The sequence below is a fragment of the Typopeltis vanoorti genome, chromosome 15 (assembly GCF_054136105.1).
Source record: "Typopeltis vanoorti isolate ZY-2024b chromosome 15, IOZ_Tvanoo_1.0, whole genome shotgun sequence".
Classification (NCBI taxonomy): Eukaryota; Metazoa; Arthropoda; class Arachnida; order Uropygi; family Thelyphonidae; genus Typopeltis; species Typopeltis vanoorti.
The window spans coordinates 69,112,216-69,184,304 of NC_143563.1; the positions used below are offsets into that span (position 1 = coordinate 69,112,216).

General features: G+C 36.2%; 1 protein-coding gene across 1 annotated transcript; it reads left to right on the top strand.

The window, feature by feature from the left end:
* The first annotated feature begins 13,004 nt into the window (after positions 1-13,004).
* Positions 13,005-55,582, top strand: LOC150098853 (trypsin-1-like). Its single transcript, XM_090405765.1, has 7 exons — positions 13,005-13,053; positions 21,397-21,530; positions 25,589-25,692; positions 33,173-33,290; positions 41,153-41,336; positions 50,623-50,765; positions 55,415-55,582. The coding sequence occupies exons 1-7, from the start codon at positions 13,005-13,007 to the stop codon at positions 55,580-55,582; spliced, it is 900 nt and encodes a 299-aa protein (XP_090261891.1).
* The last annotated feature ends 16,507 nt before the right edge of the window (positions 55,583-72,089 follow it).

Here is a 72,089-nt window from a genome sequence, read left to right on the forward strand (position 1 = left end):
TCCTCGTTATTTGTTTGTAAAACTATAGACATAAAATATTTTGTTAGTTCTAAATAACAACAACGATCTGACGGTCATATGTATCACTCTGAAGAAGAGACCGAACTTCATACACCCAGTTACTATTACTTTCGGAAAGTAAGGATTACTGATCCTTCCTAATTTTAATAAGAAGACACAAACTGATAAAGACAGGCAATTGCGAAAGAGACACTCGTTTATTGGCCTTAACATGCCTCGTCATAATTTCCCAACAGTGGCCTCCGCTGCTCGAAACCATAAAGTCACATTGGTGGCTTTATGGTTTGGGGTGGCTTTCTGATAGTTAGTAGAGAAAAGTGTGAGAATATTTAATAAAGGAAGATATAAATTAAAAGCTGATAGTTATATAAAGTATTCCTTAGAAGACTTTAAAATTCTTGCAAAAATTTTTAAAAATCGCAGCTTGGAATTTGTTAGAATCTCAACAAAAGGGAGAAAAACGGCGATTAAAAAGTGAATTTTAAAACTTTATACTATGAAACAAGGAATAACCATCAAACTACTCTAATTAATACTCGACATAATTTCACAATTAAATAATACAATTAAAACATTTTGTTATTAATAATTATTCATACATAATATTTAAAAATATATCTTTAATGTAACAAAAGTTATATTAAAGATATTTAGAAGAAAAGTATAGGGTGGCCATGAAATAACTTTCCCTCTTTGGAGGCATCTGTAGCTAAAACCAATAAACGGAATGAGACCAAATTTCATATTGAGACTTTTGAAGGCATGGGGGGGAGGGGGAAGATTTCTGAGAAAAAAAGATTTAGTATCAAAAGTCGCCGATAGGGAAAATTTTTGGCGCTGGCGGAGCCGAAACATGCGGATAATTACATTAAAGGCAGATAAAATGGAATAATAACATTTCGACGGTGTAAGCGACAGCGGCGTCACTCATTCCAGCTGGATATGTGGCGCGTTACAATGATAATAATAATAATAATAATTAAACTAAAACAACAACTTGCAAGAGACACAGAAATCAATGTAGTGATTGAATTCACGGGAAATAATGTTTTATTCATCAGAATCTCCTGGACCACATACACGATTTTCAATGTGCTGACCTTTCTTGTGTACAACAAACTGCCTCCGGTGTGCGACATGCTCTACAGCTGAGCGTGAGGAGTCGGATTGGGTGTTCATAACAGCCCGTTTTATGTTCTCTTTCAAGACATGCAAGTTGGGAACGCCTCCAACATACGCAACGGATTTCAAATACCCCCACAGCCAAAAGTCACATGGAGTGATGTCTCGGGAATCGAGGTGGCCATGCCGTCGGAAAGAACTGACTGATAACCCTCTCATTACTGAAATTCTAGCGTAAAAGGCGCTGTACTGAACGTTCAATGTGTGGCCGTGCTCCATCCTGCATAAAAATAATGGAAACCAAACACTGACTTTGCTACAATGCAGGAATGACAAAATTTTCCAGCATTCGTCGATAAATCTCTCCAGTAATGGAGCAGGTTACAGGACCTGTAGGGGTAATACGCTCAGAGAAGTATGATCCTATTATGAAATCGGCTGTGAAGCCACACCACACGGTTACTTTTAGAGAATGCAGTGGTACTACTTGTTGGATCGCTTGGGGATGTTCAGACTCAAATTCTGCAGTTGTGAGTGTTGACCGACCTATTTAGATAAAATTGAGCCTCATCACCCCACAATATTCTCCAAGGCCAGTCATTGTCGACCTCCATTCGGGCAAGAAACGTTAGCGCGAAGGTCATGCGCTTTTCATAATCTGCGGTAGTTAGTGCTTGCACACGACTAAACTTATACGGATAGAAGTGAAGCATTTTCCGTAAGATTTTCCAGACTGTACTATAAGCCATATCAAGTTTGCGAGCTATGGCGCGAGCGTTTGGACCAGTACTGATCCCTGTGTCGTCGAACACCGCAATAGCAACGTCTGTTACTGTCTCTTCTTTCTCCTAGTGATCCAGTTTCTTCAAACTTCTTGATCATAGCTCTCAGTGCTTCAGCTGACATAGGACCTGTACACAGGTTATGAAGCCTTCTAAATTCCCGAAGGGCCGCTACGGCATTGCACTGTTTAAGGTAAAACAACTTAACAATAAAGCATGCTGAGGCAAGGTAGGACGCATATTGACACACAATTCGTCAGTCATTCGAATAACTGCCTGAACGTTCCCAATCCCTTTTTAAGTGGAATTGGTGGTGCTTCTGTCACGTACGCACAATCAAATTTGCATAATCCTTTTTACCTGCGTTTACTGCAAATATCTGACTGCTTTCGGCTCCGCCAGAGCCAAAATTTCCCCTATCGGCGAAGTTTGGTACTAAATCTTTTTTTTTAGCGGAATTCATCTCCCCATGCCTTCGAAAATCTCAATATAAAATGTGGTCTCATTCCGTGTATATTAAGTTTTAACTACAGATACCTCCAAAGAGGGAAACTTAATTTATGGCCACCCTGTATATAGAAGAAACTTTGATTTGAAAATGTTCGTCAAAAAAATTAAGATGGAAGCTTAATTCCTATAAACTGTTATTAAAATTGTTCCTCAGAAAATGTGAAATTAGGAAAGAGTGTTTGGGGGGGGGGGATTTTCCATACTCTGAGAGAATGCCGCCTTATGCTAAAAGTTTCACCATGCACTTTTTTTTTTTCATTCTATTAAACACTAACATTTTATATTCCTTATAAAAACGATTAATCTTTTGTATCAAGTATAAAATAAAATTAACATGGATTTTCAATGCACAGGTGAGGCACCATGTTATCATGTGAACCTTTTCATACAAACATTTCTGACGAAAAACAAGAAGAATAAATGACGGGAGCAGTCGGTTTTTAATGGGATAAAACGTTAAAAACCTGAAACAAAGCTTAATAGAAGAATGTATGATGAAAAATTCTATTCAGTTAATGATAATCAAAATTTAATAAAAGTAATGAGCTTCGAACAGATCCTAAGTTCGCATTATCTCAAAAAAACGGCATTTTGAAACCGTATTTCCAAGGAAGTTCCTTAGGCTCCACCATAAACTGAAAAAGAATCAGACATTTTCTAAAAAAGGTCTGATTCTTTCAGAAGACATCATTCCGAGTATCTGATGGTCCTTCTTTCACCAACACTCAACTCTATCACAAGGTTTGTTTGAAGCTTGTTAAAAAACACTACCACAAGCTGACATTCATAATCTTTCTGCACAGGTCTAAACATATTTAAAACGTTAACTCTGGTTCATATTCGGTGAACTTCAAACACACTCGACTACTTTTTTTTATATGGCTCCCCCCATGAACGGTTATATGCAAACCTATAGTATATTTGTACCATGAGTGGATTAAAGATTTTATTTATTTATTTATTTATCAATTTTATATATTTTTAAATTTATAAATGTTTTATATTTTTTTAAATTTATTTTTACATGAACTTTTCAAGCAATTTCGGGCTTCTAATAAGCGTGGTCTGAAGTAGTCTCAGATCAGGTGATGACATTCATCTTCCACCTAAAGGAAATCGCAAGCATCCATGCCCACAGCGGATCTGAACTCGCAGACTGTTGGTTGGAGAGCGTATACGCTAACCACTCTACTACTGACTTTGTTTGTTTTTGAAACAGCTTCAGTCCTGCACTTTTTTTCTAGGGTTACTTCAGTCTGTTCGAGAAAAATGTCGATGGCTTTCTTCGGTCCTTCTCTTTTCCCAGCGCTCCACCGATCGTTAGAAAAAAAAAAAAAAAAAAAGAGGGGGAAAAGCTGATAAACTGAATCGCGAGAACGAAGCAACATTTGCCTCACGGTTGGTAAGACATGGATTCGAACTCTGTCTATAATGCATGGGGCCTGTATAAGGAATTTTCAGCAGATGGCTGGCTCATCTGAAAACTCCTTATACAGAGATAGCACAATCTTTCATTCCTGGGAATACAAGCTTTTTGTTAGGTTGGATAGTTTTTGAATTACTGTCAAAGCAACTTTGGTTTGCAGAACCCGAGTTTCCAGAAGAGAAAGTCTTCGCATCCTAAAAGGTTATCGAAGCCAATTTTTCCAACTGAAGGGCATAATCGATACTAATTGATCTGTTGTGGAGGCTCAATGGAACCAATTAACACATATAAATATGCTACCTTCAGATACTTAGTCGCCTCGATAGCACACCTAGAGGAACTAAATCTTTTCCTAGCTCTTGTTCCATTTGTAGAACTACTGTAATGTACCATTGCTTTATGCAACCATTCGTATGAGCAAGTGAAATGGAAAGAAAAAAAAAGAAATGAAAGAAAGAAAACTTTTTAAATTAAAAAACATATCAAAATATACATTTACGCAACTATAAAATTAGCACTGCTAGTTCAGTATTATTCATGACAACTACAGAAATAAATATGGCAAGTACAACATTCTCCTACTGGTGGTAATTCTTTTGACTCTTTATGAATGAGTGGACTGCGTAATTGTACACAACTTTCAGATTCCCACAAAGTCTTATTTCTAGGTCGAAGTCTGAATTATTACAGAACTTCTGTTGCAACACAGGCTGCTGGGTTGTTTGTTTTTAATCGAGGGAAAGAGGAAGTTCTCTAGATTTCATACACTACAGTCTCCGCTTTTTTCCGAGAAAACTTCTACAGATCATATTGTTCAAAAGAATTAATTCGACCAAATTTATCATATTCCTTACAATTCCTCACGAGTTATTTCCTTATAATTTCAGTTTCTTACAAGTCCTTATAATTTCCTTATAATTCATTACAAGTTCTTATAATTTCAGCTCAATCGGACAAACACGAGGTTTAAGGTTGAAGGCTCGCGTTCCTCTCGATACCTCTACAGGTCACCTCTATAGCTCGACCTCGATACCTCTACTATTATATTATCGAGGTATCGATATTATCGAGATAGCGAGGTCGCATCGATACCTCTATAGGAAGTTGACTGCAATTTAGAAAGAAGCGACCCCTTGGTTCACATTATTGTTTTCATTGTTGAGAATATAAATTCTTATAAACTGGATTTTATTGGCCGAAGGATTTTAATTGATACTAAGTAAGAAATACCAACAATTTTGTCCCAATTAGACTTTAAAACCCAGAGTGTGGTGGAGGTACGTGGATGACATTTTTATTGTATGGAAAAACACAGACAGAGATCTTTTTGATTTTCTTACCAAGATCAACTCCTTCCATCACAAAATAAAGTTCACCTTGGAACTTGAGAAGGACAAACAATTACAATTCCCGGAAACTTTAATTAAGAAACAAATGGATGGACATATCAGCCTTGCAATCTATCGGAAACAACCAACACAGGTCGATATTTGCACTTCACATCTTCGCACCACATTTCTCAAAAACTAAGCATCGTACACGTGCTAAAAAATAGGGCCTCTCGCATCACTACAGATGATAAAGATCTCAAAGATGAACTATCCCACATATCGAAAACCCTGATAGACAATGGTTATCCAAAAAAAAAAAAAATTGATTCATGAGATACTTTTCTGCGAACCCCCCCCCCCCACACACACACACAACAACAATCTGAGGAAATACGTTACAAATCCACTATCGCCATTCCTTATGCTGGGACAGTTTCTAAAGAGATTGCTATACTCCTCAAGCCACGAATGACTTTTAAACCTTTAAAGACTATCCGCCATTTTTTAAGATCTCCGAAAGACAATCATGCCTTTTTCAAATATGCCGGTGTCTATAACATCCCTTGTTCATGTGGATTAAATTACATTGGTCAGAGACCTCAAGAAGTTTGAAAATCAGAAAAAAAGAACAGGTAGGAGATGTAAACAATAACAGAGAAGATAATTCTGGGTTAGCCCTTCATTTCTCAAGGGCAAACCATACCACTGAATGCAACAAAAGCTCCATGCCCTATTGAGAGGAAGATTTCCGCTCCCGATACATAAAAGAAGCCATAACAGTCATCCGTTCTAAACACAACCTCAATAGAAACCAAGGATTAATTCTAGCTGATATTTGGAAGACCCTCATAAGATCATTAAGCACACCAGAGTTAAATTTCACTGCTATTTTTTTTCATGTTGGGCCCATATACGAGAGGTTGGCTGGTCAACCTATAGTACTTTAGTACCGTATATGGGTAGTGTGATGGGAAAAGAGAAACTTGTTGATATTCGATTTGAAAGCCTGTATATTGTATTCCTTGGGAAATACATCAGGGGGAAGACTGCACAGCAGTAGCAGGGATGAAGGAGGAGGAAAAAAACTTGTTCTGTGGTTTCAAGGTGTGCTATGAAGGGATGTTGGACGGTCGCTGTACGTGTTCCAATGCGTTTAGTACAGAGTGGAGGAATTATTAATGCTGTTTCAGATTAGCATTTTCCATGAAAATATTTGTAGAATATTCAAACTGCAGAGACTAAACGTCTATGTGAAAGTGGGGAGGAGTGAGTTGGTAAGAGATGGAGCATTTATCAGTCTAATTGCTCTTCTCTGTATTGAGTCAAGCATTTTGAGGGAGCTTTTAGGAGCTCCACTCCAAATGTGAGAACAGTATTCGATAGCTGGTTTTGTGATTTGTATATTTGCGGATTTGTGATTTGTACAAGGTTAGCAGCTGTTTTGAAGTGAAGTAATGCCTTGAGCGAAAGAGGAAGCCTAGTTTTTTGGAAGCTGAGGATGCAATGGTTGTAATGTGTCTATGCCAGGAGAGGCCTGATGTCATGGTAATTCCGAGAAGAGAAATTTCATCTTGTCTGGAAATTTGAGCGTTATCCAAAATAATACTGGTGAAGATGTTTGTTTGTGGGAAATAAGACAGAACTGGGTTTTACTAAGGAAATTAAGGGAAGTTGTAATTGATGTTCTGTGGGTTGTAGTGAGTTGTGTAGGGTAATTATTATCAAATGAAAGGGAGGAATGCAATGTGCTGTCATCTGCAAAACTGTGTATTGGGTTGGAGGTCAATGACCTGAAGTAGGTCAGAAGGAAGAGGGTCGGTGACAGAACTGAACTTGTAGGACCCCAGCATTAGTTGGATAGTGGGAGGATAGGGAGCCATCTACCATCACACATAGTGTGCGTCCAGACAGGAAGCTGGCAATCCATCTTCAGAAGTCCTGAGATAGTCCAAATGATGGAAGTTTGCTTAGTAAGCCTTTCTGCCAGACCCGGTCAAAGGCTTTAGAGATATCAAATGCAACTACTTGGGATTCACCAAATATTTCCATGACATATGTCCAGAGATGGGTGATATATACGACAGCAGGTCACCTGTTGATCGGCATCGACGTAATCCGTACTGGTGGTCGCTTAATAGCCAGGTACCTTCAAGGTAGAGTAGTAGTTGAGAATTGATAGGTTTTCTCCATCACTTTAGATAGGATTGAGGTGAGTGAGATAGGGCGGTAGTTAGATGGCAGCGATTTGTCACCCTTTTTGGGAATGGGTTGAATATAGGGCAATTTCCAGGCTTTGGGATATGTATACCAGTGGAGTAAGATTGTGTACACAAGGCATAGGATAGGAGTCAGTTCTGCTGCACAGACCTTCAGGATAATTGGAGGAATGCCATTAGGTCCAGGAGCTTTTTTCGTGTGTCTAATTTTGACAACAGGTTTAGGATCTCTTTCTGACAAAAGGATACAGTAGACATTGCATGTTGGGCAGTTGGAATGACTGGCAGTTGGAATGATTTGCTATTGTCAGTTATGCGTGCATTGGAGACAAAGTGTGAAGTCAGGAGATAGGGGTGGGACTAGTGTAGAGTAAAAGTTGCGACCAATTGCCTTTGGCAAGAGACCAAAAGGCGTGGCTACCGCTAGGACAGGCTGCAAGTTTCCTGCTTTTTGCCCGTTCAAATTCTGTTTTGAAATCATTGATGATTTTTTTGCATTTGTTTCGAGCTTCAGTATAGGCACTGAAGGAGGATGGAGCTCTTAATTTGAGCCAGTTGTGGTATGCCTGATTTTTCATTTGCACAGCCTTTGCACATCTTTTGGAGATCCAGGGTTTGGATAGGGTAAGGCAGTTCAGAGAAGTGTGGGGGAATGTATGTTGTCATGCCAGTGAGGATTACTTTGGTGATATGTTTGGATTGAAAGACTGCAAACAATAGTCCAACCATGGGAATGAAGCATAGTAGTCTCGGAGACTGTCCCATTTGGCACTGTTATAATGCCAACTACTCTTGCAGGTGTGAGTGTGTAAGCGTTGTTACATGGAGCAAGAGATGAGCACTAAGTTGTGGTCAGAATTACCCTGGAGGCTCACTACATTCACTGTATATTTGGAAGCGTCATTGGTGAAGAAGAGATCTAGGGTATTTGGGGAGTGATTTGGGTTATCTGGTATTCTGGTCGGCTTGTGGACAATTTGTGTAAGGTTGTTGGTGATGGGAAATATTTCAACGTCTCTGCCTGCAGGATCTGTACAAGTGGAAAAGGAAAGCCAGTTGGTGTTATGGACATTACAATCACCTAGGAGGATGATTTCACTATTAGGACAGTGGGACTGGAGGAAATCTGCTTTTGAGGAAAGGAAATTAAAGAGCTCAGAGTGGTTGGTGGTATTAGGAGAGAGATAGAGAGAGACAGGAGATGAATTTGACTGAGTGGGGACGGATATTTTTAGCCAAAGGTCAAAGTTGGGCGATTCTAGGCTAGGTTCATTTTGGCAGATTATGTCAGAGCGGATATCTGCGCACACACCACCCTTGGGTCGAAAGGAGTTATATAGTGTATAGTTTGGATGGTTGAGATAGATAGTGCCGGGAGGTGAAATTTGAGTTTCTATTAAGAAGAGTAGGTAGAGTTTGGTTACAGGACGTTCCTGCATAACAACAGTTGACATAATACACGCTCCATGCGTTTGATGTATGCGTTCTTCTGTATTTGTAAAAAATACAATTGTATTCGGTTCATTCCTTCACGAACAGTTTAAGTTGTTTTGTATCTCTTTTATTCACCATGAAAAAGCCAAACAGCTAAGCTGGCGAAACTTGTTGGTATTTCTTACTTAGTATCAATTAAAATCCTTCGGCCAATAAAACCCAGTTTATGTCAATTTTCTTATGTTTAGATGGTCAAAAATAACATAGAATCAATATAAATTCTCCTCTAATACTTGAGAACTGTCATACCAGCAGCAGCAGCAGCAGCAGCAGATGCAAAAATATTACTAAAGTAATGGCTGTAAAGCAGTCGTTTCTAAGTTGCGATAAATAGCGTCACTTCAGAGATATCACTGAGGAGACAACAAAACTCCTGTAACTCACATATACTCGTACGAGTATAGTGGTGAGACAATTACATGATCCATAGCTTTATGTGGTTGTCATCTCACTCCAGCGCTTTGCTATGCAAAAACTGTACATATGAATTCAGTCGACTACATCCTCTTTCCATGCTCTATCATGTCACTATTGACGCAACTGCTGTTCTTATTTGCAAATGCAGTCTGCAAAGAACAGGGTAACGTCTAGTTTACATTTCTCATTTTCTAGCGCATGTAAATCCTACCGAATACTCTGGCTACATCCATAAAGTACTACACATACTTTATGAGAGCTGAAAAGATTCGCTGTTATTCGGTAATTCGAGTATGCTTATCACCGATATAGTACGTTCTTTTTTCCTAGCAAGTAGAGATTTGACAAAATATCACACACGGTGTATTTTAAATGAGGAGACAAATTTTGCATAAAAATAAAGACTAACTGAAGATGAATTATTTATTTATTTTCCAATATAATATATCCTTAACTTAACACAAAGTTTACATCGTTCATACAAATTATGAAATTGCGCTGGGGGATATAGCAGCGGCATCTTGTTTTTCAATTTCGGGGGAAAAAATCCCCTGGTGCTAAATCCGGTAAAGGCAAGGGGGTATTCAAGCACTGTGGTGGATTCATGTTTAACGCGCCATGTGCTGGTGCATTGTCATGCAGCAACAGCTTGCTCCCCTCTCACTTGTCTCAACTTCTCCAACCGGACCTTTTGCTGTCCTGATGGCGTCGGCAATCTCCTTTCCATGTTTCGCCGTTTAGTTTTCAAGTTACGATTCTCTCTGAAATGATACGATCTTCACACGACTTAACACGATCTCAATCAAGAAATGTCTACACGCGAACTAATGAACCTATCGCAACTAGTGTATGCTTATTAGAAAAAGCACACTCTAGATGTTAAAATGATATACTATTACCGTAAAAAATCTATCTCGTCATTTAACGGGCATGTTGTGTAGACATCGTAGACACTTTTATATAGTCAAATAAAAATCCTTAAAATAATTTTATTTTATTTTATTTACCTCTTCTATTTATTACTTTTATTTATGCTTTATTATTTATTTATAATGGCAGCGGCAACGTGGATAACCTTGGATGCATTATTGTGTAATATATATATAGATATACAAATCCCTTTGGACAAGTTTCGATTAGTAGGCCTGTGCTATTCTTGATATGCATTCTGCGATAGCGCGTGGTAGCATGTGAAGATCAGTGAATGCCATAATTCACACCGCGATTTGGCTGCTTTGTCAGAATCAGCAATGAAGTCTTTCTACAAGTCATCTATATCACACACATTTTAGTAATAATTTCAAATCCCAAATTCATCCAGTCAGATCCTATGCATAGCCTACGACTGACCGAACAAATCATCTGATATTTACGTATTTTGCTAAACGGACCTAACAATTATTCAAAATAACGATTTTGAGCAAGGCTCAATGTGAAATATGGACATGATGTCCATATTTCATCTTGAGACTTGATCAAAATCGTTATTTGAATCGTTGTAAGGTATATTTAGGGAGCAGTTCATAATAAATAAGCAATGATTGCAAACGCACCATTTTAGGATTGTCGACTGTCATTTTCTTGCTTGTTTTAGATATGACGTATTTCTAGAACACGGCTTTTATATTTCTAAACCAGTTCGATGAGTTATTGTAGGAATGGGCGAGCCATGTTCTTTACAGTATTCTCCATTTTTCGACTATGCTGGAATTCTCACGAAACCTTAAGAGACGTCGGAAACTACCATATTCTAATTTTTTTCTGTTTTTATTTATTTATTACATAATCCGAAAAACCTTGCTCTAAAGACCAAACATGGAAGTTTTTCAAGCCATAGCAGGCCTCGAATAAATGGGAAGGTAAGTCGCACACCGGGAGGGACGAAATTCATCTCATGCCTAACGTGGTCTAAATTGGTTGAACAATGTAGAAGAAGATGCAGAAGGCGAAGGAGAAAACAATACTTTTATTCTTCGCTTCCTTGGCGGTTTTTTTTTTTTTTTTTTTTGTTAATGTTGAGGCGCATCGGCTATTTCATTAATTGAAATCTCAAATCCGTAATTGGTTTCAACTTCAAAATTTTCATGCCATTCTTACGCTGCAGATTATATTAATTAGTTACTTGTAATTAATTGGAAACTAAAATGAATTAATGGTAGCGGTAGTGGCAAATGAACAATATTAATATACAACCAAAATTACTCCGGGCCAAATTTTGGTCATAGTGATTCATATAATAACAGCTGGGTCTGTAACTATATAATATTTGGCTGAAGAGTACTATGTTAAGAGTAACAACAGTTACTCTTGATATATATATATATATATATACAGGATGTTCGGGATAAATTTGACAGTTTCGTAAGGAAAAAGAAAATCTTCTTTGTATCTATTAAATTTAATGAATTGACAAAAAAACATTACAGGCAGAGTTAATTACAATACTATCAACAAGATTTACTCAAAATAACCACCATTAGCATCGATCACAGCTTCAATTCTGCTTCGGAACCTCGAACAAGCTGATGCTACAGTCTCCCTGGGAAGGGCCGCAAAAACTGTTTTAATTTTATCCATTAACTGGGCTTTTGTATTACTGGAAGTGCGATTGGTGTCTTTATCAACTGCGCGCCATACAAAATAATCCATGGGGTTAAGGTTTGGGGAGTTTGGAGGCCAAACATTTGGACTGGTGAAGTCGTAGAAATTTTCAGACAACCATTTTTGACTTTTCCCAGAGGTGTGGCCAGGGACCGAATCCTGCTGCCATACATACGGCCTACCATTGGCTACCCTTGTTATCCAGGGCTTGACTACAGTTAGCAACTCCACGAACAAAGCCCGAATTCCAATGCCAGGGTTCTTCAACACCTGTTCCTGCAGATTTGCGAGGAATTCTGCTGTACGAACGCAATCAGATCGTCTGCTAGGGATCTTTCTTCTTGCTACATCCTCGTAGTCACCATTGCAAGTCTCTAGTTCATGCCTGATTGTTTTTACTGTATTCAGGGAGCATTGGGCAGCAGTCGTAATATCCTTATTTTGATGGTGGGCACGAATCATCATGATGCAAGTTATTCTCTTCCATGATTCAGGTAGGTTCCAGCTATCCATCCTTTCTGACATCTTGTATATGAATGAAGAAGGGTCCAAACTTTTAAATGAAGAGAAGTGTGTGTTAATACATGTAACTTACGGAAAAATATAATTAATTATAAATATGTCAAATTTATCCCGAACACCCTGTATATATATATATATATATATATATATATTATCGTCAAAGTTTTCTCAGTAATTAAATTCCAACAAAATTATATTTTTATAGTATCTGGAAGAATTCAGTGAAAAAGGTCACATTTTTTATCTTCTAGATTAATTTTAACACACGCGGAAGTTGTGAGTAATACACATTATGAAATCTTCTCGTTGTTCTGGAAGTAAATAAGTATCCATTTGCTAATCTTTCTTCTGTACTCAGCGTGTTCTTTGCAGGACTTAGTTTAATCTCATGGACCTAGTTACGTCCATCACTGATACCGCGGCACACTTAATGGAATAATAGGAACGTTCCAACATCCCACCAAATCCCTATCCGTTATAAATCTTTGACTTAATAATATAAAATCCACCTCTTCCTCTTGTGCTGCTCCATTTAGTGAACAACAGAACAGAAGTGGAAAACATGAATCGTTTTGGAAGTTTAGCGTTCCTCTATATTATAGGAATGTCAGGTAAGTTAGATATTACTTTCGGCTAACTGAAAACGTAGATTTTAAGCTGTTAGAATGATGGTATGGAAAATAGTAATAGAAATTACAGTCAAAGAGCAAAAAAAGTAGTTTATAACTACTTTTGAAGCGGTACACACAAACTTATGCACACACATACTGGAACTCTTTATCATAAAAAAGAGAAAATATTTATTTGGGGGGTAAAAACATTGAATTCATAATCACATTAAAATTTTGAGGTCATCTTAAAAAGTTCTCAATTTAAAAAATTCCTAATTTAACTTATATTGAGGAATAAGTGTGACCTGCGTGTTTTGCGCGAATGTGATTCCATTTACTTAAGCAGCAAATTATTCAGAAACAAAATGCACTGCTCATAGTATTTTGTAGAGAAACGTTTGAAACATATTTCCTATGATTTTTCGAAGATTATATTCTCATTATTTAAAGTAGACAGATAAGGAGAATATGCCTGCATATGTCTGAACAAAGAGAAGATCCAAGAAGGAAGGAAACCCGTAAGGCATTTGCAAATTTTAAAAAAAAATAATTAAAGAAATTCCGTGTTAATGTGGATTTAATTATATGCTTAAAAATCCCTTCTTTCAAGGTTTCAGTAAGTAATGAACATCTTTAATATCATTACTTCCTACTGCCTCCCTACGATTTGAAATAACTACCGTCTGAAACAGATATCTTTTTTTTTATGTTTGATCCATGAAAAAGCATAAGGGATATTAAAGGGATGCGGGCAAAAGCTGCACCCAGTGACATTGGCTCAACTGTTATTAGAAGTGGAGGCAAGTTTTCCGCATTCAACTTTTTTTTAGAATCGGACTGAGATATGCTGATTTTATTTTTTGCAGCATACAATGTGAGCTTCAATATAAACTGATTGTGAATACTGGAGTTCTAGTTAAAAGTCATTCGCGATACGCTGATTTTTTTTTCGAGGACTACTTTGATGTAATTGTTGGAAAACCAAAGCTTGAATAGAGGTCGGGAATTTTGGATGGAATAAAAGAAGAAGGCTTTTATTCCAGTGAGAATTATTTCTGTTATTCGGTCTGAGCAGGTGTTTGGATCAGGAGCATAGAGATCGGACCATGAAAAGGAGGAACAGAAGGTAATTGGTCGCGAAGCTAAGGCCATTTGACACTCTTGTAAAGGCAGAGGAACCGTCACTTAGAATGGCTAGATGAAGGTTGTTCTACAGTGAGGGAAATTTGGATGATGTTGTGGTCTGAGTTATCAAGAGAGGAACTGATAACCACGATATATTTGGAAGAGGACCTAGTCAAGAGGAGGTCTTGGGTATAGATGGTTGTCTGGTAATCTGGTGGGATAGATGGGCTATTTGTGCTAGGTCATTGCTGATGTTAAATACCTTAGCATCACTGCCTGCTTGATCATTGTTATAACACAATATGGTGGCTTACTACACTTAAAGAACTGTTTAATTCTCTTTAGGAGCAGTCAGGGTAAATAACGATTGATAACTCATCAATTCACTAATTTTATTATGAAGAGGTTTCGTTTTTATGTCATTTTTACATAAATTTACATCTGCGCTCTTCATCCAAATTGACATCTGTAATTCCAAAATTTGTTAGAACATGTGTGGTAAACAGATACCACATAATTATCATAATTTATCTTCTGGTTAACTTTCTTTCAGGTGTATTTCCTGAACACTACAAACCAGATACTTGCATTCAAAGTTAACTAGTAAGGAAATAATCCAAGGATGACCGGCTTGGTTAGCCGACTGGATAATCTACTTTTCCAACAACAGATTGTAGGTCTGCTGTTGAGCGGCAAAATATTAAGAAATAAGTATATATTACTTGGTTACTGGGGAAAAAAAACACTGTAGGATAAATTACCTCACAGGACATGTTTAAAATGACTTCCATTTTCAGCCAAGTAGCTGTTGAGGCATATCACCATTCCTGTTAAGTAAGTTCCTGACTAGGGTAAAGTACACATAAAACTCCACGGAATTTAGATGAGGTGACGAAGGCATGTAATTGGTCTACCTCAAATAACTCCTCTTTCAGGAAACATTAATCAAGACACCCTCAGGCCTCGCAGTTAAAGGGTGGTGAAGCTTCATCATTCATGAACAGCAATATTTTTTCCCCATTCCAAGGAAACCTCATCGAATACATCATGAAGGATGTTTTCAACAGGGATTTACAAGAATTCAGAACAAAAGTCGTATATGTAAGGAAGTTTGGCAAAACATACGACCTGATTAATCTGTCTCTGAAGATATCTACCCATACGATGATCTCTGGGATTACATGGATCGAGAGATCCAGAGTTTTAATCCTCCATACCGAAAATTTGGTGATATAATGACGATGTGGTACACTATACCTCCTAGAGAGTCTATGCAACACCGGGTAGCGTCAGTTCTGGCAACAATTTGGGGAAGGGGAAAAGCTACGAACTATTAGTATGATGGTCATAATAATAGATAGTGTATATCCATACACCGAAAATCATTCACGGTTGAAATGTAGATATTCAGTCTTTTTAGAAGAGAGAGAGACCGATATCATGAATGCTACAATTGCAATAAATTTATACGTTATTCAAAGAACTCTGTTGACTAGTGATATCTGTCTGAAAATCTGAAAACTGTGTCAAAAGATACGAGTATCTTTTGACAGACCAATTACATGCCCTCCTAGTCACCTGAGCTAAATTCCGATTAGTTTGAGCTTATGTACTAGAGACATATAATTTGCTTTATCTAATTTTGCCACTATAAATGATTCGACCAAAATCAAAATTCTAAAACTCAACGTTTACTAGAGATCATAAAAACAAATACTATAAAATTCTACTAGGGACGGAATTATTGATATCAATTCAAATGTCAGGCCAAATTTCATAAATACAAATGCACGAAAAACATCAAAATGAACCACGTGGACAATGTGCCTCCTAAATTCAAAATTTGATTAAATGCGATCCCTCTGATAAGTTAGAATATATAATTTCAACCCATTTTGTCCATTTGTCTCTTATAAATGCTGTAATTAAAACAAAACTGAAGTAGATCGACTAATTTTTGTAAAGATTCCAAATATCAAATTTGAATAAAATCAGTCCATCCAAAATCTTGGAATAACTTGCGCATGGAGAGCTGGAAACCGAACAACTCTTATAAATGCTTACGCATTTTTCGAAATGCACTTAAAATTAAGGTATGTTTCTTAACTGCCTTATTTTATAGTGATATCATTCATTACCATAACCCAAATTGAATCAAGATCGTTATCGATACAAACATTATAAACATACGTTTATTTTGAATAATTCTGCAAATAAAATTGTTATTTATTTATTGATTGTATGGGTACAGATTAGGAGTTAAAATAGTTCAATTGAGACTACTCGGAAACTTTTAACAGTGAGCCAAAGTTTCTTAAAATTTAAAGCCAGGAAGGAGTTATTATTATTTCGAATTATTTGCCAGTGAAAACGTTTCAATTACTAGAAATAAATAAATAAAACTTACAAAGTAAAAACAAAAATATAACAGTGAGCAAAAAGAAAGATTCTTTTATCTAGGAGTCTTGAATTCACGGCACATTCCTCAGCAAAAATAAAGTATTTGGGCTTCACGTTACACCAAGTTATCGTTAAAAGTATTTCCTTTTATAAATGTTTACATCTTCTGCTTCTTCTTTATAGTGCTTTTATCCCGGAGGTGCATGGTCTGCTATTACATACTACTATTGAATGCGATCTTGAATGCGGTATTACATACATACTACTATTGAATGCGGTATTACATACCAAGTTATCGTTAAAAGTATTTCCTTTTATAAATGTTTACATCTTCTGCTTCTTCTTTATAGTGCTTTTATCCCGGAGGTGCATGGTCTGCTATTACATACTACTACTTTAAGCAACCCCACCCAGCCTGTCGCTGAGCGTGGTGCTGGGGAGAGGGATGTATTTTACGTCTGTATGTGTTCACGGGGGCCGGTTTGCCTGTTCTGGGTTTCCAAGTGAAAAAACCTCCCATATCCGTATGAGACCGACTAACTCACCTTTAGTCAAAAGAGACCAGATAAAGGTTCGTCACATCTTGGACGGGAATCGAACCCAGGTCTTTCCCAAGGGTCGGATAGGATCTATACCGACTGAGCTACGGAGACGGCATTTATAAATGTTTACATACAAGTTGAAATTTCTCGGAGGAAAATTTTCAATTGTCTTCATTTCCGTTGTTTTTTCAAAGTCGAGTTCATTGAAAAACTAACTTTATTACGTTATTCAATAAGCTTGAGTGAGTCTTTTTTGAAAATCCGACGCGCTCATCAAAATTTATTAGTTAAACTTCGATCTGTTTCTGGCTCGTGTATTTTAAATAGATAATTTTATTCCGGCTATTTTTCACTAAACATGATCCGATTGAAAGCAAAACTGAAATGACAAGACTCATTTAAAGAGATATTAAATACCAAATTTTATTAAATTTGGCCGACTATTCATGTCAGTTGTCAATAAAAGTCCTATTAAAACCACGACTGAAATATGATATTTTAATGGATTTAGGCTAAATCCCAAATTTTATTGAATGCATTTCATCCTGAGCGGAGTTATTGCAATATACAGGGTGTTCGGGATAAATTTGACATATTTATAATTAATTATATTTTTCCGTAAGTTACATGTATTAACACACACTTCTCTTCATTTAAAAGTTTGGACCCTTCTTCATTCATATACAAGATGTCAGAAAGGATGGATAGCTGGAACCCACCTGAATCATGGAAGAGAATAACTTGTATCATGATGATTCGTGCCCGCCATCAAAATAAGGATATTACGACTGCTGCCCAATGCTCCCTGAATACAGTAAAAACAATCAGGCATGAACTAGAGACTTGCAATGGTGACTACGAGGATGTAGCAAGAAGAAAGATCCCTAGCAGACGATCTGATTGCGTTCGTACAGCAGAATTCCTCGCAAATCTGCAGGAACAGGTGTTGAAGAACCCTGGCATTGGAATTCGGGCTTTGTTCGTGGAGTTGCTAACTGTAGTCAAGCCCTGGATAACAAGGGTAGCCAATGGTAGGCCGTATGTATGGCAGCAGGATTCGGCCCCTTGCCACACTTCTGGGAAAAGTCAAAAATGGTTGTCTGAAAATTTCTACGACTTCACCAGTCCAAATGTTTGGCCTCCAAACTCCCCAGACCTTAACCCCATGGATTATTTTGTATGGGGCGCAGTTGAAAAAGACACCAATCGCACTTCCAGTAATACAAAAGCCCAGTTAATGGATAAAATTAAAACAGTTTTTGCGGCCCTTCCCAGGGAGACTGTAGCATCAGCTTGTTCGAGGTTCCGAAGCAGAATTGAAGCTGTGATCGATGCTAATGGTGGTTATTTTGAGTAAATCTTGTTGATAGTATTGTAATTAACTCTGCCTGTAATGTTTTTTTGTCAATTCATTAAATTTAATAGATACAAAGAAGATTTTCTTTTTCCTTACGAAACTGTCAAATTTATCCCGAACACCCTGTACGTATAATCCCAATACTTTTTTTCCCTTTGTGATTCTACAACAATCACATTGGATATTTTTCCCCTCTTTTGTAAATAGCTCAACAAATTTTTATAGAAATTCCAAATACAAATCTTGAGAGTAAATTCCTTTCATCTGGAGTCATTCAATAACTTGCTTAAGAATGGACAGAAATTTTAGGTGCTTGCTTGTTTGCGCACCTGGCATCTACAAAAGTATCGTCTTTGTTATGGAGGTTGCACAAAATTAGGCTAATATATTAGAATAAGCACTTCATGTTCTAATCCCGGATTCGAATCCCATGTAAGACTCGAAGAACCTTTATCAGGTATTTTCAACAGAAGGTGAGTCAGCCAGTCTCGTACGGTGGTGGTGAGGTTTTTTTCTCTAAGGAAACGTTTTACATCCCGTAACCCCGTGACCACACATAATTATAAACAAGAAAATACTTATTGGTCAAGGAACGCAACGGGAAACCACCTCGTTTAGTTATGATTATCTAGTGAAGAAGCATCGCTATCCACCAACCTCGCAGGCTTAGAGGAGAAGATAATTATCAGGGTAAGAGACAAAATTAAATGCACAGAAAAATTAACATGTAGAAATGCAAAATGCAGCTACCGATAATGAAACAATGACTTTTATTCTCGTGTGTTGGAAATGTATCATCGACTCGCTTTCATTGCTTCTCTTATGGCTTGGTAGTGATTTTTGAAATGGTTGAGATCATCTGGAGTAGTTTCTGATTAGGAATTTTCGCATATAGTGCAGAATTTAAGTCCTAATTCTTATTTAAGATTTGAGAGATTGTTATCTTGGATTATAACAGAGGCACTTATGACTATGAGGCCATTGAATTATGTATATTAACTGCGTGTGTTCTTCTAGGCAGTTTGCATACTTTATGGTAAAACCTACCAGCAGCTGAGATTGGCTAACTCACCTTCAGATGAAAAGCTCTTATAAAGGTTCATTGTCTTCTAAACGGGATTCGAACCCAGGTTTATTTAGAATTCATGAGCCAATAATTTTATAAGATTCTGTAGCCATTGACCAACACATTAAACAGTTGGGGATGTGAAATGCAATTAGACGAGATTCTTTCTCTCTCTCTCTCTTACAAACCATGTAGCGATGTTCGTCCTCATTTTTTTACAAGGCACTGTAGCCAAGGAACTGTTCATGGAATAGTTGGTCGATATGACATGCAGTCAGACGAGATTGTTTCCCTTTCTTCTGAACTATGCGTATGATGTTCATCCTCACAAAGTGCGTATTCCCCTATATTACATATTTAAGCATGTTACTTTTTCTTTGCATTTATTTAATTGTGTATGTTACGATACTAAAGTTACTCGATATAAGCAGTGAAAAATATTGAGGGTATTACTGTATTAAATCATATCAACTTTAACTATATTACGATTATTACTGCTCGGTAACTGAATAAATAGTTTACTAAATATGCATGATCAAAAACTAGTTATGAATAGATGAAGACAGGAAGCAATTGGTATATTAAATTATTATTACTACTGAAGAAAATTATAACATTCAGTAGTACGCACAGCGACAAGAAAACCTATAAAAGGTGTTGGTGTTTCTGTTCTCTTCTGATTTGGGTCATTTTATGGCGAGTAAGTAAATATTTCTTATCAGAAAAATATGGAGTGAACAGATTATGGAGAAATCTGTAATGTTTTAAGAAGATGTGTATGAGAATAATATTGAGAAAAAATTCATTTTAAGAAGCAAAATGGAATTAAGATTATTCAATACTTTCATAAAGTATATTTAGTAAACACTATACAGCATATTCCTTTAAGAAAAACTGTAGTTTCATAATTTTGTGATAAATGTAAGAAAATATATCCTGATGATAAATGTGAAAAGTTATAATGTGAACCCGATATCTTGTTTCTCGTTATCTGGTAAATAAGAAACAGGATATTGGAATATGAGATTTCTCCAAAGATCATTGTAAATGATCTCTGGAGAAATCTCAAATCAGAGATTTCTCCCTTCATTGTAAATGAGAGAACACGCACTTTTTTATTTTTTTATTTTCGCAAAAAGAAGTGAAGCTTTAATGTTTTTCAGCTTTAAATAAATAGAAGGCGGTGGTCTCGCACCGGTGATGAAAATCATCTACCATTTAAAGTCATTAATAACACATTCATGATTTGTATTCTACTTAGTCAGTAGAATACAAAATATAGATGCTGCTGGGAATCTTTGCTTTGCATCCGGTCAATAAGACCAGCTAAATCAGTGAATAATATCATGAATAATATTTGGTCGATAATGCGCGTTATTAATATCAACATTGTCGGATTTTCAGAAAACTGTCGTGCAATGTATTTTTCACTTGGGGAGTAAATAAAGCAATAAAACTCTAAATTTAAAATAATAAGGGAAGACGTTAAACCTCTGAAAACTCGATATTTTTCATTTATGTAAAACATCAAGATGTCAGAGCATTCACGTATCGTCTTAAGCAATAGTACAAACAACTGTAGCTCTTTATTTGAAATTTCTTTTCACGCACGCGTCCGCACAACAAATATTAGGAACTATTATAAGGATGAGTTAGTCTGTCGTAGGTGAATGTACGTGAAAACTTTCTCAGGAAAATCGCCCCTGACACGAAGACAGATATAGCGACAGCTCATAGTCTTAGTTGTCTCAAACCTATTCCGAAACAATGTAACCAAGATTGAATGAAACAGGTAATATAATTACGCTCAGTACATTATTACGTTCTTTATTAAATTCTATAAAATCTTTTAGGTTTAGCAGTGTGTTCGCTCGAGGGTTCAGAAACTAGTAGCAGAAACGAAACCTGTGGTATAAGCAAAGCAGTATATTACAATGATCGAATCGTAGGAGGAAGAGATTCCCTGGATGGCGAATTTCCTTGGCAGGTAACAAGATTTATCTTACTATCCAGAAAAAATCCAAAACCTTTTATTACATAAAGAGATATGATATTAATAATAGCATACATGGAATATGACTTAAATTAAATCATATTGTTAGAAAAGTTCTATAAAATATGCATGAACAGAGAATTTTGTTATGCGACATCTAGAATAATGTCACATCACAAAAAAGATCCAAAGAAACCAAACATTATCATAAAATAATTCTGAATTTTAATAAATAAAAACGCGCAGTTCGTTAATACGTTTTAGAAATATTATAAATCAGAACCATACGTAATGTTTCTAAAACATCAGAATTCAAAACAAACATCAGAAAAACTATTCAAATATTGTTCTGAATCAATTCTCTGATTTCAGAATACGATAAATTATGTATAAGTGTCGAAGTTACAAAATCTGAGAAACTTGGTCTCCACTCTTCAATATAATATTTTGTAAGAGAATGCTAAATAATGCCATTGTTTGTGAAATCTCACTTTTTAGCTGTGTTCTAATCATTCCAACACACATTTGTTCTTTAAACGAATAACAGAAAAATTGTCACCACAGTAACTTTTTTTATAAATTTATCACAGAATATCAAAATATGTTTTTTTTTTATTGATGTGTATCAAGTTTCAGATGGGTGCTGGAAGAAAATTATTCTGTTTTTGTTGCATTAAGATAAGCCATATTATCAAATTATTGTTTTTCCATCACAGTCATCTGCAAGAACATAATCATTCACTGAAAAGTGGACAATTGTATTTTGTAAATGACTGAGCGATCGCTGTGCCCTGATAGGCAAACAAGAATTTATAGAATGAACTCACAGATACTATCATCATTAGCAACTATCCAAGGAGTCTTGATAGATGTATAAATTCCAGTAAAAATATTCATGGAAACCTCTGAAAGTTTATTTGCAGTTGAAGATGGGTGTGAACACAGTGTACTTAGAAAATCGGTGCATATTTGGATAGAAACATTTTACACCATATCAAATATCTACTGAAAAGCGATAGCTTTCTAAAACCGTACTAGTGCATTGATGTCCCTGTGTCACCATTTTAGTTCACTGAAAAAGCAAATGAGCATGCAAGGAAAGTATACGTATCTCCACACTAGTATGACAATCATTCAGGAAGCCACGTCAGCACAGGAACGTTTTTCTTTAGCTATTAAGATCTAATGTGGATTTGACTATCAAATAACGACGCCATTAGATCTTGACAGTGCCAGTCAAGAAAAAGGTGTATTTAAACTGTGTTTTTAAAAGATGTGTTTAAACAGAGTTTTGGAACGCCGACTTCTTCAGGTGTGTAAATAATAACAAAAAAATGGAAAAATAACAAAGTTAAAAACATGGACTTCTCAAATTAACAAAATAGGAATGGCAGCAGTCATATCTGAACTGGTGTCCGCGTGGCAGGACTAGCGTGAGTTGTAAGTGAGTGGCAACTGATTCGAGAGCGGCAGAACTCAATCACTGCGGTGTGGGCGTCAGGCAAACTGTATCTTAAATTGTTGTTTATGTGTGATGAGTCGAGAACTATCTCTTTTGATTCTACGATATGTCTCTCGAGTTCGTCACTGCATTTATAGATATTGGTAGTAAGATTCCAGTCTATCTGGTGTTGAAGCTCTTCTAGATTAGAGTTAGCAGAGAAAAGAACATGACTGGAGAGTGCGCTTTCACGGGTTCTTTTGTAAGAGATGTCACGCTGTTGTTCCTCAAGACGTAGTGAAATAGACTTATCAGTCTGTCCATAATAAGGTTTACCGCAGTTGCAGACGACTTTATAAACTCCTGAAAACTGAAGCTGGTTGTGTTTTATTTTGGGGCGACTCAGAAAAGAACGAAGCTTTGGTAGGGTGGTGAAGTAGGTTTTAATGTTGAATTTCTTCATTATTTTGGGCAGTTTTGGAGACATAGAGCTTACGAACGGCAATTGGATGTGAGTAATAGGATTGGAGTTATCTTCTTGTCGAGGTTGGATACGTGGATGTAGATATTTAGTGATGCTTCGAGAAGAACAGCCGTTGTTCAAGATGCTTTTTAGATGGTTTAGTTCTGTTTGAAGGTCTTCTTCATCCCATCGAGCAAGATCTCTTGCTCGATGGGCTAGAGTTGAAATAATGCCAAACTTCTGTGGCAGGAAGTGATGAGAAGAGGCATGCGAGTATCTATCTGTGTGAGTAGTTTTTCGAAAAATCGAAAATTTAAGACAATCAGCCATTTCTAGTGATCTTCAAGTCCAAAAATGCGAGGACGCCGTTCATCTCTAGTTCTGACGTGAATTTAGTGTTCTGGTGTTGATTATTTAAATGATCTAGGAGGGTTTGTGGCTCCTCTAGACCATATTCCTAGATAAGGCAGATGTCATCCATGTATCTCAGCCACAGTTTAGGTTTCAATGCTGCGTCTGAAATAGCTCTTTCTTCAAAGTCTTCTAGGAAAATATGGCCAACACCGGAGATAATGGGCTGCCCATAGCTAAGCCGCTGGTTTGTTTATATATTTTCTCTTCAAAAGAGAAATAGCCGGAGTTTATTCAGTGCGTTAATAGAGCAAATATTTTCTTGCTCTATTAACGCACTGATATTTTGCTGGAAACTTTGTTTTAAGTAGACTGAGTACTTCTTCTGTTGGCACATTTGTAAAACGAGAGACAATGTCAAAACTAACCATTCTTTCAGAATCCTCGAGTTTTAATTTTTTCGTCTTCGAAATGAAATCTTCAGAGTTTTCAATATAAGAGGAGGAATTACCAATGAGATGTTTTAAGGAAACGGGAAGGTATTTAGACAGGCTGTAAGTAGGTGAGTCAATACCTTCCACTATTGGTCTTAAAGGTGTGTCTGCCTTGTGGATCTTCGGAAGGCCGCACAAACGGGGAATAAGGGGATGGAGAGAGCGGAGAGATAGTCTGGTGTATCTAGGAATTTCTGAAGTAGATCTGAGAAGGTTGTTGGTACGTTATGAATCTCCCTTGTAGGGTCAAGGGAGCTTCATAACCTACTCTAATATCTGATATCTGATATCAGAGTAGGTATCAGATATTAATAAACCGTTGACCTTGGAACGGTAATCAGATCTGTTTAAGACTACAGTTGCATTCCCTTTGTCTGCAGGTAGGATAATGATATCGTTGTTATTACGAAGATGGTGGATAGCTCTTCTTTCAGCCAAGGATAAATTATCTACAAGACGATGACGACTGTTGTTTATGGTAAAAATAGCTTCAATTCTGAGTAGGTTCGCTGTTTGTTTGGGTAAATGTGAGGCAGTCTTTTCTACTTTGGTTAGAGAGAGTTCCTTAGGAATGGAAGTGGGGGAAGGGACGAAGTTCAGCCCTTTCGAAAGAACGCTTATTTCTGTTGAAGAAAGGGTATGTGAGGATTTGTTAATCACAACATTTTCCAGGTTTTGTAAACCAATAGGAGATTGACGACTTTGTTCCTGTCTGAGTCGACTGAATTTTCTGATGAGAGTTAATTTATTGATGTGTTGGGATCTAGAAGCACGGTGTGAGCTGATGTTTTTAACCTCATTCCAAGCACTGTTGTCTAAGGGTGAACTCAGGTTATTTTCCAAAGCATCTCTTTTAGAGAAGACTGAAGCTAAAGTAAATTTAGTGTCTGCAATCCTTTCATTTAACAGATCTAGTTTAGCTTTACGGTAGATATTATGTGCACGTTTTGTGCGAATAGATTCTTTAAAATCTAAGAACTTAGGGATAACAGAGTGGGACTTGCATCTTTTTAAAAAAACTAACCTATTTATGAAAAGTCCAATCTTTTCCAGAATATTTTGATATTCCTTGATGCGTTGTAGAAGTCGGAGTTCCGACGAAACTAGTCGTGTTATATTAAAGTTTTCTTACCTTTCTCGGCGTTCTTAGTGAGTATAATTATTAATTTTTAAATATGTCTACAAGCTGAGTCAATACTAGTCACAATATATATATATTAGAATTTCCATGTTCATTTAAAAGACATACTTGCAGGATGTCCGCTAACTTAAATGTGTAACAAAGTATTAATTACTCTTACAGTGCTCTCTACAAGGACGACTGCTTTTAAATCCTTTCAAACATGTATGTGGTGCTTCTCTAATAAATAAAAACTGGGCTGTAACCGCTGCACATTGTGTTGTTGGGTAAGTGAAGATTAAATATTCATCACTGTAATTAAACAAAACTTAAAACTACAGTTATCAAAATTTAGCAACCCAAGGACTGGTATGTTTCATTTAAATTTTTTTCACTCACGTCCCCCCACCACTTCCTTCCCTGTCTAATTTAATTTAGCGATTTTTTTTTATCAGTACGATTTGAAACTTTATTATTATTCGAAACTTACTATTTTAGCATTATCATATTACTAATTAATTATTTATAAACTAATTTACTAATTTACAAAAAAATTACAAATTAGCAAATCTAAGTTCACGATAGGCAAAATTATTCAATAATTTAAATAACAGTAAAATTTTATTTATTTATTTTTGAATTTCCACTTCATCATACAGTGTGATCCAAAAGTCGCACAGATCAAAGTTGAAGCTAATCTGCATCGAAGTGTTTTAATTCTAATCATTCGTTTCGCCTATAGATGGGATTCTATGACTATTGGCACGTGTTGGGTGTTGGGCGTCCATTGCGTAGTTTTGTTTACGAGGAAAGTGAAATGATACTTTCCCAGAAGTAACGAGTTGTTATTTTGGAATGTTATTTGGCCTGTCGTTCTTACGCAAATGTTGTAGAGAAGTTTCGTCAGAAGTATCCCGACTCTGATGTTCCTCAAAATTCGACAATGGGGAAATGGATCAAGTGCAGACAAAGAGCTGCATGGAAGATCTTCCATTCTGACTGAGGCTAAAGCGACTGCTACACGACGTGTTGTAACGTCTGCACAGACAGGTATGGCAGTACTTTGGAGATTCACCAAACAATTAAAGCTTCGTCCATACCGTCTTCACTCAGTTCAGAAATTGAAACTACTGGATAAGGAAAAAACGTGTTGTGTAGTGTAGGTAGTTTCGATCTTTTGTTGAAGAAAATGTAGTTCACGAACTGGACAATGTTTTCTTTAGTGATGAAAGGGGTTCCACCTAAGTGCATACGTCAACAGCCAATAGAATTTGGTCTTCGGAAAATCATGTTTTCCATGAAACGCCTTTGCATTCTCTGAAATTAGGAGTATGGTGTGCAGTATCATGCTGTCGCATTGTCGTACCCATTTTCTTTGAGATGACATTGAACAATGCGCTGCATCAAGGCATCATCATCACCCAGTTCGTGGCTCTCCTTGAGATTAAAGAACATGATTGCTGTTTTCAGCAGGACAGTGCCACTTGCCATACATCAAATGAAACAATGCAATTTTTGCAAGAGTTTTTTTTTTTTTTTTGGTTTCCTCTTGTCACATTCAGATTTCTTCATATGGAGATGTATAAAAATAATACATACACAACTGATAAAATTGAAGACGAACATCACTGAAGCAATCAAAGCAGTCAGTAATTCCATGCTTTGAATGTATCATTTACTCTTGCAGTGCTCTCTACAGGTACATTATTAATTAAAACAAATGGTTAATAAATATCCATTATTGTTTCGTAATCCAAGTGTCAAAACAATGTTCAACTTTTTTGAAAGTAAGTTGAATATTATTTAACCGAGAACAGAAAGTGACCTCAAGTTCACGGGAACACAACTCCAACACGAGAAACGCCTTGTTGTTGCATGGTTTTCTTTACGAGTCAACTGCAGTTTAGTAGGCCGGGTTTTTTTTTATTTTTTTAAATTTTTTTTTGTAACTCTTGAGAAGAATAACATATTTCTTTATAAACCAGTATGGTTTATAAACAAGCATGCCACTTGTTTATAATGCATGTACTGAAGCACCCGTTTTAAAGGATAGGAAAAATCGGGGAGAAAACTACTTTCTTTGTTTAACGTCAGTAAACTCAACCCTGCTGGTAAAAGAGGCCTAATAAAGATTCATCAGTCCGTGAAGGATTTCATTTTCATTATTTGCTTCCTAGATTCTCGCAAGGAATCTAGGAAGCAAAGAACCTTCTTATATAAGGAAATTTTAACTGAAGACGAGTTAGCTGCCTTTCATCTGGGGATGACAAGATTCTCTACTCCCGAAAGCTCGTTTTTTTAAGCTATTTTATGACATTAATAAGCCGGTGCTAGCCTCTCTCTCCGTGCGGTTAGCCTAGTGGCTGTGCGCTTCGCAACCATATGCCTGGGGAAGGAGTGTCCTAGGTTCGATTCTCCGTCGGAGACGTGAGGAACTCAAATATCTTCCTCAGCCATAACCAAGTTAGCCGGTCTTAGGCGCGGGCAGGACGGTTTTTTTCCCAGTTTATCGTGGGGTTTTTCCAAAGCAGGCAAACCGGCCCAGTCAACACACGCTTCAATAGACATGGAATACTTCCAGGAATAAGGAGCAACCAACCAACCTATTCCGCGGGATTATCGGTTACGGAAGCTAACGCGGTAAAATGTGTAGGCCTGCGAGAAAGATAAAAAAAAACATACGATAAAAAAAAGAAGTCTCTCTCTCTCTCTCTCACACACACACACACACACACACACACACGGCAAGGAAAATCATCGTCGACTTAAAGATTTTCACAAACATCCATACACAGTGTAATTCGAACCCAGTTTGTATAGGAGAGAATCTGTCCACAATCTATTTACAATAAATAGATTGTAAATAAAATTAATTCAATGTCCGTTTTAAATAACTTGCGATCTCAGTAATCGGAACTAATTAAAATAAGGATGTGTTCCAATTATTGAATGTGAATGAAAAAAAAGTCAACATTTTTGGTAAAATACGTTAATAAAATACCGTTCTGGTTGGCGGAGTGGTGAACATATCCTTCCTCCGACCGACATGCTTCGAATACACTCGTCTAAGACGCGATTTGAAGCGATTTGAAGCTGCGCCATGGACCATGGATGCTTGGTCACTGGAACGCTGAAGAGTCTGGAAAACGTTCCTTGTTAGGCCTGTACAGTGCAAGGTTTCTTTCCGGAGTATGTACAAAACTATAAAAACTATAAAAATGCATCCACTGACGTACCAAAGAGTTACAATCTTTCGCGGATAGGAGTCACATAAAAAACAAAGTAAAGATGTTAAAAATAATGGTTAAAAAATTGTCATTTTATGTTTTTTATAGTAGAACCTTTCTGCATAATGTTTTTCCGTTCAAAGAACAGCCAATGCAGCCTGTAGTGAGATTGACACGGATTTTTTGCTTTTGTATGATGACAGAGAACTACTTTTTTTTTTTGGTAGAGTGGAGCAAATTCGAAACAATCAACTGAATGTCGTTTTGGCTTCTACCAATTACCAATACCAATGCTAACTGTTAATTCTCAAAGACGCCTAATGTCTAAGCGTAAATGCTTACTTAAAAGGCGCACAAACTTTTCTAACACCTTTCCACCTTTAATAACATAAACGTAATTACGGAAAACAAAATGAATGAAAATATTCAAAATGAATTGAGTTTTGTATCTTTTCATTACTGAAGATTTTACAGTAGTATTAAATGTACCAGTATTTACCGCGCAGTGTTAGCCTAGTGGCTTTGCGCTTCGCAACCATATGCCTAGGGAAGGAGTGTCCCAGGTTCGATTCCCGTTGTAGATGTGAGGAATTTGAGGATCTTCCTCAGGCATAGCCAAGTTATCCGGTCTTGGGCGCGGTCAGTAGGGTTTTTTTCCGCCAGTTTATCTGGCGTTTTTCATCCCGCAAACAGGCAAACCGGCCCCATGAATATACGCCTCTACAGTCAAAAATATATCCCCAGACCAGGCGACGGGTCGGTTGAGAGTAGTACTAACAAGAAGTCGCATCTAAAGTAACACACGGACCCTGCATGGGAAGCGGGAAGAACGCGTAGTAGTAGAAGAAGATTAAATGTACCAATATTTATATTGTCAGGATGATAATAAAGTCTAACCACGATCCAAAGTCTATCCTTTAATAATAGCATATTTACTCTTATGGGATGAATAATTTCGTGACGAATATCTCTAGAATGATGTCACATATTTCCATCTCTAATTAAACAAAAATCGCGTTCAATCCTGGAGAAAATCGCCAGCAACATCTTTTGTCAAGAAGAGGGCCATTATACATGTATTTTTACGTAAATGAATATAAAAATCAAATTAGCAATAAGGGGTTATGATGAGTATCAGATGGCAGGGAAAGAGCCTTCTCCCCCCCCCCTAAGAAAACTTTCAAATTTTTTAGATTAGAAAAACAGCATCTTAATACATTTTAAAACTCTTAAAATTCTCTACAACAATTTGCAAAATTGTTGAATACGAACAGACTCCGGTTGCAGATTCTGTTCGTATCTGGTTACGGATTTTTTTTTATGATATCAAAATACTGTAGAATCGCTTTAATTACTGAAGCCTCCAAAACAGAAATAAATTTATATGAAAGTTTTGAAGACAGAACTCCATCCATTTACATAAAATTTTCCTGAATTAAAAAATGTGAGACTTCTCAAATGAGGAAAGTAAAAAAAAAAAAAAAAAAAAGAAGTCCAGAAGAAAATGTGATATCATTTAAGAATAATCCATAACACTGTAGAATACACGTAATTTACTAGGTGACATACTGTAGCTGGAAGTGAACTGATCCCATTAAACTTTATAGCAAGAATTATGCAACTGTTTTTTGTAATTCTCTGAAACTTAATAGTAAATGTTAAAGAATATATACAAAGTGAAAAAACAAACACGTTCTTTTAAAATACAATAAAAAGCGTTTCCATTTTTCTTTCTAATACAATAAGAAGTTTTCTAGTTTCAATTTGCTTCCAAGCATCGCTTATTAAGGGGTAAGAAATTTCTCGGATGCTGTAGAGAAGTAATGTTCGTTACAAATTTCTTGCTCTGTATGGGTGAATAGCATAGCCTTACAGTTTTCTGAGTTTGGGGATTTTATTGTCTCATACGATGTAACGTTTTCTTTACTTCCAGATTACCATTTACCGGATACAGGATTGTAGTGGGTAATAACACACTCGACGATACGCGTACAGCCACACATAGTTACACCGTAAGTATAAAAGCTACTAACTTCATTTCCTCTCTCTTTCTCTCTCTCTCTCTCTCTCTTTCAAACTGAATAGCAGTTTCGAGGATTTCGTTTATTTGTAAATGCTGTTCCTTTAAAAACGTTGCATTTTTTAAAATATTTACATTCTGATTCAAAAGAATAAAAAAGCACCTTTCCATCAGAGTTCTAATGGAAAGCAGAACACTGAATCGTTCCGCTAGCTGATACGGTCTTCTAGTTTTAGTCACTATTCATAAGATTTTTCTAATTTTGTCGCATATCTATTCATCTACTTACTTGCACTGAGATGGCGATTTACAGTTTTATCGCTCTATTAGATTAAAAAGTCATCAAAGAAATGCCAAGCTAGCAGAGCAATTATTATTCCTTCGCCTTTTCTGTTATGGTGTAGGGACAAGACAGAAAAAAAAACTGTCCACATAGCGATATTCTATTTATTTATTACCCAAAAGCAAGGTTTTGAGAAAACGTTGCTGTGGCAGTTTTTCGAAGTTTGAACTAGGAACTGATGCACTCTCACTGCTCTTTGAGTATATCATTTTAGCCAAATTTTGCAAAAAAAAAAAAAAAAAAGAAAGAAAATGCACCTAATAGATCTGTTTTATTCATCTGTACACAAATTATTCTTGGACTGTAACTGGACTGACTTTAATGAAATTTAGAATTCTTACAAATAATCCGAGGGAAACTTTTCGAAATTATATACAGGGTGAATCAAAATTAAAGTATTCCTGTTTAATGCATTGTGAAGCGCCACCCAGTGATCCAAGTGATGCGAAACTTTGCAGAAATACATTGTGCGTCATGCGGAAGCGATATCTGGGGGAGGGGCGTAGTTCCAAACTTCGCCACCAGGAGCTGTAAACACCAGATGCATTGAATTTGCATATCACGCAACTCGGAAGGTGCCAGGAGGGTTTTAAAAGGTGAACACGGGATTTGGGATTTTTCCCCTTCATTCTGGTTGTTAATACCGTCGACAGTGATGGCACTAACCTTGCTCCAACGTGCTTTGTTCGTGAAGATGTACTACCTAAACAACTGCAATGTTGTTGCTAAACTCCGCGAATTTCTTCACCACAACAAATGTTGACGAGGCCCACTATGACCATGTGCTTTGCGACGAATGATTAGTCGTTTTGAAGAAACAAGATCGTTGGGAGTCAGCCCTGGCAGAGATTGCAAACCAATTAGTTCACAAAAAATGAATGAAGTTGCTACTGCCGTTGTGGAGCAGACCATGAATAACAGCTTGGTTCCTGCAGTGCACGTGCTGTATCAAGACACGTGGATGTGCATTAAACAACTGTCTGGAAAATTCTACGGAAGATTCTGCATTTCTACCCATTCAAGATAACCCTGACAAAGGAGTCCCCCCCTTGTATTACTATGAAAAATGATGCTGTGATTTAAGATTGACATAACACAAGTACAGGCAATAACAAATATAAGCTGCAGAACTATTGGCACGATTCGGATTCAAAACTTTAACTTGGGAACAGTTAGTGATCGGGTGGAGATAGTCGGAATTACAGCCGGAACAATAACAGCCATTAGGCCAGTGTATTATATGTGTTTATTGCGCATTCTCCAGCCAGTTTATCTGTTTTTGAGGAATGAAAAACACAATTTTCAGAAAAAAAAACTATGTTGCCTCTGTAGTTCAGTCAGTATGGACGACTGCCTTTGGTTGGAAAGACTGGTTTGAAACCCGTCTAGAAAGCGAAAAAATTTATAAGGGCTTTTCAACTGAAGTTATGAATTAGCTGGTCTTATACAGAGTAAATGGGATTTTCGCCAGGAAACTCGGGTTTTTCATGCCGCAAAACAGGCAAAGAGTCAAGAAGAACACACACAATTCACAGGCACACAACACTGGCCACACAGCCTTATAAGCTTCGGCAGTAAATCCGAAACACCCAACGAATCCGTTTGAGAGCAGGTAGCTTACTGCCAACTGAAACACCATTATTAAAATTCCTGGCATCCTAGACGTGATTAGAACCTATGTCTTTACAACCAAAGAAACTTGGAGCCTAAAAAGTCAGCGCTTTTTAGGCTCCAAGCGCTTTTAATTTACATGGGCAGAGTGGATATTAAATCCAACATTATTTCAAAGCCGAATGTTTGCAGAAACTATAAAAGTTTCGTAAGTTGATCTGAGAGCTTAGGAAAATACAATCCTCGACATCCCCGAGTTGCCTTAGCTTGGACTACTTAAAAGACATGGGCGCTGCCCAAGCATTCATATAATTCGCCTTTTATTAATCCATTTAATGAAGGTTTCACTGCCTGAGAGCTGTTTCGAACTGGTTGGTTCTTTTCAGAGACCAAGCAGAAACCTTAATAGAGCAAATACTCTCGTTCAGTGCTAAGGAAATCGAAATGTCAGAAAAAAATGTATTTTTTGTAAGTCAACTCTCGGTCGGTGCGTAAAAATCATTGCGCCGAAATGAAGCCTTTTGGCTCTTTCTTTAGTAATCATTTTTAATTTATTTTTGACATAGTTCGGTAGCCTGCTCTAGAGATCAAACGCAGAACTTTTTCAAGCCACTTCGGGGATCCAATAAGTTGGGTGGTGGTTTCAAACCGGGCGATAAAATTAAAATTCATTTGCCACCTAAAGTGTGTGTGGGTGAGTGGGTGTTATGTTCCACGAGTTGTTTTCGACTCCTGGCGACTCCATGAACATACACTCTCAGATCTGTCCCTGGCCATATCTTTCAGAACCTCCAAGCGCACTCCAGTTGCCTCTTTAACTCCATCCACCCATCTAATCCTTGGTCTTCCTCTTCTCCTGCTTCCATCAACTTCTGCATCATCATCTTCTCCAGACTGTCATTTGCTCGCATAATATGTCCGAAGTATGACAATGTTTGCTTGAGGATCATAGCTTCGAGGGAGCAATCTGACTTTATTCTATCTATCACTGATTTATTGGTTTGCTTTGCAGTCCATGGTGTTCTTAGTAAGCGTCTCCAAACCCATAATTCAAATGCATCTATCTTCCTTCTTTCACTCTTTCTCAGGGTCCAACTTTCACATCCATACAGTACCACAGTGAATACCATTGCTTTCACGATTCTGATTTTTGTTGCGAGGCTAATATCTTTATCTTTAATGATCTTGCTTAAATTTGTCATTGCTTTCTTTCCGAGTAATAATCTTCTTCTTACTTCTTCAGTACAATAACCATCGTTATCAATTCGGGGTCCCAGGAGCACAAAATTGTTAACTGCTTCCATTTTCTTTCCATCTACTTCAAAATCATTATGTTCACATGTTACCATAACTTTTGTCTTTTTGAGGTTAAGTTTAAGACCATATTTAATACTTTCTTCTTTAACTTTCATAATAAGTTCCTCCAAGTCTTCTTTGTACTCTGCTAGCAAGGTGGTATCATCTGCATACCTCAAATTATTAATATTTTTCCACCAATTTTAATTCCAACTGAAGACTCCTCCAGCCCTGCCATTCTTAAAATGTATTCGCTGTACAAGTTAAACAGGTACAGAGATAAAAATGCATCCTTGTCGCACCCCTTTACCTATTGTAAAATACTCGGTTTCTCCAAGATCTGTTCGGACAGTAGCTTCTTGTTCATAATAAAGATTCCTCAGAAGGTAAATGAAATGCTCTGGGACTCCTATTGTTCTTACCACATTCCACAGGTTCACATGATCTACGGAGTCAAAAGCCTTGCTATAGTCAAGGAAACAAAGGTAGACATTCTTGTGATATTCCTGTGCTCTTTCTATTATCCATCTCACATTGGCGATTTGATCTCTTGTTCCTCTGCCTTTTCGAAATCCTGCCTGTTCATCTGGCATTTCTCTCTTCATAAATGGTTCTAATCTTTTCTGAATGATCTTAAGTAAGACTTTACTTGCATGAGGAATCAGTGCTATAGTTCTGTAATTTTTGCACTCTCTCTTGCATCGCCTTTCTTCAATAAAGATATATAAACTGATTTTTTTCATTCCCTAGGCCATGTAGCTGTGATCCAAATTCGCTGACATAGAGCTGTTAAAATTTTAACTGTCTCTTCTCCCAGGGCGGCTTTGGGCAGTTCAATGGTATTCCTCCTGGTGCTTTCTTACTGGATAGCTGTTGCAGTGCTCACCTCACTTCACTCTCCAGTGGTACTGGCTCCTGTATATAATCCTGCTCTTCAAATTTCTCAGTAATTTTGGAGTCCTTTCTGTAAAGGGCTTCTGTATACTTTTTCCATCTTTCTTTGATTTCTGCAGCTTCTGTAAGATATCCTTTGTGTTTACTTTTCAGTATTGTCACCTTGGCACTAAACTTCCCTGTTAGTTCTCTGATCTTTTTGAAAAGATCTCTTGTTTTTCCTTTCTTGTTTTGGTCTTCTATTTGTTGGCATTCCTGATTAAAGTATTTTTCCTTGTCTCTTCTGGCTTGTCGTTGAAACTCTACATTCAAATGCAGTACTTCCTGCAAATTCCCTGTGGCCTTCATTTTCCTTCTTTCCTTTGATAGCATCTTCTGACAGTCATTTGGACTTCTTAAAAACTGTTGGAATATTCTTTTTTTGCTTCTGTTTTAATTATATCTTTAATCTCTTCCCATAGTTCATCTCGTTCTCTTTCACAAATTAAGTGTTGAATCTGTTCTGTATGCTAATATTGTATTCAGCTGATATGTTTCCACGATCATATCTGATCGATATTTGTGTTGTTTTCAGTTTCCGTAGTTTCACGTGTATCGTAGCCACTAATAACTCATGGTCGGTTCCAGTCTGCACGTGGAAAAAGTCTTTACAGACTGAATTGCACTTCTCCATCTTCCTTGTCCAAAATATATAGTCAATTTGATTTCTGTATTGTCTATCAGGTGATGTCCATGTATACAATCTTCTTCTGTGCTGTTTAAAGTAGGTGTTAGCAACAAACAAAGAATTCTCTGCACAAAACTCAACTAGTCTCTTCCCTACAGTGTTACGAATACCTAAACCAAAACGACCTGTTATTCCTTGCTCTCAGTCTCTCCCACTTTTGCATTCCAATCTCCGATAAGTAGCCATAAATCTCGCTTTGGTGCTGCATCTATCACTTCTTCTAACTTGCCATAAAATTCTTCAATATCTTCTTCTGATGCCTCTGTAGTAGGTGCATAAACCTGAATGATGATCATATTTATTGGATGTCCACTCACTGAGAGAAATGATTCTGTTACTCACTGGATTATAACCCAATACATACCTAGCCATCTTTTTCATAAGTAAGAAAGGTACTCCATTTTTAGGACTTGTCTCATGTCCTGAGTAATACACCATATAGTCGACTGAAAATGGCCCATTCCTGTCCATCTAAGTTCACTTATTCCCAATATATCCAGCTTCCTTCGCTCCATTACCATTCTTTATTATTTCCAGCTTACCTTGGTTCATACTTCTAACATTCCAAGTTCCAATCCTGTGGTTTCTTGTGAAACAGGGAGCCTCCCTTTTCCAACCAGCAACATCCGTGACCAAGTTTCTTTCCGGGTTTGACCTGGACACATCATAAAAACTAGTTCTACTTGTGGAAGCCCTCTGTTCTTCCCCAGTTACACGTTGGATGCCTTCAGGCCCGGAGGTCTTACCATCCAGCACCATATCGTACTTTCACATTTTTGGCATGTTCATGGAATGTTCTTGGCAAGGTACAGAGGCGGTTTGCAATTTCCTTCCTCTGGAATATTTTTCGACTTTCCAGTCTAGATCCGCACTGTTCTGTGAAAAAAGGGGACACCTCTGGGAGGATGTGACTCTTCAACACACAGTGCAGTCTTGGCTAAGTCTCTGTATTAGAGATGTATTGCGCATATCTTTACCCTGGAATAATTCCCTGTAAAGAAAATTATCCCTTATCCCCTTCCACCTAAAGACAATCATAAATATTCATGCACAAGGCAGGATTCTACCCCGCACTCTGTTGGTTGGAGCGGGTATACTAACCACTCGGTCAACGAGGCAGGTAAATGTAAAATTAATGATGCAAAATTACAGATGCATATTTTGCAGATAGGTACTATAACGGTTCTGTCCAATCATGGGGAATTCGATCTTCTAACCTGTCCTGAATTATGCAATGCAATCACTAGAAAATTTACATATCTCGGTGATTGAGCATTTCTGGTGGAATATCATCTATTTCACCCACCGTTCTACACTTCAAGATTTGAATAGCGTTATTTTCCTGAAGAATTGATATATGCTCCTTACTGTAATCCGCTTAAATATTTTCTACCACCATTCTGTCACTTCTTATTTCGTTAATAACCTTTCAAAAGTAGTTACTTCAGGTATCTAGAATATCTTTATCTTCGGTTTTCGAGTAATCTTTATCATCTCTCATTCCTTTTAAAGTACTCTTTCATCCATTTCTAAAACTTTTTTACAATAGCCTCCAGAATATTGTCAACTTCCTGATATTTATTCTTCTTACCCAAATATTCCCATACCTTTTGTTTAGCTACTTATACACAATGATTTCTTTCTTATTCTTCTATGTATTCTCTGAGAGAACATAGTGACTTACTTGCTAAGAACTTTCGATACGTTTTCTTTTTTAGGACTGCCATTTTAACTTGTTGAGTCCACCATGGAGTTCTAGTTTTTTTAGATTTGCAAACATTTCCCCACATGCCATCCTTGCTGAATCAATATTTCCTTCAGAGTTTGTCAGTGAGTCTACAACCTTTGATTCTTATTTTGAAAGTATTTCATTTTCCCCCAATATTTATACAGGGTGGCCATAAATTAACTTTCCCTCTTTGGAGGTATCTGTAGCTAAAACTAATACACGGAATGAGGCCACATTTCATATTGAGACTTTCGAAGGTATGAGGAGATGAATTCCGCGAAAAAAAAGAGTTAGTACCAAAAGTAGCCGATAGGGGAAATTTTGGCGCTGGCGGAGCCGAAAGCAGTGAAATATTTGCAGTAAACGCAGGTAAAAAGGATTATGCAAATTTTACTGTGCGTACGTGACAGCAGAGCCACCAATTCTCCTCAATAAACATCTGTATATTGAAGGCTATCGTTCACTTCTGAAAGCTAGCCGCCAATATATAAATATATTGGAGGCTAACGTTTTAAAAGCTTTTAAAGCTTTGTGCTTGTTTTTATCGTCAATATGGTATTCATTTTTATCCTCCTAAATGGTGATCACTTTCTATTGCTAATCATCTGTATACCCTTGTGTCCTGAACCAGAATGAAGATATCGCTATCACTAATAACAAACTTAATAAGACTTTTCTTATTTCGTGAACAGAAATTGAGCAGGTGCTTTATTATATTGGTATTGCCCTTTTCTCTAAATTTTCCTGAAACATTTCTCTGTCTGGTATGCATTTCATCCTTTGCTGAAATTATCCAATTTCAGCAAAGCTACCAACTCTTCCTTTTCCGATTTTTGCCCAAAAGACGCCACTTTAAACAGCCTGCCATTCAAGGTTGTCTTCGTGTTTAGTGTTGAATATCATAACTACTCTTCCCTTTCCTTTAAAGGAAGCATAAGAAAAGCATAATCCATTAATAAATAAATGTTTAAGTTGACTTATTAGTTCACTTTTTATTTGAATGACTGTTATATCAAGTGCAAGCTACCGTATCACTACCAATCCATGCATTGTTAAACTCAGTGGAAATTACATAATAACAACGTCACCCAAAATATTCCACGGGTCTATACGCGTTTTTAAACATGATAATTTGAATCAGGAACGCGAAATACTCAAAAATGACTACCAGATTACTATATTGTGACTAATGAGAAGCTACTATTTTCGCAGTCGATCAAACATTGCCATTCTGCACCTTTAAGTATCATCCTCAGTATTACCAATTAAACTTAACTAATTAGACTGAACCTAATTAATAAAAAATAACCTAATTAATTATATTGAACACCATTAATTAAGCCTAATCAATATACTGATTAGGCTTAATTAATGATGGGAAAACCAAAAACATGATTGATATGATTATGATTAAAAGAAGATGGATAACATCAGTACAGCAGTGTCGAACTTTTCAAGGAGCGGATATATACTCGGACCATAGTTTAGTGATTGCAAACATCAAGATGAAATTGAAAAAGAAATATAAACCCCAATATCAGAATAGAAGAGATACAGCACGAATAAGTGAAGCAGAAATAGGAAGAAGGTACAGAAAAGTGTTAGCAGAGAAACTTAAAAGTGTGGAGAAAGAAAAAAACTCGAATTTAAGAGTGAAAAGAGTAATGAAGGCGATAGAAGATGCAGTTGAAGAAACAGTACCAGAAGAAGAGAAGATCAAGAAGAAATGGATTACACAAGAAACACTGACGTTAGTACAGAAGAAAAGAATGTTGAAGATAAAAAGGGATACATCAGAACAAATAGAAGAGCAATATATAAGAAAGTGTAATGAGGTGAAAAAAGCAGTCAGAATGGATAAAATGAAATGGTTAGAAGCCCAATCCAACAATATAGAAGAGTACTATGGAGAGCATAAAACAAGGGAGATATACAAAATGATCAGAACCATTAATAGAAAGTGGCAACCAAAACAGACCACAATTAAAGATGAAAAGGGCAAAGTATTGATGAATAAAGAAAAAATTGTACAGCGGTGGACAAGATACTGAAGTGAGTTATATGAAGAAAAACTAGATTCAGATAGCATTGGGAAACTCACTGAAGAATTGAAGCAGATATCACCACCAGGTAATGAGCATGATATGGACATTTTAAGAGGAGAGGTATAAAAAGCAATAGAATGGCTAAAACACAACAAGAGTCCTGGTAACGATAACATTGCTGGAGAAATGATTAAATATGGTGGTGAAAGTATGGTTACAGAAATGCACCAACTATGCAATATGGTATGGAAAGAAGCGAAAATGCCAGAGGAGTGGGTGAAATCAATATTAGTAACATTATACAAGAAAGAAAGGAAATAAGCTAGAATGTAAAAATTATAGAACAATTGCCTTGATAAGTCACCTTGATAAAGTGATGATGATCATATTGACAGAAAGATTGAGAACACAATTGGAAGCATACCTTGCAGACCAGCAAGCAGGATTTAAGAAGGATAGAACCCAATTCAACAGATTTTGACAACGAGGTTAATAGAAGAGAAAGCTAGGAGAATAAACAAAAACATATATACTTGCTTTGTTGACTTTCAGAAAGCATTTGACAGTATTGACCAGAAAGTGACATTAACACTTCTGGAATCCTATGGAATTGATAAAAAACTAATAGCTATATTAAAAGATGTTTACCAAAATGCAGTTGCAGCAGTTAGAATAGGTGATGATTTGGGGAAATGGTTTAAAACAAGGAGAGGTACTAGAGAGGGAGACCCAATATCACCAAGCATTTTCATCGCACATTTAGAAAAAGCAATGGATAAAATGAAAGAAGATGCCAAAGGAATATCTGAACACGGAATGAGAATTAACAATCTGAGATTTGCAGATGACATTGTTATTATTGAAGAAGACGAAAGAGAACTGCAAAAAACACTGAAACTGTTAAATGAGGAAGGGGAGAGATTTGGACTTGTTATGAACTTTGAAAAAACAAAGACAATGGTATTTGGTGAGAAGAACATGAAACAAAAGATACAAGTGGATGGAACTGATATAGAAAATGTAGAACAATTCACATATTTGGGAAGTAAACTGACATACGACTTGGACTGTAAAAAAGAAATAAAGATTAGGATTGCAAAGAAAAGAACAAATCTGAAGGCCATGGATAACATCTGGAAAAGTAAAGTGATCAGTCTGCAAACAAAACTAAGAGTAGTGGAAACATGCATCTTCAGCGGTGTACTGTACGGATCTGAAACGTGGGTAATAAATAAGGAATCAAGAAAAAGAATTTTGTCATTTGAAAGAACTTGTTACAGGAAGATTCTAAGAATAGGATGGGTACAGAAAATCACCAATGAAGAGCGCTATCAGAAGATACAACCAAAACAGAATCTAATGCAGAAGATTATAAAACGGAAGCTGCAATTATTTGGACACATCTGTAGAATGAGTGAGGACCGGAAGATAAAGACATTTATGTTTGGTATTTTGGATGGTTTAAATAGAAGAGGTAGACCATACAGAGAATGGATAGACGATATAAAAGACTGGCGTGGAATGGGTGTACAAAAACTGCGACATTGTGCATTGGACAAAGAAAGGTGGAAGAAGATAGTGAAACAGGCATCAGACATCAACGGGCAGTGAGCCCATGATTCGTGATGATGATGATGAATCAATATATTATAACTTATAGGTTAATCTTATTTATATAAACTTTTCTCTGACAAAGATGACAAATGTCTCTGACAAATGTCATTCCACACCATGTAAATGATCACGAAAAATGAAATAGTTTCATTTTTCGTGATCATTTAAATTCTAGATCATCTAAAGTTTATCGTTTTGAACTTCAGTAAACTTCTGTTAATTCTTCAATCTTTTCTTGTAGGTATACCCTTTGCCCCACCATAGATACAGTCCTAGTACAATTGAAAACGATATTGCAATGCTCTTTATATACCCCGGTATTGATCTCAATGATTCAGATGGAAATATCAATGGAGTGTGCTTGCCAGAAACAATGTCCAACACAACAGGAATGGCCACTGTTTCCGGATGGGGAAGAACTAGTGGTAAGAATTAAAAATAAATATTCTAGCTCGTATGCATTTTTGCTTAAAATTAAGCAGTATCTCTAAACATCGAATTAATCAAAAATGAAGTGTTAGTCTTGTATAAAGCAACACATTTTGCTATGAACAATCTTCCTTTGTTTATAGAACAGCACTTTTTATAGAATATCTATATCAATAGTAATTTCGGTAATATGTTTTAAATTCAATTATCAAAAGATGTGTTTAAATTAAATTTAAATGAAAGTATATTTTCAACAGATTTTTAGACATTTTAATGCGTATGTTTTTCCTTAGCTGTTTTGAAATAAGCTGCTGTTTGAACAGTTCTTTGCATTCCATATTAATGACGACCTAGGACAGTCTCAATACCGATATCATCATATCCTATCAGTATTGATTAAGTTATCAATGCCGATTTGCATACGAAAAAGAAAATAAAAATGTCTCACGTAAGTTAACGGATTAAATACTGTGGAGTTTACGATAGTTTTTCCTATTCAACAAAGTACGACTACAGCAAATTCATCTCTCTCTCTCTCTCTCTCTCTCTCTCTCACACACACACACACACACACACACACACACACACACACACACACACACACACACACACACACACACACACACACACACACACACACACACACACACACACACACACACACACACACACACACACACACACACACACACACACACACACACACACACACACACACACACACACACACACACACACACACACACACACACACACACACACACACACACACACACACACACACACACACACACACACACACACACACACACACACACACACACACACACACACACACACACACACACACACACACACACACACACACACACACACACACACACACACACACACACACACACACACACACACACACACACACACACACACACACACACACACACACACACACACACACACACACACACACACACACACACACACACACACACACACACACACACACACACACACACACACACACACACACACACACACACACACACACACACACACACACACACACACACACACACACACACACACACACACACACACACACACACACACACACACACACACACACACACACACACACACACACACACACACACACACACACACACACACACACACACACACACACACACACACACACACACACACACACACACACACACACACACACACACACACACACACACACACACACACACACACACACACACACACACACACACACACACACACACACACACACACACACACACACACACACACACACACACACACACACACACACACACACACACACACACACACACACACACACACACACACACACACACACACACACACACACACACACACACACACACACACACACACACACACACACACACACACACACACACACACACACACACACACACACACACACACACACACACACACACACACACACACACACACACACACACACACACACACACACACACACACACACACACACACACACACACACACACACACACACACACACACACACACACACACACACACACACACACACACACACACACACACACACACACACACACACACACACACACACACACACACACACACACACACACACACACACACACACACACACACACACACACACACACACACACACACACACACACACACACACACACACACACACACACACACACACACACACACACACACACACACACACACACACACACACACACACACACACACACACACACACACACACACACACACACACACACACACACACACACACACACACACACACACACACACACACACACACACACACACACACACACACACACACACACACACACACACACACACACACACACACACACACACACACACACACACACACACACACACACACACACACACACACACACACACACACACACACACACACACACACACACACACACACACACACACACACACACACACACACACACACACACACACACACACACACACACACACACACACACACACACACACACACACACACACACACACACACACACACACACACACACACACACACACACACACACACACACACACACACACACACACACACACACACACACACACACACACACACACACACACACACACACACACACACACACACACACACACACACACACACACACACACACACACACACACACACACACACACACACACACACACACACACACACACACACACACACACACACACACACACACACACACACACACACACACACACACACACACACACACACACACACACACACACACACACACACACACACACACACACACACACACACACACACACACACACACACACACACACACACACACACACACACACACACACACACACACACACACACACACACACACACACACACACACACACACACACACACACACACACACACACACACACACACACACACACACACACACACACACACACACACACACACACACACACACACACACACACACACACACACACACACACACACACACACACACACACACACACACACACACACACACACACACACACACACACACACACACACACACACACACACACACACACACACACACACACACACACACACACACACACACACACACACACACACACACACACACACACACACACACACACACACACACACACACACACACACACACACACACACACACACACACACACACACACACACACACACACACACACACACACACACACACACACACACACACACACACACACACACACACACACACACACACACACACACACACACACACACACACACACACACACACACACACACACACACACACACACACACACACACACACACACACACACACACACACACACACACACACACACACACACACACACACACACACACACACACACACACACACACACACACACACACACACACACACACACACACACACACACACACACACACACACACACACACACACACACACACACACACACACACACACACACACACACACACACACACACACACACACACACACACACACACACACACACACACACACACACACACACACACACACACACACACACACACACACACACACACACACACACACACACACACACACACACACACACACACACACACACACACACACACACACACACACACACACACACACACACACACACACACACACACACACACACACCAATAGATATGAGCACGTATTATTGTTTATTTTCCCATTCACTCAGGTGACATTATCTTTATATGTACAATATATTCTTCATGTAATATAAATTTGTCGCTAGGGGATAATTCTCTTCCTCCTCCTTCTAGACTCACTCAATAACCTAACACATTTTTCTCTCTCGATGGTAACATCAAAGCGCAAGTAGAAAAACATTTCTTTCATGCCCATTCCGAGCATTACGAAGACAATGACACAAAATAATGTCAATTCATCCTTCCATACGAAAGGTCCTCTCACCACATTGCAACAATACTTCAGAGATTTAATATGAAAAGTGGCTTACAACTTTGTGAATCTTATATCATGGGCTGTAACTGTCGAAAACTCCTCACCCGTGGTTTTCAAACAACTCCAATTTACGAAATCTGATGTAGTCACAACATCGCGTACTATGCTGAAACTGGGTATGAAATACGCGAAAATCACATCTCTCAGTCATACTTTGGACAAATCACATGAATTCGGGTGTAAGAGAATTATTCATTTCCTTGTAAAATGACTAAAGGTTTAAAAGTCTGTTCCTTGACGCAGTTTTAGAAAAAAGAATCTACAGATATCTTTACCTCGCCTGTTATTTTTTATATGACTCCCACCAATGAAAGTGTGTAAACTTGTTGTACATTAGTACGGTAGGTGGAAAGGCCTCCGTAGCTCAGTCGGCGTAGACAAAGCCCCTTGGTCGGAAAGACCTGGGTTCGATTCCCGTCCATGACGTGATGAACATTTATCTGGTCTCTTTCGATTAAAGGTGAGTTTGTCGGCCTCATTCCGAGTTCTTTCACCCGGAAACTCCGGTTTTTTGTACCTCAGAACAGGCAAACTGGCCGGTGAACACACACAAGGATCTACAGTCATAAAATACATTCTTAATCCCTCATTAGAAGGGCTCAACCAGTCCTAAGGGAAGGTTGAGGAAAGGGGGGAACCCCACATGAATAAATAAATAAAAAACCGTGGATAGAATAAGGGTTAAGATAATCCGAAAACCTGCTTGAGAGACCGAACATGAAATTGTTTTTAATCTACTTTAGACCTTCAATAAACTAAGTGATGAAACCAGGTGATGAAATTCATATTTTACTTAAAAACATTCATTCACAAACAACCATGCCACACCTCTACCAACCATGCCTGTTAAAAATAATAAGCAATAAGGCATTGTCCAATCTAAAGTATTACTTACTTATTAAAGTGTTATTAAAATATTTTACGCAATTTCATGTGTGAAGTTCATATTTAAAAATGTCTACTTTCATTTACTTTATTTCATCGCTACAATAGCATTGCAATAATAAATATTGCATTTACTATAGTAAATGCAATATTTACTATAACGGAACTTGAACGGAAAAAAATAATACTATAGTATTATTTTTTTCCGTTCAAGATTTTTCCGTTCAAAAAAATAATACTATAGTATTATTTTTTTTCATACTATAATACTATAGTATTATTTTTTTCCATTCGTCCCAAATCAGATTTGTTTACAGTAATATTTTTCAATTTTTAATTATTATTTGTTCTTCATAAATAATACTGTTCATGTTGATTCACTGTTCTTTACTAATATTTTCGGTAATAATTTCAGTAATGTCCGTAAATAAGCAGTATGAAAACTGACGATAACTTTTCGTCAGTTATCGCTCTTCTTTTCTCAAAAATGCTTTATGCTCTCGATTCCATAATGTATTGCTAAAGCTTGCGTCCCAATTAGACATCAGTTGATCCATGAGTAAACTGATCAACAAGAATAGTGAGGAAGGAGACATAAATGCTACTGACAAGCCTACTCACTAAGACCGTTCCTGTGCGAAAATTCCGACCCTATACCACGAAGTCAGCCAAGATATAACGAAAGCTAAGCCTCACAACTAAAATATCACTCCCAAAGCGCGCGCGTGTGTGGACACACTACACAGTGGTGGTGCGTATGCCCGACATACAGAATAATTTAGTAGTAATTTTGTAAATGTGAAAAAAACTGGTCGATTTGAAGAGGAAACTGCGTGTGAATCAAGATTTACCGAAAGACTAATACAGGGGGAAGAAGCTGTTGGTATCTTAAATCTATTCGTAATTCATAAGGTTGGAAGTAAGGATGACAAATCTCCTTTGATGACAGTAAACAGATATATGTCAGTGTTTATAAGTCCACTTTTGATCATCAATCACTGAGACTATAAACAGTATCCTCCGATTACAAATTAGCAAGGGCTGTTCTAGTTCATAAAGCTGATTCATCGCATAAAGTGATGAATTACAGACTAGTAATCTTATTAGTATTATAGATAAGATAATAGAAACATCATTCTGGGATTGCATATTTTTGGTGGGAATCACTTGTTGAGCAGGGTGAACAGAGCAGCATGGTTTCTTTAAGAGGAAATCGGGTATGACAAATCCGCTTAGTTTTTACGATCAAGTCAGGAGGAAAATAACCTTGGTCTATATTCCTCCTGATTATGGCGATTTACGATGTGATTTATTTGGATTTGAGTTAAACCTTTGATAGCGTTCCATATAAGAACCTACTGATTAAAATGTATCAAAATAGGTCACTGGTTAGATTAAGTAGGAAACTAGTTGATCGATAAACGAGAGGAAGTTGTGTTTAGCTTCGAAGATCAGGTGGTTAAAAGTACGAGTATCTCAGGGTCCGATGTTAGGACGCTTGTAATTTAATATATTAATAAACGATTTACGTTTGAAACATTAAGAGTAAAATTTCTGTCTGAGTGCAGTTAGGCAGTACAGTAAATTCTTCAGATAACCTTAATTTATTTGCAGGATGATTTCATAAGATTAAAAGAGGGACAGGAAAGTGCAATCTAAAATTTAATATGAACAAATCAAGTATATGCGATTTGGTAGTTAGATGGGCATAACTTTGGAGAGAAACACTTCAGAAAAAAATTAATGAATACAATGTTTTTTATATATATACAGGATGTCCCATAAGTTCCTAGATATTTCAATAATTCATAAAAATTACAAAAATTGGTATATTAGAGTGCGGTTTGCACGAAAGTGAATCGCATATTGAATGCGTGCGAATTTCCAGTCATTGGGGCGAACAGAATTGTTTTTGCGAAAAGAAAAATTTGTTGCTTCGATGCTTATTTTGGTGGATAAGACATTGTTAGTGATTGTCTTATGTAAGTGGGAAATCGGTAGCGGAAGTTTTACAAAGTCTCGAACGCAAAAAAGAATGAAGAAAGGCCGAGGTCCTATCGCTCCTGCCAGAATAGTCTCTAATACGACGTTTCGAGAAAACTGGAAATTTGTGAGATCGCCCTCGAACATGCAGACCAGTGCATGTTCGAGGGCCTACCATCGTTGTGGTATCGCAAATGAATGCCCTAGAGGCACAATCAACAAGCGGTGTAAGCAGTGCAGGGGAAGCTGCAAGAATCACAGGCATAGCGAAAACGTCAGTATTCCGCATCCTTCGTGGTGCGTAATCATCACACCACCAAAGTAAGCATCACAGCAACAAATTTTTCTTTTCACAAAGATAATTCTGTTCACCCACAATGACTGGGAATTTGCACGCATTCATTACGAGCTCAGCAGTACACCCGCGTTTTATAGAACTCTCATTTGCACGTATTCGCAAATGATGCATGTGGTACAGCGCCCTCTATCAGTAAAAATTTGAAGTGGATTCCCCCCCCCCCCCCCCCAAAAAAAAAAAAAAAATAAACCTCCCTCTCTTTGCGATTCACTTTCGTGCAAACCGCACTCTGATATACCAATTTTTGTAATTTTTATGAATTATTGAAATATCTAGGAACTTATGGGACACCCTGTATTTTTGATAGAAAATTGTAAGGCATCAAGCTAATAATGAGAAGCAACTTCGCATCTAGGATGTGAAGATATTTTTATAAGGACCTTTAAAATGAATGTGAGTTGGCCGGTCTCGTATGCAGTCCCGAAAGCTCGAAGTTTCATTAAAACAAAAACAGAGAATAAAAGCGATTTGACAGACATAGACATAGCAGATTATGAAAAGAGGAATAATCGTCTTAACATTGCATTAATTAGGTTTCTACGAAGCAAAGTGGCAAGCCATTGAGTTCAAGGAGGTGAGGTGAGGTAGATTTTATAAAACGTAGTAACACAAAAAACATGCAAGCGAAAGGAAATGAGGGAAAAGATCAACTATGAGTAAATATACACCTATACGTAGATGGTGAATTTCGTGTTTACGTGTGATTTTTATGAATATAGGTTGACTACTCGGTATATGTTCACTTTCTGTTCGTTTCTTTTTTTTTTCAGCATTAAATTAGTCGGTCTTCAAGTGAGTATGGCTGTGAAGTTAGTTTCCTCTCAAAATATTAAAACCGACCTCGAACACATTTAGTAACGATCACTTGTGCTGAAGAGGTATAAATATGGATATAAATAATTCCTGATTTTCAAGCTACGTTATATGGGCTGAAGTGGATGGCCAATATTAATAATAATGTTGGCGTGATGACAAACGATAGATGGAAAAAATTCTTGATAGGAAGTCAGTAATAATGTAAATTTAGTCGTGTGGTGCTATCACGGTGTCCTGTAAACCATTTAAGGATACATATCCAATAACAACAACAACAACTACAATACGTAAACTGGCCTAAGAACACGTGCAATTAACAGATACAATATACTGTCCTTGCAACATTTGGTTAGGCTTTTATTCCAACCAGTTGGATCCAATCCTCATATCTAAGTGTGTGTGTATCAACAGGAACTCGTCGATTAAAGATAATACGATAACAAAATTGTCTTTGCTATTCATCAATAGCAGCTCTCGTGCCATAAACTATACAGGATATGAATATCAACATATTCTTCATTTGAAAATTTAGTTGGTATAGTTTTTATTTACTTATTTATTTATTTTGGTGAAATCATAGTTAAATAAAGGCAACCTGATAACATGGTGAAGAGCTCCATCGAGAAGCTCCAACAATGGTGCGAACATAGACCAAGACACGTGCGCTCAAGCAGACTGAGGCTATTACTGGCAGAATAGTGAAACGGCTGTATCTTTCCATGCATTCAGAATGAGACTCAGCTCGATATAAACTTTGTTGTTGTTTAAAATCAGGAATCAACTTCAGATGTTGCTGAATCTGCGACTTCAGGGGGGTGTGGGGAAAAAATCCTACTTCCAAAACTTGTTACATTTAAAATTTCTTCACTCAATGTTTTTCAAGAAATTGTATCCAAATATAACTTTCTTTTGTATTCTTCCTACACATTAATAAATATAATTTATTTTTTTACACGGTTTCGAAAGAGATTATGGGTTGCAAGTATATTAATTCCATCCACGAGCAGTATAGAAAAAGAAAAGTGCCCTGCGTACAACCATTAGAAACTAATTAAAAAAAAAAAGTGGCGGAGTTCGAAACTACTGTGCCTTTAATTAACACAGTATATGACATAGACCAGAATTTTTCGATCTGTATTATGTATACGTCTGATGATGTTTGAAAATCCCCAGCAGTACACAAAATCATCAAACAACATAAAGGTTTCAGTTTATATTCCATTTGTTGAAAAAATCATAAATTTTATCTTTGGGAATAAAGAAAAAAGAATAATATGCGCTTGTATTTTCATTTGGTACTTTCCAAAGCAATTGGTGATGAGAAAACTTCATTTTTCATGGAACATATCATTTTTTGTTACTAATTACTAATGTATGCTATATTGATTAATAGGACAATGAGATTTTTGACGGATGAGACCAAACGAAATTTCATACGAATCATATTACTCTCGTTTCTTTATATCCAGTTGCGCATTGCAGTCGCCTTAACTTGCAAAATACTTTTAAAGCGTTTTAGTTATTTATTATACTACGTATCTTCTGCTGCAGACGGCACTCTTCCAAGAGTCCTCCAAGCTGTCGATGTACCGATAGTTAGCAATGAAGACTGCAGAAACGCGTACAGCGTGGATGAAATAGCTGATTCGATGCTGTGTGCTGGTTATGCTGAAGGAGGAAAGGATTCCTGCCAGGTATCGTATTACACATCAGCACTTTTAAGAAAATAGAGTTTATATGAATAATGAAGTGTCAGTTATTCTTATAACGAAATTCATATTGAATTCTGATGAATATCTACATTTTCGGTCCTCTAAACCATGTACAACCAACCAGGTCTGCAAACTATGAAAAAAAGCTATCCTGATATTTTCACTTACCCTTCTGATAAATAAAGTAGAATGAAACATTAACTAAAAAATGAATTAAGAATGGAAACATGAATGTATATTTTAAAAATAAATACGATTGTAATAACTTCTTAAAGAACGAAACACAAAACAAATAGAATTGACTAAAATCATTTCATTTAAAGCTACTTTGTATTTATATAAATATTAATAGTTTCTTTATGGGTATGTGCGAATTTTAAATTTCTACCTTGAGTGTTTAATTTTTTTTTTTAAATCGTTGTTTCTGTTCTGTCTTTCAGGTAAAATAGAAATAAATTATTTATGTAATATGTAAAATAATATTACTGTCTGAAATGAATTAACGCAGTGCTAAAGATTACGTTGTGGAAATTCCCGAAAACTATCTCTACTCTTCCTCTTCTTTCCTTCCCATATACGGAAGTTTGACAATAAAAGTGTCATCCTATTTTTGGGAGGAAAGTTCCTAATTCTTCTCTCGTTCCTGATGCTCAGTATTTTATTTCGAGCGTAATATGATCACATAGGAAAACAGATGGTAAGTGACTACTAGTTTTATAGGGTTTAGTTTACTCTTCTTAAACACTTATTTTTTTTTATGTTTATTGTACAGGGATTACAAGTGATGAGAAGGCGATGGATCAAGGCAGTAGTAATTTCTACTGAAATATGTAAATATGAAAAAGGTGGAAGATGAGTAGACAAACAGTCAACAAATCCGAGCGGAAGAATGTAGCGCTGTATTTGCCAGGGGATCGATTCAAAACTGCTATCACATATTGCGAAATCGAGATAGGGCCTTACTTGGAGGACAGAAGCAGGGTTGATCAAGTTGAACATCGACTGAGCTACGAAAGTTCTACAGAAAGCGGGGTGCAAGTGGAGAATGTTTGGTCACAGAAAGTGCAGCAGTTGGTGTTTCTTATGTTCTCATAAAACATTGGCAAAATATGCAAAATACTCGTATTGCCGGAGAGGTTCGAGTAATATCATGCGATTTGTGAAACGCAATGAAACACCTTGACTCTGAATAGACATAAGTCAGCCAGGGCGATCGTACTTTTCATTCTCCCAGTCATCCCTGTGCTAAGTACTTCCACACTATGGATAAATGAAAGACCTGATGGAGTTCTGTGAGAATATATTATATTAGTGTGTGTGAAATATAGGTTTCGAATAAGATGTTTACTTGAAAAGATAGTTCAGCAGGTCAGATATCTACTATTGACCTCCCTGACTATGGACTGTCAACGAATGTGGACATCACTGAAAATCATCCAGTGAAGAACAGATTTCATATGTTACTACAAACATTAATCCACGGACTCTTATTATTACTGATATATTTTAAATCGATGTCTCTCCATAGAATAAAATAGCCATGTGACTAAATGTATTAACGATAGAAAAATTTAAATTAAGTTAATAATTTTTCCGTGTAATAAAATGTTCTACTTGCACCTACCAGGTGGAAGAGTGCCCTCAATAAATTATATTGCAATGACAGGAAAAAAATAGGCGATATTTTAGACCCAGAGCTCTAATGTTACATTATTTCATTGCTTGTGTAAAGCAAAGCTAAGAAGAACTAAAAAGAAAACTAAGAACGAAAGGAAGCAGATTTACTTATTTATCGTATGATGTTACAGTGGCCGAGATACCCACACGGGCATTCAGCACCATCTTATGAAATCAATATATAATAATACTATTGGTTGTAATATATTTTTGTGTATAAACTGTGCGTGGGTCTACTGGACGGTTTGGCTGGGTGAGGGACGAAAAACCAACTTTCCCGGAGAAAAAATTCTCCGCTTCACTACGAGACCGGCTAACTCGCCTTCAGCAGTTTAAAAAGATCCGGTAAAGTTTCCTCGCGTCCTAGACAAGTTTCGAACTCAGGTCATTCCCACCAAAGGGGCTTCGTCTACATCGACGGAGCTACGAAAGTTCAACTTGGAGAATGTTTGGTCACAGAAAGTGCAGCAGTTGATGTTTCTTATGTTCTCGTAAAATTGCATTCTAGCCTGGTATGTTGAAGTGGAGTATATTAATTTCTGGATTTGAATGTTTCGTTTTATTGTATATTATCCTTTTTCTAAGGATCATCTAGAAATTTTAACCAATCACGTTCCATAAATCCTGAGATGTCTACGTCGATGCTCCAGATATTTTGCTGGCTTCTGTTAGTGAGACACCGGATTTAAGGATACCAAAAATAATCCCTCAGAGGTCACTAATATTGGGCATTTTTCTATCTTTAATAAAATAATGTTATATATTTGTTGCAGCAATTTAAGTAAAGTTAGTTGCACGAAAATGCCATATTGTTCAGCTATATGTTCATTTTTAGTATATTTCTTTTAGATGACTTTTGCAAAATCAGTAAGCATATATTGGGTTCATTTCCTTTCCGCATGCACACATAAAACAAATCTGTACATTCTGGTTTAAGAGAATGTACTGAACCTTTGAAAACGAAAAGACAGTAAAAGTCCGCGAGGTTAGCCTAGTGGCTATGTGCTTCGTAACCATATGCCTGGGAAAGGAGTGTCCTGGGTTCGATTCCCGTCGCCGACGTTAGGAGCTAAGGGATCTAAGGGTCAGACATAGCCAAGTTAGCTGGTCTTGGGCGTGGACAGCAGGGTTTTTCTCCCCAGTTTATCTGGGGTTTTTTCCTCCACGAAGCAGGAAAACCAGCCTCATGAACATACGTAGTTACTTACAGCCATAGAATATATCGGGAGGCATAGGACTAGTCACCCTATCCTCGGGACGGGTACAACTTAGAAGGGTTTAAGATAGCTCTGTAACAGGCCAGTAGGCCTAATACGTAAAAGGAAGAAGAAGAAGAAAATAATAACACCACTCTGAGTGAACCAAATTTATGAAATTTGATATTTAAGTCAATATGAAATCTCTTCGGTGCATTTTAGTTTTGGTAACACCGGAACATCTGCAGTAACGAAATTTTTCGACATGGTACAAAGAAAGTGTACAAGTAAACCTTAGTTCACTAATTAAGAAGTAAAATTTTAATGAAGTTTAGAAGTGCTTGAGATCTTTGCTAAAAACTGTTAATTTTAATTTTAGTTTGAAAGGACAATTTTATTGAAAAAATCGAGAAAAGAATTTGACATGCTACAAAATGACATACAGTATTAGCAATGCCAACAAAAATGCAAATAACCATCCATCTAAGTTCAATTACTGCGATATAAATGACAAGTGTTAATGCTAAATGGCTATTTTTAGGATTTGTATGCATCATTTGCATGCATATATTTGTTAATGATATGTATAATATCATTAACAAAAATAGCATATTAATCAATATGCTATACATATCGATTCAAACTACATCCTGGAACTTGTGCAGAATGGTAGAAACATTTGTGTTATAAATGACGCAGGGAAAAAAACCTAGGTGAATAACATATGAAGGATTAACTTCTCATTTGGTTTATGATCTTGAAAAGTTTTAATCTTGAATATTCTCTTGAAAAAGCAAAGTGAATTTTCTTAATGCACAGGTGCTAGAATAATCTCTTATTCAATACGTTTTCTTATTTACTGGAAACACTTCCCATTATTCTGCTGTACTGATAATCCGCGACTGAAGCGATACACGCATTCAGGATTTAATGAATCTAATAATACCAGAACTGGTAGTAGAAAGTATTTATAAACGGATGAGGCACGAGTTTTTTAATATTATGACCACTACTACCACTTACTACTGCTACGTAAAAATAAATTAAAATATGTAAAATTAATAAAAATAGAAAAAATATCCGTAGTCCACTCACGGTACTAATGTACTATAGGCTTACAACCTTTTATGAATGAGAATCATCTAAAGAAAAAGAAAATCTGAGCACTTTTCTAAAACTGATGTTGTCGACTTGGTAGTCCGAGAGAAAAGCGTCTCCGATCTCTAACTTCGAATCTCAATGTGATATTAATGTTTGTAAATAGCCTTTAGGTAGTCGACGATTTTCATCGCCTGGTGTGACTGCACTGCTTACTTGAGGTCTAAAGTGGCTTGAAAAAAAAGTATTATGGTTTGGTCTCTACATCAAGGTTTCGGTTTCCAGATTATCGAACCTTTATTAAAGATGCGATGCAAAGTTATTTAAAATTAATTACAATAAAATTAGATAATACCAATCGCTTTACAAAAGGAACACTTCATATAAATGCAAATAATAAAGGAAATCCTCTAAGCACCTTTTCGCACTCCCGAAGAGAATAAGTAACTCTCCACTTTTCAGCACGAGGCTGAGCACATTTACACAACATACTAGATAAGAGTTGATGCTCCTAACCTCAGTGTGTGTGTGTGTGTGTGTGTGTGTGTGTGTTATTATATATATATTAATTGTCGCTATAGCATATACCGTATGATTAATAGATGCTTAAATTATGATTCTACAATTCATAAATTAACCTCATGCTTATACTTTATTTAGGGAGATTCTGGAGGTCCTTTGGTACAACGCGTAAATGGCAGAGGCATATTAGTTGGAGTTGTGTCATGGGGAAAAGGATGCGCTAGGCCTAACTATCCTGGAGTATATACTAAAGTATCACATTATACAGAATGGATAGGAAGATGTACACAGATGTTCACACATTAATTAATATGTACTAAATCAATATAATAAAAATAACAGGAAATAAACAGTTATTACAATATCTAATGGTTATACTTTCACACACACGAAAAAAAAAAAAAAAAACTAATGCACATGTCCTTCTTAAATGCAAAGAAATTAATAATCAATGGTAAGAAGGATGAAATTCGAACATTTCTTTCATAAATATTATAAAAGGAAATGCGATGATATGATTTTTTATTACAAAAGGCATTCTTTGATTAGTTTTCTTTTGAGATAATTTTTGATGATTTAAACTTGAAAAACATTGTTATTCAACACGCTTAATTAAACACGTGATACAACCGGAAAGTTTTGTAACATTCTGTATCTCAGTCAGAAGAACGAAATGTGCACTTTGCTTAAAAAGACCAAGATTTGTATCCCGTCAACCAGATGAGTAACATTCTTCAAGGTCGTTTCAAGTTTTATCCAAACTTAGGGGGAAATACCAGAATCTTTTACTCTAGAAAACTCGGATGTTTGGATTTTCTCAATTGAAAAATGTACAAACTTGCCAATGAACACTTGAAAGTGACAGACAAATTCACTCACCTCGTAGCCCTGGAAACTTCGCCGTTAGTCTAGAGCATAGGTTCCCGAACTTTTTCGGGCCACCGCCCACTTTGCAAAACATAAATTTTGTACCGCCACCATTATAACAGTTTTCCGCGTTCAAGCCGTTTGATATTTTTGACGTAAATAGCAACTAATGATACATTACTGCTTATGCCTTAAATTTTTAAAAAGAAGTGGCCAATATGTGCTTCATCTTGAACACAGTTATTGCTATACCGATTTTGGTGAAACGTAGCCCATATGTAAAGATTGTAAAATGTATGCTCGAATAACATTATGCACAGTTTCATACAATGGTTTAAATACGAAAATGTGGAATATAATTAAGAGATTGCATTAGTAAGAATCTTATTGTAATAATTAAAACACCATTAAATATATTACAAAATTGTTTATTTCTAACTTATAAAGTAAAAATACAAAGCAAAAATAACAAATTAAAGTGAAGTTTCATACAATGGTTTACATATGAAAATTCGGAATACATATTAAGAGTTGCATTACATTAGTAAGAATCTTATTGTAATAATTAAAACACCATCAAATGTATTAGATGGTTTATTTCGAACTTACAAAGTAAAAATACGAGGAAAAATAACAAATTAATGTGAAAGATGAGCCTGGTGCATTTTTAAAAGTTTGTTAATATCGGGTTCAACTTTCGTTAAAAACAGTCGTAAATCGCCAAGCTCAGTTATATGCAATCGGTTCCTTTTCTTAGATAGTAAATTCACTACAGCACTAAACCCACGCTGAGCCAAATAAGAAGATGGAAATTCAATTAAAAATTTCTGTACTATTTCCTATAATCCAGGGTACAGTGTCGGTATTGATTTTTAAAGCCAGAACTCTTGGTATCCAGTTTTGAATTTTATTTTTAGTTCTTCATTTGTTGTGAGTTCTATGAATTTCACTTCTAAATTTGATGATCCTGCTGTACTTACACGTGAGAAAGGATCTAGAACCCAATTTGGTATATTCATGTTTAGAATATCCTTGAATCGCTCATTGAAATCAGCATGGAGAACCTCCAAGTGTTGTCAGTATGTAAGTAAATCTTCCTTTTTGAGAGCCACTGCTGATAAATTTGAAAAGTGGCTATATTCCCCTCGGCCCATATTCCGCTTGAACAGAAGAAGTTTCCCTGCAAAAGCGGCAATAACTTTTTTTGTTTTAATTAAATTCAATTCATCACCTTGTAGTTGTATATTGACTTCATTAAATATTTTATAGAGGTCTGTCAAATAAGCGATGTCATTTTTGGATGTAATCAGGTTGGTCCGCAATCCGTCGTCTCTGTTTTCTAGGAACTCAGTACTGAATCAAACAAATTGTAAAATCGATTCAGACAAATACCTTTTGAAAGCCAGCGAACTTCCGTGTGAAGCAGCAAACGATTGAAATCTTCAACGTTTCACTACAAAGTTGGCTAAACAATCTGTCACTCAATGAATTGCTTCTAATCTTGTTGACTACTCTAATAACGTAATGGAGCGACGTGTGCAGGCGTTCACTTAAATTTTTCGCAACCAAATGTTGACAATGAAGAACACAATGTATAGCGAGTAAGTACATTTGGTACTGCTTGTTTCAAATGCGCTATGAAACCCTTGTGGCACCCTGTCATTGCTGGAGCACCATCAGTAGCAGCAGATGACATTCCTATTTGTAAAATATTACAAATAGGAATGTCTTTCTCTTGAAAAAACTTATTCATGATATTAAACATAGATTCTCCCTTTGTATCTGCATCCAAGGTTTTAGCAAATAATAATTCTTGACAAACTTTTTCTTCTTTTATGAATCGTACGTATGATAAGAGTAGTGGTTCATTATTTGGGAGAGTTGATTCATCGAGTTGAATGGAAAATTGGCATGTCTTCAAATAATCGCACAATGATTTTTCGACGTCTTCAGCCATTTCATCGATTCTTCTTTGCACTGAATTATTGCTCAAAGGAATTTTCCTGATGATATCTGACGCTGGCTTATGAAGCACAGTATTTATTACTTCTTTTACTGCCGGCAAGATTAATTCCTCACCAATTGTGTGTGGTTTTCCCGCTTTTGCGATTAATAATGAAATATTATAAGAAGCTTGTCATCCGTCATTATCTTGTTTAGTGGACGACGTAAAAAGTTTTGACATAGTTATACGTTTAAAATATTTTTTTTCTAGTACTTGAAAATAGGACAAATCTTTATCCTTTTTGTCAGCGTGCATTTTAGTCAAATGCTCTTGTAGCCAAGAAGGCTTCATTGATTCATTTGAAAACACTTTTTGGCAAATCAAGAACATAGGTAATAATTGGTTCGTAGGAGATTGAATAAAACCATATTTCAAATACCCACTACTGTACTGTCGACATTTCTTCTTATATTCAGACATAATGAAGTAATAAAATTTGAAAAATATTCACAAAATAAAAGTTTTAATTTACACTTTGTATGACTCCACTTATCTATCACACTTTCGACTGATGATTGTTGGCAAAGCACACAAAAAATAATGAAACTTATTCCTAAACCACTGATATTTATAGATTTGAAATCTAGCCCGAATCGACTTGCATGCAGTGAATTGTTTGCGATACCATCGTACTCGTGCTTTGAACAAGTCACTAAGCACCCATATTCCTGTCAAAACATGCTGAATTGAGTGAATTACCTCCGTAATAGTTGACCGATATACTACTAGTTAAGACTCGTCTACTGCGTGGATAGACTAAAGCCTGTATGGCACGATCAATTTTTACAATAGCAAAAAATAAATAAATTTTTTAAGTATATAAAAAATAGAAGTTAAAATATCCTGTATGACACGTTCAATTTTTTATTTTGCACGCAAGCGCATTTTGTTCGTCCAACCACGACATTGTCCGAATAATTATAAATAATAATTAATAAATAAAATAATTACACAAGATATAAACAACAAACCTACAAAACATAACCACAGAAAACAGTATAATAAGTTTCGAATAATATTTGCTTTGTTTTTTCCCTCTAGTTAGCAATATAAGTTAGTACTAACTAGGCTAACTAAAATTTACGATTTTATTTCTTTCTTGCCATTATTATTTTTACTCGTAATATCAAATTATATAAAATTGGGTTTATTTTTGTACAAATCAATTAGAAAAGTGGTTTTATATATTTTATATATATTTTGAAATGAAATATAACGAGTATATTTGCTACTGTAAACATAATCTATTATACACACATATATACATGCTCTATTTTCTCATTGACATAGAAAATTGACATCTATTTCTATCTGACATGGTAAATTTTCAAATGATTAAATAATTAAAATAGAAAATTGATAAAAAAATTGATCGTGTAAGACGGGCATAAGATGAATTAAACTGCAATATTTAAATTTTAAATGATTATCTAATCGCAAAATCACGAAAATAATTAATTTTTAAATATATATCATTAATTTCTTCTATAAAGAGCCAACGACCCCTAGACCACCTGAACGCCCCCAAATGCTTCTGATCCCACTATATCCCCCCCCTAGACGGCTTTAGCACCCATGGTCTAGACTCTAGAGTCTAGACTACATAAATAATCCAAACACTAACATTTCAGTTTTTGACATTCGTAATTTCAGACCTTTAATAAGAAAAGTACTCTGTATTCTGAATATGCCGATAAAAGATTAATTATTGGTTCATTACAAAGAAGCATTCTATGGCTATTTTGTCAGCTTATTGTTCGAGTGGATTACTGCTGCTTTTCAACCATAGACTATAGGTTTGAATCTCGCTACGGTATGAATGTTTGTGAATGCCTTTAGGAGAGGGGTAAATTTCATTGATGCTGTGAGTCAATAAGCAGGGTAGCTTATTGGAGGCTTGAAGGGACCTAAAACGTTCCATGTTTAAGTTTCGAGAGTAGAGTATCAAAAGTATCTAACCCTTTGCCTTCCAATCTTTGGCTAGTAGGGAATCAAATACTGCTCAAAACAATTAGCGGATATTCTTGTTGTTATTCTTGTTAAACTTATTTCACGCTAAAATGTATAATTTGTTAAATTTGTATTAGATTATTTAAACAATATCTCATCAGTTACACTCTATCCATAAGTAAGAAATATTTATTCATGTATAAAGTACCCAATAGTTATAATTATTTGCAGAAATTTATAATTATTTGCAGAAATTTATAATTATCCAACAGAAACTAAAATATTCCCTAATTGTTTTGAGCAGTATAAAAAGTTCGCCTTGGCTTATTTCGTATACACAAAAAAGTCTTCAAGCTGAAGTTTTACTTAAAAAATAAATAAATAGATACCTTACATTAAAATGAACTAAAAAGAAAATAGAAAAAAAAACTGAAAGGAGAAGAAAATACTGTAAAAACTAATGGACACCAAAGTATTCTTCATTAACTACTGTATACTATTCGATGCAACGTTGTAATTTTAAGAACATAACATGTATGCTAAATATTTAGTAAATAATTTTTTTCACAGTGACGAATATGCAACTAATAATGATATCAAGATATAAAGGGATGGCTGTGATTTCACTGTAATGTACAATGTAGTGTTTAGCATTTTGAAAGTTTTCCTATAAATATGCAGTCTGCCCTCCATAAACCATCATAGCATGTTATTAGTGCAGATTAATATAGATCATAAAGGCTATCTTACTATCTTAGTATGGAAATGAATTTTGGTTAGCAGTTTGAAAAATATGAACGGCAAAATCTGAACTTGAGATGTATAGTATAGAGAGTAACAAAAAAGTGCCATTTAAGTGTAAACAACGTCCATGCTATAAATAACTGTATAAAGTTATTCATACAGTTATTTACACTCAGCGACCAGTTAAATGGAAATTTGGATATTAATTTCACACAGGATACGATGATAAACCATAGCATATAAGTGCCAGGTAGGGGCAAGCGGTTAAGAACAGACCTGTTAATAAATTTCTGAACCACTAGAGTTTGTTCAAAAAAAATACATTAACAGGTTTATTTTTAGGAAAGCGTGTGGGAAACTGTTTCAAAACACACGGTTAAAAAGTATGAAAGATCGTGGTGGATGTGAAGTTGGTTCCACATGTCTGGCTGAACGATGGGTAAAACTTGACCAACTTCTATGTTTAAGAGTTGGAGGGAAAGTCGAGAATGATGTCAGACAATTCAGTGAACATGAAAACCTGTAGAAAAGGCACAAAACAGAAACAATACATCTATGAGATAGTAACAGGAGTGAATCTGTGAGATAATGGTCATCAATTAACCCAATAGTTCTCTTCTGGAAAGCATCAAGCATGTGAGAACAATATTCAAAGATAAAGAAGATTTGGGATTTATACAATTTTATAAGTTGAAGAAGTGAGAAATAATATATTGAAGTAAGTATTTAAATAAATGATTATCATGAAAGGTCTTCTAACTCGGGATACATGAGTACTGCAAGGTTTGTTAAATAAATAAATAAATGGAGTGTACTGTCAGTAAAAACTGTGAACAGAGTTTCAATTTAGTGATAAAGTGGAACAGAAGAAAAAGGCGTGGAAGAATACAGATCCCTGGAGTGATCCGGCATTGGCTGGCTTTTGAAAAAAAAAAAAAAAAAAGTCAGATGTGGTTGGCCAATGGTCTTCTTGCAGCTGCTGCGTGGTGCTTGTGGACTAAGCGCATTGCTGGAGTTTTGATTTCAAGCCACTTGCGAAAATCATATGCAAAATTGTTTTCCTGGACCGCTTTGGCACACTGTTGGAAAACCAAGGTTTGAACAGTGGTCAGTGTTTGGGTGAAATGGAAGATGAAACCCTTCATTTCAGTAAGAATTGTTTCATTTATTCAGTTGGAGTAAGTGTTTAGAGCAGAAAAGTGAAAACTGTAGTCAACTCAAGCAAGAAGCTGCAAGTGTCACGCAGGATATCGCTTTGTCACTATTACAGAGCCAAAGGACAAGACGATTTGAAGCTGAGAATGGTGAAAGGTTCTGAAGGAAAGAAAAAACTTGGATAAAGTTGTGGTTCTGAATTATCAAAGGGAAAGCTGGTAAAGATCAAAAGTGCTGGGAGGGAGGTAAAAAGCATTCTTCGATATTCTGGTGGAATGTAGCTAATTTGTGAAACACTATTGTGACAGCGAATATCTTAGCATCTTGTCAGCTTGATCGATGGAATCGAAGAAGAGAAAACATTTCGAGTTGTGAATCCTGATGTCTTAAAAGAAAAAAAAAACATGACAGCTCGTTGTTTGAATATTTGAACTGTGGGTGATCAAGCTCTTCTCAGACAGACAGTAGGAAGCTCACATAGCAGTTATCAGAATTTGGAACGCAACAGAGATATCAAATGAGCGTAACTGAATGGAAGAAGGAAATTTTGATATGAAAGTAAAGAAGAGATTCAAGATTCGTCATTCTCTTGCATGGAATGACAGATATTACCGATGAACACTAATACATAAGGTTCCGCCCATGTGGTGGAAGGAATCTAATCGTGAAAAGTGTAGTTAGAAATGCTGAGGTGAACAGCAGCGGTTCAGATTCTGTTCAGAATAACATACCAGGATTGGATGTCAGCAGTGGAGAACATCGTTTGAACTCATGTCGAGACACCACAAATATCAGTGAAACGATATCAATGTGTTTTCATTATAAATTGTGTGTGTGTGTGTGTGTGTGTGTGTGTGTGTGTGTGTGTGTGTGTGTGTGTGTGTGTGTGTGTGTGTGTGTGTGTGTGTGTGTGTGTGTGTGTGTGTGTGTGTGTGTGTGTGTGTGATTTTTTGCTTGGGTTCTTTATGTTTAAAGGTTTTTAGGGCAAGAGTTTTAGGTTTTTGTTATTTTTGTATTGTTCATTGAGGAAATATTTTTGGATTTTTGGTACGCAGTACTAATGATTTTCATGGTTGTTTAATGTTAACGAGTTAAAAAAAGAATAGGGCATGTAATGAGGATAAAGGAGAGAGAGAGAGAGAGAGAGAGAGAGAGAGCACATTTATGGGTCCATTGCATTGGTTTGACAGTTCCTCCTGTAAAGGTTATACCCGGTTTTCCTTCAGGTACGACCTGGCGGAATAAGTGGCAGCAGAATTATTCGATAGCTGAATGGAAAACCTCATAATACGCTACTTCCCACTGGGTTCTGCCATTTTATACCCCCTCAATAAGCAAAGTAGTGGTGTTTAACAGGAGACGAAAGTCATCTACTACCAAGGGTCTAGTTATCATTTACTCCAACTAGAAAGATATGCATTTGCGGTGGTGGTTAGTACTCGCCAAGGGTCACCAGAGCACCGATTTTGAAAATGGGTCACACCGCAACAAGCTGGAATTGGCTGGGAGAGGCTATATGTCGCACGTCGCTAACCATTACGTAAACAACTCAACTAGGCAGAGAAACGGTGACCTGTGCAAGCTACGGAAATGTGATAAAGTCAACGCCATGTTCTTGAAACCATTTCCTGCAGCATACTGAAACCTCCAACCGCGACAGTGCTCGACGCACTGTACATTCCAATATGCTCCTTGGCAGACTATTGTACTGCACTGCCTTTGACAGAGCGTAGTCCATCTATTCTGTTAAACTGCACAATACTTCTGTAACCGTCAGTTAGCCTTCGGCATCAACAAGTCGTCTTCTGCCAGAGAACGCCCATTGAATGGATTAGAACCTTCCATAGACGCTGTTGTGCCTGGACACACTAGCAAAGCAACATACTTGCAAAACTGGCACCGCTTTAATTGTCACTTAGGTACCAGTGTTTTCCCGTGATCAAGTTTAACTGCACACCATGTGCCCGCGCGCGCGCACACACACACACACACGCACACAGAGTCTCTGGCATATCCCTACCCGCTTAATACAAAGCGGAGTCCAAACTGGTGTGAGATTATTACTATCTCGCATAGTTGAGGTCCAAAGAAGTTTGAAAAACCTAACGCTTAGCCCGAAGCCTTAGCCTAAGAGACCCACTGCTCGATAAGTGATCCTGTCCTAAAGAACTTTTTTTTTTCATTATTCCAATCTATAGCTTTTTCACAGCAAAGCTATGACTTTAATCCACTCGACTAGCCAGCCCGGATTCTTCCAATATATGAATATGAAATCGTGGTTCTAATCATTAATAACAACAATATCGAAGTATTTATGAATGAATTATTGTACGCTTCTCTGTTCAATCAAATGAAAGTCAGTGAGAAAGTGAATAAAACAATTTAAATCATGGAAAACTGACCCCGGATTGCAAATGTCAACGAATGGAGCTTCATACCATCAATTCAAATGTTTAACTTAATTAAATAGACTTTTTAATGTGCAGATTGCATTAAAAGTCTATTTAATGAAGCCTCATTTAATTATCTAAACCAAAGAAAACCTCACAAATGCCTGAGAGAATTCTAATTGAATCATTCTTTCCTGGAAAAGAAAAGAATTCCTCTGAGACAACACATGCAGGCAAAACTGGAGGAAGGGTTTTCGTCACAATGAAAAAAATTCTCATTTATTTAAACGCTCGTCACTATTTTTCATTCAGTCTCTGAATATATTATGTCAACAATTATTTAATTAGTTATCTAAAAGATAATTTGCATATACCTGAAATTTGAGCAGAGATTTTCTGGTCTTCCTGTTTCTGGTTATTGTATCCTGCAACAAGATTTTAATAATATACTCTGCACCATAGTTAGAACTATGCATTTTAAACTATTTTTAAATAAATTTTAAATAATTTTTAATAATAATAATAATAATAATATGAGACTATAGAACATCTAATCAGTGCCTACAGCAAAATAGCTCAAACTGACTATAAATACCGCCATGATCAAGTGGCCAAAATAGTTCATTGGCATGTTTGCAAAAAATATTGCTTTCTTACTTCTGATAACTGGTGGCAGCATAAAATAGACTGTATTGGAAAACGAAACAGCAAAAATTCTCTGGGACTTTCGAATACAAACTGATCGTCATTTGGAACACAATAGACCTGACATCACAATTATCGAACATCGACAGGTTTGGATTATTGATATCGCAGTACCCAGTGATAACAACATTAACAGCAGAACTGGAAAAAATTACTAAATATCGAGATCTGGCAATCGAAGTTGGCCGACTGTGGCTTAAACACACCAAAGTCATCCCAATAGTTATCGGTGCACTTGGTGCAACGTGAAAGAAGCTGTCCAACTATTTACAGCAATTAAACATCAACGAAGTGACCCCATATGACCTACAAAAAACAGCATTACTTGGAACAGTCCATATTTTACGACGCTACCTGACGGACTATTCTTAGATTCTTGGATGGAATGTGAATTGTTCTATATCACCAGTCAAATTGTTGTTTATATGATATCTTGTTTTGACTGTGTATCATTTATGTGAATAAAATTTTTTTATAATTTTTTTAAAGTTTGAGAAAGAGTGATTATACATACAAATTTCTGTATTTGCTTATAAGGATTACTTGTAGATGAGTGAGACAAGTTAATCGCACCTACTTCGAAGCTTGGGTTAGCTTTTATGAAGAGAGTGGGATTTAGCCTTCACTATTTGTGTTGTTGCTACTATAAAATAATAATAATAATAATAATAATAATAATAATAATAATAATAATAATAATAATAATAATAATAATAATAATAATAATAATAAATAGAAGATGATTAAGTCATTTAAAATATAAAGGAAGTATGATATTTTTATCCTCTGAAAAAAATTATATTTGCTGCACAAAAAAAAAAATGTCATAAATCATAAATAGATAATCCATAACCCTTGAAGTAATTATTAATTGCATAATTTGATTAACAAAATTATATTAGCTGGAAATAATCAAAATTTAATTATCAAAATTCTATTAACATTTATTCATATAAATGTTAATAGAACGAAGAACCAAATAAACCTTGTATTACAACCTGAATATTGGATTAAACTAACGAAATGACAAAAAAACATGCCGAATGGACGTGACAAAATGCATTTCGAGTTGCTACTTCTTCGATCTGAAACGATGAACTGTATTCTCAAGTATTTAGAGATATTTGCACAACGACAAACCCCAGTTTCCAGGAAAAAGACTCTATTGATTGGAGGAAGTATGGGGTTTTCAATGGAAGGTGAGCTATACCAGCTAGAAATTTATCTATATGATGAGAATCGAAATTAGGTTTCATTATATCACGCATATATTACATATTATCATGCCAATTTAATTTTATTTTCGTTGTTGAGTTTGCTCTTTCCCTCTAACATCTTGTATACGAAACAACATTAACCTGGTTCTTCGATTTTATTCTATATCGAAGATAATTTTTAAAATATGGTTTTATAACCCATTTTAAACCACCATGGGCAATCTCAGAGCTGTTTCTAACTGTTTCTTGTTTCAACTCAAACAAAAATACCTAAGCGGTTTCTTAAAAGTAATGTTAAATTTAATTTATAAAATGAATAACAGTAATCTTCTAAAAGCAGCCAGACAGACGTAATCAGTGTCTAAGTAAGCATATAATAAAAGATAACTTTACTAAACAAATTCAGCAATAACAGACGTCAAAGCAGTTTGTAACCGTACTTCGTTATATGGCGATTACATGTTTTTAGAATATGATGTAAAGATAAATTCAGCAGAAAAACAAACAAAATTATATTCATACCTTCGATTCCCATTGAGCAGAGAAGAACTAATTTTCTCTGTAATTTATTATACTGCTTCATGTAAGCCAAATACTAGCCTTTGAAAGATATACCGCATCTTTCGAAGCTAGTGCTGGCTTCTATGAAGATGTTGTCAGGCGCCTATAAATATATAAAGCATTAGACTAATAATATAATGTTTTCATGACAATGGATAATTTTGCAAGTAGAGTAAATAATTTTTTATGAGGTGTGGGTAGCATTTTTTAATAACATCAGGCATTATTATTGCAGGTATTGAATACAGGGGCCACACAGTGTCCTCTTTAAGGTTACGTACAAAGTTAGGTGCTTGATATCGTATGGAAGTTTGCTTAACCCTCTCATGCATGAATTTAGTCTAGGACGCAGAATTGCCGAGTTGCTTTACATCACTATATGGGGCTCTACAATTACTTGTTATGTATATTATGTACTGAGATCTGATTTCAGTACATACACGTAGCATACATTGATAGCTGGATTTTTGATTGCCAGAAACGAGAAGTGCTATTTTGAAACTAAGAAATTGTTGTTACCACCAACCTGTTTTGTAATGACTTTAGTTTTTCATTAAATATTGTGGTGTAGAAAATAACAAGCTATATCACATCACAGTATAGTTTCTGCTAGTGTGTGTGTGTGTGTGTGTGTGAGAGAGAGATATATTGTCACCCGACAATTCCGAAAAGATGACGAGTTAAAGTTTACTGCTCTTTAATTGATATAATATGACAGAATTATGCATAAACCAATCAGTGATTAAGTCAAAATCTACTTGTACATAATGTAAGGTAATAATAATACTAATAAGCTGAATATTAATTAACATATTCAGTCATAAAGATACGTTTGTGACTTCCACCCATGAAAGACTAAACGTACAGTATACTGGGCGGGATAAGATTTTTATTATTGTTTTAATATATATATATATAATACAGGAAGCAAAAATTGTCACATTGATAAAGTGAGCATGTTTATGAAATGATAACTCTTCCTTATTTTCAGAGAGTACTGAACTTTTCCAACGTGTTTTTAAATATATCAAGATAAGAAAGGCTCACTGCTAACGGTAATCAGGAAATACATAGTTTACATGTATAATAATCCTTGTCATAAATCCTTCCTAACCTGTGTTCACTGCTGGTTATAAAAGTTCGTTGAAATTTTGATGCTGATTTAGCTTGTAAGTAATCGAAATTATAAAACCATGTTGCAGTTCCTGCTCATAATTTTGCCGTTTGTTTTTAGCGGTGCAAGTAAGTAGAAAAATCACTTAAATTGTAATTAGATTCCAATTGCGAATATTTCAGTGGTTCTTTTGCTTAAGCATTTACTCGATTTTCTATCAAGGTTCTACTTGATATGCAGTTTCGGAAAGAAGTAAAAAAACCACAAAAGAATGTTGGAATGTTGTAAAAGTCATCCTGACCTCAAAAACAGAAATAGATTTCCAATGAAACCAAGATTCTTCAAAAGAAACGGAATAACTCTTATCGTGGGTTTATGAGACGCTTACATTATTAATTATTCATATATTTACATAATGTCTGTACGTGCTGGTCTGAACGAAACTGTTTTTTCCCACATTACAACAGACAGACTGGGCTAATATCACCGTCTACCAGTGGTGTCTGATATCGAATCTTAATATTGCTAACTCGCACTAAAAGCAAAAATCGTACGAAAGTAAGGTTACGGAAAGTTGTGTCTCAAATTTTATACCTTATTTATGCATTTATGTTCTTGAATCTCTATCACTGAAAAAGAAGAAAAAAAAAAGCCACTATAAAAAAGAATATAAGTCCATAAAAAGAAACAATGACATAAAGATTCGATGTGATAGTGAATAGTTTGATTTGAATTTATAACTGCTCTGACTGTTAGATAAACTGCAAGATTGTTTAATTTTGGTGGATTTCAATAGTATATCTCCTCTTTAGCTATTATATGTTGAATCGGCGCTTAGATCAGCGAGTACTAAATAAAGAGCTTAAACCTATTCAAAAGCAGCCGTAAATTATGAATTCTTTCTCAGAGTTTGCGAAGAACAAAATGCTTGTACGTAATTCATTCCAACGAGTTAATTTTTATGATCGGCTCACTGATGTTTTACTGATGGATAAAGGTGAAGACTAAAAATATACTGTAGAATTAAGAATTCGAGCGTTCTACGTCTAAAGATTAAAAAAAGGAAATACGCATCATGAGAACACGAATGAAGTATGTGACCAGCTGTTATTTCTCATGATAAAATACCAACGATATGCGAACGAAAGCTATTTTCATTAAATAAGTGTTCGGATGTCGCTTATTAGTAGATTCAGAGATAAAATGTCCGCACGACTTTTTATGTAGCCTTTGTTCAGGTATAGGATTTAATACAGGTTTAAATATATTTATATCGTTTCCAGCACAGTCCAATTTTATACATCATTTTAAAATTACCACTAATTAAAGTAAAACCAATGATAGGCTTGCAACCTTTAGTGAGTGCGAATCACATTAAAAAATTATACTCTTTGGAGAAAAAAAAAACACGCAACTGAGTTTTAACTCATCGTCTTAGATAAATTCCTACATTTCGACGCACACATCTTCATTACAGGATCTAACACTTTTAAATTACTAATGGATGTAGATGAGTTCAGTGATGATGCACTGAATGGGATTCATTAGGGTTTTGCCTAATAAATGCATGTGTTCTAAGGTCGGTTGGTTTTATAGAAAGAAAAACCTCAGCAGCGAAGGTTACTGATGACTATTATACGTTATGTTTACTGTATTATAGTAAAAAATTATTTTATAATATAAAAATAAGTACAAAGAGACTTTATAGGTAACGCCAAGATAAAGCCTATGAATACTTCTGTCACACACAATGCAGAATGAGCCCTCTCTACAAATGCTTTGAACTAAAGATGCACCACGTTGAAGTCTTTGGGCATGATATGAGTAGTACTTCTGAACATTATTTATAACTACTAAATATATTTTGTTAGTAAACTTATACTGTTAATAAGGATATCCTAACTTGTAAGGTTTCTTACAAGTTAGGATATCCTAACTTGTAAGAAACAAGTTAGGATATTAACAAGAGAGAGTACCGCTGATCTGGCTATTTAATACATGCAACATGGAATTCTTCTGAAATCATCAAGATCATCAAGAAATCATGATTTCTTGATGATCTTAATGATTTCAGGAGTGCAAAATGTTAGCTATGAGAATATACTGGAGGCAGAATTTGGTAGACAAAAGATGTTCGAACTGTTTAGATGTATTACCGGACGGAAAAGGAAAAAGTAATTACAGGATAGAACAAAAGGAGAGGAGCAAAAATTCATCCCTGGAATTAGTGCAAGCGAGTGGTGAATAAGAGAGAGAGAGAGAGAGAGAGAGGGGGGTTATTTTTTAAGTGAAGAATGGTAGATTTGTTAAATGAATGGAATGAATTTTGAATGCTAAGACTGTGATCGAGTTTAAGGTTCAATTGATTTGTTGGCTGCTTTGAATTTGGGCCAAAGCAACTAAGAATATGAGTGAGGCCCATGAATTATGTCTATAAACTGCCTCTTCTTCTGTATGGTTTGCGTGTTTTGCAAATGATCCCCCCCAAAAAATTTAAAATGCTAATTCACCTTCGGTTGAAAATCCTTATAAATCTTCACGTTCTACACGGGATTCGTACCCAAAAATTAAAGTCTATACCGAATGAGCTAAAGAGGCTCTTAAGATTCAGTATGGCAGATATGTCGATGGGTTAGTGAGGCCTGATGAGCTGCGTTTCTCAAAGTGTGATCCGCGAGGTCAAAACTATTTTTATAATAATACTAAAGCATTATCTGAAAATACCGTTTAGCTATTTTTTCATAAAATACGTTATTTATATATTGGGTTTATTACTGTTATTTTTAAATGAATTAATAAATAAATATTTTTAAAATTTCTCAGTTTTAGTTCCTAATGCAGCAAATATCGATAGATATAATCCACATAAACAAAAGCCCTTGGCGGTCCTCAATAATTTTAATTTTTAAGAATATGAAGAGATCCTGAGACTGAAAAGCTTAAGAACCGCTAGTCTAGAAGTTTGTTGTTAATAATATATGTATACTGGGAATCCAGGATGAGTGCTGAATTCAATACAGGTACCGATGTACTACTACTACTACTACTAATAATAATAATAATAATAATAAAGAATTTTCATTTTCCTAAAAAATAAAAAAACCATCCGAGAAATGCCAGATAGTCTTTGCTAGTAGCCCAATATTTAAGTCTATTGTATTCGCCTACTCCTATATTGTTGGTAAAATACTGCAATGTGGTACGATATAGCTTTGAAGAAAAATTAAACATTCGTTAAAATTGCAACTAATTTAATTTTAACAAACTTAACTCATTAAAATCGTAACTGCATAACTAATCGTATAGAAGACGAAGAAATGAGTATTAATACATTTAATGCGCAGAAAAAAGTTAATAAGAATCGTTTTTTTTTTCTTCTTTTAGGTTAATTAATGGAGTTATTTTTCTATTTAGCCCCAATGTAATATGGACAAGAAAACTTTAAGCGTGATGATCTGATTACCGTGTTTCATAGAAACGAAATTTGGCTGTCGTTCAAGTAACTAATTAATTTACCTCGTCATTTCTACAAATGTCATCAGGGGAGAAGAGTTATAGTTAGAAAGTTAGGTACTAATTAGTAAGGAATTCTCTCATAACGTTTCGATAACATAATCGATGTGAGTCGTTTCATCTTTTCTTTAGAGTTTAAAATACTAAAACACGATGTAATAAAAGACTATTTTCCTTTTTCATTACTTAGTTAATCTGTTAATTAATTTCACAGTTTTGCTAATGCTATACCCAAGTACTGCTAATAGTCCACGATGGGTTTAATATCTAATATTTTCTCATTAGTCGTGTAGTTTTCGAAATTGAAAAAATATATATATAGAGAAAAATTTTATTTTATGTAACCAAGAACTATATATATATATATATACATATTTTATGAGGAAGACGGAATGAAGATTTGAGAGAATGCACCGCTTGTATTTTACCTACTGCTACTATTTTCTTCATTTGTTAGTTTTCTTTAAAATGTTTCGCTATTTACGATCATCAAATCATTTGCACGAATTTTACATCCACTTGTCCATGTTGGAAATTTTAACTGTTTACCTCTATAGTAGTCCTATTATATTTCATGAAGGAATAACGATGT

Bases quoted from the DNA above. Each gene is read 5' to 3' on its own strand.
- LOC150098853 (XM_090405765.1), top strand. From the start codon at position 13,005: ATGAATCGTTTTGGAAGTTTAGCGTTCCTCTATATTATAGGAATGTCA. The intron at 25,693-33,172 runs GTAAGTGAAGAT...TTTTTGACATAG, and splicing joins GCTGCACATTGTGTTGTTGG to TTCGGTAGCCTGCTCTAGAG. The intron at 50,766-55,414 runs GTATCGTATTAC...TACTTTATTTAG, and splicing joins GAGGAAAGGATTCCTGCCAG to GGAGATTCTGGAGGTCCTTT.